Source organism: Triticum aestivum, chromosome 5D (genome assembly GCF_018294505.1).
Source record: "Triticum aestivum cultivar Chinese Spring chromosome 5D, IWGSC CS RefSeq v2.1, whole genome shotgun sequence".
In the NCBI taxonomy this organism is placed as follows: Eukaryota; Viridiplantae; Streptophyta; class Magnoliopsida; order Poales; family Poaceae; genus Triticum; species Triticum aestivum.
In genome coordinates, this window is record NC_057808.1 from 378,260,425 (window position 1) to 378,331,734 (window position 71,310).

Here is a 71,310-nt window from a genome sequence, read left to right on the forward strand (position 1 = left end):
ATCTACAAGGGTATGTAGATGCACTCCTTTCCCCTCGTTGCTAGTATACTCCATAGATGGATCTTGGTGATGCGTAGAATTTTTTTGAATTATTGCTACGTTCCCCAACAGTGGCATCATGAGCCAGGTTTATGCGTAGATTCTATGCACGAGTTGAACACAAATTAGTTGTGGGCGATGATTTGTTCAATTTGCTTACCGTTACTAGTCTTATCTTGGTTCGGCGGCATTGTGGGATGAAGCGGCCCGGACCGACCTTACACGTACTCTTACGTGAGACAGGTTCCACCGATTGACATGCACTTGATGCATAAGGTGGCTAGCGGGTGTCTGTCTCTCCCACTTTAGTCGGATCGGATTCGATGAAGAGGGTCCTTATGAAGGGTAAATAGCAATTGGCATATCACCGTTGTGGCTTTTGCGGGGTATGCTATGTGATGTGATATGGCCAAAAGGATGTGATGAATTATATATGTGATGTATGAGATTGATCATGTTCTTGTAATAGGAATCACGACTTGCATGTCAATGAGTATGACAACCGGCAGGAGCCATAGGAGTTGTCTTAATTTATTGTATGACCTGCGTGTCAATGAAAAACGCCATGTAATTACTTTACTTTATTGCTAACCGTTAGCCATAGTAGTAGAAGTAATAGTTGGCGAGACAACTTCATGAAGACATGATGATGGAGATCATGGTGTCATGCCGGTGACGAAGGTGATCATGCCGCGCCTCGAAGATGGAGATCAAGGCGCAAGATGATATTGGCCATATCATGTCACTTTATGATTTGCATGTGATGTTTGTCATGTTTACATCTTATTTGCTTAGAACGACGGTAGCATAAATAAGATGATCCCTCACTAAAATTTCAAGAGATGTGTTCCCCCTAACTGTGCACCGTTGCGAAGGTTCGTTGTTTCGAAGCACCACGTGATGATCGGGTGTGATAGATTCTAACGTTCGCATACAACGGGTGTTGACGAGCCTAGCATGTACAGACATGGCCTCGGAACACAAGCAAAACACTTAGGTTGACTTGACGAGCCTAGCATGTACAGACATGGCCTCGGAACACAAGAGACCGAAAGGTCGAACATGAGTCGTATAGTAGATACGATCAACATGGAGATGTTCACCGATGATGACTAGTCCGTCTCACGTGATGATCGGACACGGCCTAGTCGATTCGGATCATGTATCACTTAGATGACTAGAGGGATGTCTATCTAAGTGGGAGTTCATTAAATAATCAGATGAACTTAATTATCATGAACATAGTCAAAAGATCTTTGCAAATTATGTCATAGATTACGCTTTAGTTCTACTGTTTAAGATATGTTCCTAGAGAAAATTTAGTTGAAAGTTGATAGTAGCAATTATGCGGACTGGGTCCGTAAACTGAGGATTGTCCTCATTGCTGCACAGAAGGCTTATGTCCTTAATGCACCGCTCGGTGTGCTGAACCTCAGCGTCGTCTGTAGATGTTGCGGAACATCTGACATACACGTTTTGATGACTACGTGATAGTTCAGTGCGTAATGCTAACGGTTTAGAATTGTGGCACCAAAGACGGTTTTGAAACGTCGCAGAACATATGAGATGTTCCGAAGACTGAAATTGGGATTTCAGACTAGTGCCCACGTCAAGAGGTATGAGACCTCTGACAAGTTTCTTAAGCCTGCAAACTTAGGGAGAAAAGCTCAATCGTTGAGCATGTGCTCAGATTGTCTGAGTACTACGATCACTTGAATCGAGTGGGAGTTAATCTTCCAGATGAGATAGTGATGGTTCTCCATAGTCACTGCCACCAAGCTATTAGAGCTTCGTGATGAACTATAACATATCAGGGATAGATATGATGATCCTTGAGCAACTCGCGATGTTTGACACCGCGAAAGTAGAAATCAAGAAGGAGCATCAATTGTTGATGGTTAGTAAAACCACTAGTTTCTAGAAGGGCAAGGGCAAGAAGGGATACTTCATGAAACAGCAAATCATTTGCTGCTCTAGCGAAGAATCCCAAAGTTAAACCCAAACCCGAGACTAAGTGCTCCTGTAATGAGGGGAACGGTCACTGAAGCAGAACTACCCTAGATACTTGGTAGATGAGAAGGCAAGCAAGGTCGACAGAAGTATATTGGATATACATTATATGAATGTGTACTTTACTAGTACTCCGAGCAGCACCAGGGTATTAGATACTGGTTCGGTTGCTAAGTGTTAGTAACTCGAACTAAAAGCTGCGGAATAAATGGAGACTAGCTAAAGGTGAGATGACGATGTGTGTTGGAAGTGTTTCCAAGGTTGATGTGATCAAGCATCGCATGCTCCCTCTACCATCGAGATTTGGTGTTTGCGTTGAGCATGATTGGATTATGTTTATCACAATACGGTTATTCATTTAAGGAGAATAATGGTTACTCTGTTTATTTGAATAATACCTTCAATGGTCTTGCACCTAAAATGAATCTCGATCGTAGTGATACACATGTTCGTGCCAAAAGATATAAAATAGTAATGATAGTTCCACATACTTGTGGCACTGCCATTTGAGTCATATTGGTATAGAATGCATGAAGAAGCTCCATGTAGATGGATCTTTGGACTCACTCGTTTTTGAAAAGATTGAGACATGCGAACCATGTCTATTGGTATATATGCATGAAGAAACTCCATGCAAATGGATCGTTTGTACTCACTTGATTTTGAATCACTTGAGACATGCAAATCATACCACATGGGCAAGATGACTGAAAGGCCTCGTTTTCAGTAAGATGGAACAAGAAAGCAACTTATTGGAAGTAATGCATTTTGATGTATGCAGTCCAATGAGTGCTGAGGCATGCAGTGGATATCGTTATGTTCTTACTTCACAGATGATTTGAGTAGATGCTGAGAATATTTACTTGATGAAACACAAGTCTGAATTATTGAAAGGTTCAAGTAATTTCAGAGTGAAGTTGAAGATCGTCGTGACAAGAGGATAAAATGTCTATGATATGATCATAGAGATATCTGAGTTACGAGTTTGGCACACAATTAAGACATTGTGGAAAGTGTTTCACAATTAATACCGCCTGGAACACCACAGTGTGATGGTGTGTCCGAACATCATAACTGCACCCTATTGGATATGGTGCATACCATGATGTCTCTTATCAAATTACCACTATCGTTTATGGGTTAGGCATTAGAGACAACCGCATTCACTTTAAAAGGGGAACCACGCAATTCCGTTGAGACGACACCGTTTAGAGAAACCTAAGTTGTCGTTTCTTAAAAGTTTGGGGCTGCGACGCTTATGTGAAAAAGTTTCAGGCTGATAAGCTCGAACCCAAAGCGGATAAATGCATCTTCGTAGAATACCCAAAACAGTTGGGTATACCTCCTATTTCAGATCTGGAAGCAAAAGTGATTGTTTCTAGAAACGGGTCCTTTCTCGAGGAAAAGTTTCTCTCGAAAGAATTGAGTGGGAGGATGGTGGAGACTTGATGAGGTCATTGAACCGTCACTTCAACTAATGTGTAGCAGGGCACAGGAAGTTGTTCCTGTGGCACCTACACCAATTGAAGTGGAAGCTTATGATAGTGATCATGAAACTTCAGATCAAGTCACTACCAAACCTCATAGGACGACAAGGATGCGTACTACTTCAGAGTGGTACGTAATCCTGTCTTGGAAGTCATGTTGTTGGACAACGATGAACCTATGAGCTGTGGAGAAGCGATGGTGGGCCCGGATTCCGATGAATGGCTCGAGGCCATAAAATCCGAGAGAGGATCCATGTATAAAAACAAAGTGTAGACTTTGAAGAACTACTTGATGGTCGTAAGGCTGTTGGGTGCAGATGGATTTTAAAAGGAAGACGGACAATGATGGTAAATGCCACCATTAAGAAAGCTCGACTTGTCGTTAAGATGTTTTCCGACAAGTTCAAGGAGTTGACTACGACGAGGCTTTCTCACTCGTAGCGATGCTAAGAGTCTGTTGGAATTATATTAGCAGTTACTGCATTATTTATGAAATCTTGCAGATAGGATGTCAAAACATTGTTTCCTCGACGATTTTCTTGAGGAAAGGTTGTATGTGATACAACCAGAAGGTTTTGTCAATCCTGAAATATGCTAACAAGTATGCAAAGCTCCAGCAATCCTTCTAAGGACTGGAGTAAGCATCTCGGAGTTGGAATGTACGCTTTGATGAGATGATCAAAGATTTTGGGTTTATACAAAGTTTAAGAGAAACTTGTATTTCCAAAGAAGTGAGTGGGAGCACTATAGAATTTTTGATGAGTATATGTTGTTAACATATTGTTGATCAGAAATGATGTAGAATTTTTGGAAAGCATCCAGGGTTATTTGAAAAGTGTTTTTCAATGGAAAACCTGGATTAAGCTACTTGAACATTGAGCATCAAGATCTATAAGGATAGATCAAAAACGCTTAATAGTACTTTCAAATGAATACATACCGTGACAGGATTTTGAAGGAGTTCAAAATAGATCAGCAAAGAAGAAGTTCTTGACTGTGTTGCAAGGTGTGAGTATTGAGTAAGACTCAAGACCTGGCCACAGCAGAAGAGAGAGAAAGGACGAAGGTCGTCCCCTATGCTTTAGACGTAGGCTCTACAGTATGCTATGCTGTGTACCGCACATGAAGTGTGCCTTGCCATGAGTTGGTCAAGGGGTACAATAGTGATCCGGGAACGGATCACATGACAGCGGTCGAACTTGTCCTTAGTATCTAGTGGACTAAGGAATTTTCTCGATTATGGAGGTGAAAAGGAGTTCGTCGTAAAGGGTTACGTCGATGCAAACTTTGACACTAATCCGGATGACTCTGAGTAGTAAACCGGGTTCGTATAGTAGAGCAGTTATTTGAAATGGCTCCAAGTAGCGCGTGGTAGCATCCACAAGATGACATAGATATTCGTAAAGCACACACGGATCTGAAAGGTTCAGACCCGTTGACTAATAACCTCTCTCACAAGCATAACATGATCAAACCAGAACTCATTGAGTGTTAATCACATAATGATGTGAACTAGATTGTTGACTCTAGTGAACTCTTTGGATGTTGGTCACATGGTGATGTGACCTGTGAGTGTTAATCACATGGTGATGTGAACTAGATTATTGACTCTAGTGCTAGTGGGAGACTGTTGGAAATATGCCCTAGAGGCAATAATAAATTGGTTATTATTATATTTCCTTGTTCATGATAATCGTTTATTATCCATGCTAGAATTGTATTGATAGGAAACTCAGATACATGTGTGGATACATAGACAACACCATGTCCCTAGTAAGCCTCTAGTTGACTAGCTCGTTGATCAATAGATGGTTACGGTTTCCTGACCATGGACATTGGATGTCGTTGATAACGGGGTCACATCATTAGGAGAATGATGTGATGGACAAGACCCAATCCTAAGCATAGCATAAAAGATCGTGTAGTTCGTTTGCTAGAGCTTTTCCAATGTCAAGTATCATTTCCTTAGACCATGAGATCGTGCAACTCCCGGATACCGTAGGAGTGCTTTGGGTGTACCAAACGTCACAACGTAACTGGGTGACTATAAAGGTGCATTACGGGTATCTCCGAAAGTGTCTGTTGGGTTGGCACGGATCGAGACTGGGATTTTTCACTCCGTATGACGGAGAGGTATCTCTGGGCCCACTCGGTAATGCATCATCATAATGAGCTCAATGTGACTAAGGAGTTAGCCACGGGATCATGCATTACGGTACTAGTAAAGTGACTTGCCGGTAACGAGATTGAACAAGGTATTGGGATACCGACGATCGAATCTCGGGCAAGTAACGTACCGATTGACAAAGGGAATTGTATACGGGATTGATTGAATCCTCGACATCGTGGTTCATCCGATGAGATCATCGTGGAACATGTGGGAGCCAACATGGGTATCCAGATCCCGCTGTTGGTTATTGACCGGAGAGGCGTCTCGGTCATGTCTGCATGTCTCCCGAACCCGTAGGGTCTACACACTTAAGGTTCGGTGACGCTAGGGTTGTAGAGATATTAGTATGCGGAAACCCGAAAGTTGTTAGGAGTCCCGGATGAGATCCCGGACGTCATGAGGAGTTCCGGAATGGTCCGGAGGTGAAGAATTATATATCGGAAGTCACGTTTCGGCCACCGGGAAAGTTTCGTGGGGTCACCGGTAGTGTACCGGGACCACCGGAAGGGTCCCGGGGGTCCATCGGGTGGGGCCACCTATCCCGGAGGGCCCCATGGGCTGAAGTGGGAAGGGAACCAGCCCTTAGTGGGCTGGGGCGCCCCCCATGGGCCTCCCCCCTGCGCCTAGGGTTGGAAACCCTAGGGTGGGGGGGCGCCCCACTTGCCTTGGGGGGTAAGTTTCCCCCTGGCCGCCGCCCCCCCCTCGCAGATGGGATCCAGGCCGGCGCCCCCCTCCCAGGGGGCCTATATATAGTGGGGGGGAGGGAGGGCAGCAGTATGACAGCCCCTGGCGCCTCCCTCCCCCCTTGCAACACCTCTCCCTCTCGCAGAAGCTTGGCGAAGCCCTGCCGAGACCCCGCTACTTCCACCACCACGCCGTCGTGCTGCTGGATCTCCATCAACCTCTCCTCCCCCCTTGCTGGATCAAGAAGGAGGAGACGTCGCTGCTCCGTACGTGTGTTGAACGCGGAGGTGCCGTCCGTTCGGCACTCGGTCATCGGTGATTTGGATCACGGCGAGTACGACTCCATCAACCCGTTCATTGGAACGCTTCCGCTCGCGATCTACAAGGGTATGTAGATGCACTCCTTTCCCCTCGTTGCTAGATACTCCATAGATGGATCTTGGTGATGCGTAGAAATTTTTTGAATTATTGCTACGTTCCCCAACACTACGCCCTCGAGCAGGACGAGGGCGACATGCCCCCATGGGAGCGTTTTCGCGAGTTCTGCCTCCTTCGCTTCGGACTGCCGATACGTGGGAGCCGGCTGGCGGAGTTGGGCCGCCTTCCCTTCACCTCTACGGTGCAGGACTACACCGACCGCTTTCAGGCCCTGGCGTGCCACACGTACGGCGTGACGGCTCACCAGCGGGCCGAACTCTTCGTCGGCGGTCTGCCAGATCATATCCGCGTGGACGTCGAGCTGCAGGGACCCCAGGACCTCCAGACGGCTATGTACTACGCCCGCGTGTTCGAGCGCCGCGCGGTGGCCATTCAGCAGGCATCACCGTCCCAGGCCGCTGGGCAGCCACCCTGGCCGGATGTTCCCGCGCAGGGTCGGCCTGCTCAGGCTTCCGCGGCACCCCTTGCCGCGACCGCGGCGCGCCCGTTCCGCCGGCTCACCTCGGCCGAGCTACTCGAGCGTCGCCGCTAAGGGTTGTGCTTCAACTGCGATGAGACCTACATGCCCGGCCACGTCTGCCCCCGACTCTTCTACCTGGAGGCTGCAGACTACATTGAGAAGGACGTCGTCGCCGCCGGGCTCGGCGACCTAGCTGCCCCAGCTGTCCCGGAGGTGTTTGACGCTGGTTGATCACCTCGAGGAGTTCAGCAAGCGCTTCCTCGCCTTACAGCTCGAGGACGAGCTGTTTGTGCAGGCGGGGAGAAGTGTTATGACCGGCATATTAGGGGCTTAGCCCGGTGGGATGTGGCCCAAGTTATCTTATCGTTATTAGGGGCTTAGCCCAATTATCTTATCGTTATTAGGGTCGTTTGCTTAGGAGTCAAATAAACCTCTCTATATAAGGAGAGGAGATGTATCAATCTAATCAAGCAAGAAGCAATCATTATTTGCTCGGCTTCCCTTAGGGAGCCGGGAGACGTAAACCCTAGCCGCCTCTTACGCCGCCGCCGCCTCTTCTCCACCACGCAAGGACGGCGCCCAGCCGCCGACCACCGCGCCCTCGTCCTCGTCTTCCTCCATCTCTCCCCTACAATCTCCGCCCTAGAATCGGCAGAACCTATCTCCTAACAATGATGGACTTTTTTTGGGATCCGCTTCAAGGATGCTTTGGTTTGGATAATATCTGGCCTTCAAAATCCTTGCGCATAGTGTATCATGATTACATAAAAGTCGCCAAAACTATTTAGCCAACATAGCAAGATTAAAATAATGATAACCCCTATATCCAAGTCCTTCATGTTTCTTAGGAAACAAAGTTTCCACCATGCAAACTAATGCATTTTTCTGTGTAGTCAATTTGTTAATGTACACGTACAGTAGCCGTCAAAATATGCCATCTAGTTGCAATCCACCCCAACTCCCAACCCTAGCCACCTCCGCAAAAGTTTTCCTACAAGTCACTGCCTCATCCCCCCTCCTTTTCCCTGTCCGGCGGCCTTGTCGACGACAAGAGGAGTAGGGACCAGTCCGTCTTGTTTTCTATTTCTTAGGTTTGTGTTTTCTTGACGACGTCGACGATGTGGTGGCAGCGATGACGTGTTGGAATAAGGTCTCTCTGGTCTTTGCCTACCTTGATGTCTGATCTGGCTCCGCGACGAAGGCATGTGAGAGTTTGTGTCCCCAGATTTATTGGCTCCTTTTAGATCTTGGCAGATGGTGTGTCTTTCAAGGAGAGATATTGGCTGGCTATTGGTGCGGCGATTATGACATCTTCTTCCATGTTGTTCTGCGGCATGGTCTAGTTTCTACAACCCTTTGAACGGGTGGTGATGGATTGCAAGTCTGTACTGCGTTGGGTGATGCTCCAACCGATGTTGCTTCAGCCATTTCTAGATCTCGTCTCAAGGGGCGAGTGACTATTGTGGTCTTCAAATCCTGGTACAACAAGGGTCTTTGCAGATGTCCCTTTTTCTTTACTGTCCAGTGCAAATAGGAGGAAGAAGGAGGCTAGTATGATTCTCAATGTATTTTTTTGTTGATCGTTTGTCTGTCGATTATACTCGCTATTGTTTTCATGTTTTTCTTGATATTTATCAGATCTAAGGGTGTCTTTTCCATAAAAAATGTCTCTCCTTCCCCTTTCATCTTTGCAGCAATGGAGGAACTCAATGACGACAAGCCTGTGCTATGGTCGTCTTCATAACCAGGGTGACCTTTTAAGCCAGGAAAGTCTGTAGCCTAGTGCGTACTCGAACCATGAAAACTCCCGCTCAGCGGCTCCGCCTCTGTCCCGTGTCTGAAGCTCTGTTTACACTATGTTCTGCAGGCAAGTAGTAGCATATTCACAGCTTGACCACAACAATATGTGTATTACTATTACACAACAGAACACTCACGATTATGTTCGTTTTACAAAAATAAATAAATAAACCATGGCCCATGTAATTTTTCAACATTCAAACAATAGATTCAAGTTACGAGATCCAATCAACGCAACATTTAACATTGCTAGGATAGATAATTGGCATAACTATATTCATACGGTTTTATAGCATAGCGACGGCTGCTGAGCTTGTAAACATTTAGCTTGACCGTGGAGGGAACTTTCCCCACAATGTATCTTTCGATAGCCCTGAGCCCTCTATAGCCTTCGTCGAGCATACCCCAGTCTAACACTGTGTAGCAGCATCTAGCAATTCCGTCGTCAAAAGTCCTATCAAGGTCTTCAGAGCCATCATCACATATGGTGTCCAACGTAAGGCACTCGAGTGATGTTGCATTCTCAAGAATATGACAGGTTAGCTCGACCATGCTCTTTGCAGCGCAAAAGCCCTTGATCGTCACATTCTTGATATTGCCATGCCGGTGTTCTGGCATCTGCCTCAGATGTGGGTCTCCGGAAATCAATTCATGCCTTACGCTAGCCTGTAATACCTGTGTGCATTGGAAGAAAATGCATGCTACAGTTAGTAGTTCCTCTACATGCAGATGCTGATATCATTGTAAACTTGAGGAGAAGTGACTTACAGCCAAGACAAAATTCTCCAACACAGGACAAGCATCCAGAAAAGAAACGAGAGAAAAATAATCATAGCCTGGGGAAAAGCCCTTCATCGCTCGATCATGAAGAAAAATCCGCAAGTTCTTGAGGTAGAGGAATTTGACAGGTAAGATTGGCGTATTGAACATCTGCATAGATATGTCAAGGTTATGTTATAATTGCTGCCATATGAATAATGCATGATGATCAAATCTATTGCTAGCCATCCTTTCAAAGTACTAATGAAAAAAAACTTGGGGATTTTTACCTCCCCGGTCGATTCTACGCTGAGGGTTTCAAGATTTGGCATAATGGACGGAAGCTTAGCACGAGCATAATGAACAAGGTTAGATTCAGAACAATCCAGCATTTGGAGGTCCTTCACTTGCAATACATCTCCAACTGGAACTTTCTCTGGTTGGCTATCGATGCGAACAATCCAAAGATTTGGAGCTTCATTTTCTATCTTTTTTAGAGCTCCGCACTGCAGCACCACCAGGCAGTTGAGCCTGTGTAGCAGGCAAGGTATCTTCAGGTGAATGACGTTACCGCATTTAGTGAGATTCAGCTCCTCCATAGCAAAAGAATTAGAAAGTAGGCACCCTAACTCATCTCCTGTAATGTCCACCTTAAACAGTTGCAGTCTTGTCAAGCGAGCAAGTCCGGCAACAGGGTGGAAGGCACAACTGGCGAGGTGAAGATGCCGAATCGAGTTTCCACTCCCGTTGGAAAAAACTGAGCAGGGGAAGTTGTAAGACACCCATTCGTACCCGTAGTGAGGCCCGCATCTGTACTTTCTCCGGTGCTGTCATTTTAGACAAGAATAGAGTCAAACATTTGAAGTTTGGGAAAAGCTTGTGTTCAACCGACGGATCGGTGTGTTCCGTCCGTCGCCTTCTACGCTGGCCACGTGTCCTCTCGGCCCAGGCCTTATCTCCTTGTCTCCAGAAAAGTCTACAACATCACATCCTTATCTTCTCCCTGTACTTCTTCTTCTCCGCGGCTGGATCCCGAGCCCCCACCATGCTCCTGCCACCGCCACACCGGTGAGACGCTACGCGCCCGTCTCCTCTTCTTCTACATCTCCTCCTCTTCCTCTCTCTCCTCCCTCACCCTCTCCTCTAAATTCGCAGCCTCTATGTCCCTTTCCAGGTCGCATGGTGCTGGATTACTATGCCCGAGCTCAGCACGAAGGCATTTGAAGGCACCCGTTTCTGCAACAATGGGGTTGTTGCAAATCTTGGCACGATTTGACTACCGTACGAGTGTTGTTTTGTAGAAATAATCCCGCAACAAGATCAATGTTGCAAAATAAATCTGCAACAAAATGCTGGTTGCAATTTCTTTTCCGAAACAAGGCCTCTGTTGCCGGAAAAAACCGTAACAGAACTTCTGTTGCAAAAATAATTATTTTGCAACAAGACCTGTGTTGCAGAAAAAAAAATCTACAACTTGACCTATGTTGCAAAAATTTCCGTAACATGACCCGTGTTGCAGAAATTTTCCACAACACGGCCTGTGTTGCAGAAATTTTCTGCAACATGGCCCGTGTTGCAATAATAGAGGATGACACTCGGTCACTAAATCTGCCAGATCCTACGGCTCGCGAGGCGGCGGATCTTTTAAAAAGATCCGCCGGCCGACGCGTAGCATGGCCCTTGAAGTTTTGACTACTAATATTTCCACAAATAGTTAGATAGAATATTTCAAAGATCATACTGTCATATATGCGAACTCATCTTGAAAAATACCTCCACAATACCCGAATTCTTTTGGATATTATAAACATAATGCAATAAAAATTGATGGTCAAAGTAGTATTTAGGATGGCATTGATGTCCAGAACAATAGCTTTCAGAAGACCAGAGAAAGTAGTATACCATTAGCACTGAAAGTACGACTTCTTCAATCCCCGGAGTAACGGCAATCTGAAGCCACCTGTTCAGATCACGAATGTTGAAACCAGAACCACAGTGATGAAGCTTGAATGTCTTCACACCACCGCCCGAGTGTTTTCTCAAAACGCGGTAAACTCTGTTTTCGAAAGTTCGTGCAAGTTCACGTTTTCGACATGCATTTCCAGTCAGGCCGAGTGTTTCCCTTGTGAAGGTGAGGTTGGGAAGGCGTGTCCAGGAACTTGATAACGCGCGAGATACACAACCAGCTCGAGCAGCATCCCGCAGTGGCAGCAAGGAAAGTATATGATCCCATATGTCCTGCATACACACGAATGGGAGAAGAGTTAAACATTGGAATTGTGGAGGCGAGCCGATCCTTCAACTAAGGGGAAATAGGACGATATGGAAGTTGAGTAACATAGCCCAACGGAATGCCAATGTGGTAGGTACATTAAGAATTACATGGAGAAGTGTCCTTTCCCCGACAGTGTCATTAGTTGGCAATCACACACAAAAAACACCTGTTATTCTTTACTTGTTCCTAGATAGCATAATAGATGCTCTAGTTGGGAATACAGTAAGAAACCAGAAAAAAAATCACCTGTTATTCCTTATTCCTAAAAAGCAACTCTGAAAGTGCTTCTAAGCTAAGTTATTTAGCTATATGTACCAATCATGTGCGTTTCATAGGCGGACGCACCTTTGGAAGCTCTGGCACTGAGCGCCTCCTCCTTTTGGCAGCTTGATGACGAGTATCGTCTTGTTGTTGACAGGGCGAGCACTTTCTCTTGGCCACCGGCGCAATCGACGTACCTGCAGCACGCCATCCATGGATGGTCATGGATAGTCCAGACATTGACATAAGTTGACAAGAAAACACCAGGTCTCATGCCACGCATTATTCAGTACCATCTCGAACAGGGACACGTTTGCACAAGATCAGAACGGAGCCGCGATGAGGGGGGCGAGAGGCGGCAGCTTACCACAACGGGATCGAGTCTTCCGGTCCTGCCGCACGGACACGAGGCGCTTGAGCGCCAGCAGCCCCATGGTACGACGGGGACGGCGGCGGCCGCGCGGCGATACCTCCTGGGGTCGGCGCCGCCCTTGCTCGATTGCTCTATCTATCTTTTTCTTTTGGAGAAGGTCGCTCTATCTATCTATCTAGGGTCGACACGAGAACCCAACAGCAAGGCCTGTTAACAGCCCTCTCTAACTACACGGGCCGTAGGCCGACAGGAAGTTCGCACATAACACGGCCCATCCATCAAAAGGCCGGCGCCTGGAAGCCCGTCGTCTCTTTGAGGCCCTCGCCGTCGACCGTCGTCTTCCTCGGCATCTAGGGTAAAATGTTGGGAGGATCTCATGAACAACTAAATCGCAACAGTATGCACATGTCAGCCTGGCATGTAACTCATGAGCAAACGAATTCAAAAGCTACCATATATATGGAACCAAGCATCAGCATGCCAGTACTGTAGAATGTAGATGTCCATCTAAAACCATCATTTTTTCAGACCTGTACGGCAAAAGGCGAAAAAAGAGCCATCTACATAGCATTCCTCAAGTTAGGCAAGAAACAAAACCAGCATCATTTTATGGAATCACTTCACTGTGGAACCACAGATATCTGCTGCTGCTGCTTCAGCTGGATCCTTCAAGCAGCAGCAGGCTGGCTCTTCTTCAACTTCTTCTTTTTTTGACGCGTCTTCTTCACCTTCTCAGCACAGAACTTCTTGGTGTCAGCACCCTTCACACTGAATTCCACCAGGAGCTCTTCAAACAGAACCTTCATGTCGCCCTTGAAGGATGCGGTTCGTCGACCTGCACCTGCACGCGCATTTGCATTTTCCAGCTCCTTGCCCTCATCGTCCTCATCAGGAACTACGGACCCAACTTCGTTACCTTCCATGTAATATTTGCATGCAGCCAGAATTGCATGGCCACGTTCACGAAAGTGGCCGGCAACAAGATCTTCAAAGTGCTGAAACAAGCAAAGCAACAACCAGCAAAAAAGGTTATTTAATATTCTGGTATGGGAGCTATGCAATCTAAGCCTCCTAGTCCACTACACCCTCCTGAAGATAACAATTAGTACCATATTACAACCAAATTAAGTGCCAGATTGTGGTTGTTGTTCTGTGCAACACTGGGCAAGCTAGATATGAAATCTAGCAACCTTTACCAATCCTAGCAAGATTTCAGTATTATGGCTCCAAAATGTGTACTCGTGACTAGTATAGATGACTGTTATATCCAAAACAGTGTCAGTTCCCTTAGCTACCATAAAATTCTCATCCTTCTTACTTGGCGTGGATTCAGGATAACACAAAAACAGAGTACAAGCTAATGTCCAGGAGGTGGAAGATCTTCTATCCCGTATGAATCCATCATGGTTCAAATGTGCTCAAGGTTCCCACAGTTAGTGATGTTTTCTCTAGAGAAAAGTTCACCATTCAACTGTGAACTCTGGCAGAAGTTCATTTTTCAACCTGAACTCAAACCATTTGATTCACATCCTCAAACTGTAGAGATGGATGATGCTACATGTGCACCACATCAATGCCATGTCGCAAGTTCTGTTTATTGATCCTTTTCTACCAAAACAATTTCTTCCATTCTGGCAAAAAATAATTAGTATTTCTTTGTTCCTGGCTGTGACATGGCAGACATGTGGCGTCCATTTGTGAAACCACCCAGGAGCAACAATCGGATGGTTTGAATAATTTGATCTTGCAGTTAAAAGTTGAAAACGTGAACTTCTGCTACAGTTAGCATTGAAAGTTAGATCTGTTCTCGATCTATCCTTCCCGTCTAACAACATCAACATGCAGCAAGTTATATTTTGGACGGATCTTCGCAACCATGGGCACTCATGCACTCGTGTCGGGAACTGCAAGAGCTTGATAATTATGCAGTATGTTACCTGTGGAGGCCTACGAAGTGAGTACAGCATTGTCCCACACGAGTGCTGAAATGCTGTATCATTATACTCCAAGGACCTCCTCTGTCCATTAGCATCATTGACTTCAGTCTCGTATCCTGGCTCATTGAAGTATGGCTTTTCATTCAATATGAGACCTTGAATGGATATCAGCACTTGTAGCATGCTTGAGTGAGCTGAGTTCCAATTCTCACAGCCGTTACCATGCCAGGTTCCCAGGAGGCTAAGGCAGACTGTTCCACAATCATACAGATTTGGATTAAGCCGAAGTCCTCCAGAATGATAGTATACCACCTGCAAAGGCACCACAACAGGTATCATTTTTAAATCAAATTATGAGAATACATCAAATAAGAAGTTATTAGATGTCAGTACTTACTGGAGGAGTCGCTGGATAACTAGCAGTGAATTGAGCATCAAAGAAGAAAAGGCCATCATGGTAGGGTGTTCCCTGAGGCCCAATGATCACAGCCCTGAGAAGGTCCATTCGGTTTTCCGAAACGCGAACATATATGGACGCTGCACACAGAATAATAGTTCATGAAAATAGTGCATCAATGTGCATTTCTAAACCGTAGTAATTTCAACAGAGGAGATTCAACAGCCTTTCTAAAACTGTGTAGGTGAAAGTAAATAATAAAACGGTGAGTTTAAAATACACATAAAACCATTGACAATAGAGCTTTCTTCAGCAAGACAACATATGCCCAAATTTGCACAAATTTTGAAGCAACACTGAGTAATGGAGAAATGGGTGGTTCAAATCAGATCCCGAGTGTGCTAGAAAATGTGCATCTTTCACTTGAGGAGAGCATTTAAACACATATTTAGAATTCCTATTGGAAATAGCTGACCTGGTAAATTGTTCTCCAGGAGTTTCCAGTCATGCTGAATTCTTTTTGTCCACTCTTTCCCTGTCTGAAGTGAAGTTAAACAAAGAAATAAGTGTCCGCTTGGAAAAGAAGGTGCCAAGTAAAGCAATATGCATAAGATTTTACCTTTCCAACAGGATTACTGGCATAATGATGATCAGAGAAATCTTTAATAATGTCAAACTGTTTAAATAACTTGTATTTCTTGCCAATTTCATCCTCTATTTCTGACATTGACTTAAAATTGTCAGGCCCGTCATCAGTTACAGCTTTCTGCACCAATGGTACACTACACTAGTAGAAAACAGGGCTTAGGTCACAGGGCAGTTTTCACATTAGCCCCGGTTCAGTCACGAACCGGGACTAATGTGAGCATTGGCCCCGGTTCGTGAGCCCAGGGGGCCGGCCGGGGCCTCGTGGACATTGGTCCCGGTTCGTATGGACCCTTTGGTCCCGGTTGGTGGTACAAACCGGGATCAATGGGCCACGCTCCTGGCCCACCACCCTTTAGTCCCGGTTCATACCACAAACCGGGACTAAAGGGCTGGTCCTAATTGCGGCCAGTGTTTAGTCCCACCTCGCCAACCGAAGGGCGCTCACACCAGTTTATAAGCCCGTCCCTCTATGCCTTGTTGAGCTTCTCTTAAAGTGAAAATAGATTCCCTTATACAGGAAATTTGACGTAAATTCATAGTAAATTTCTTATGAATTTAGGTTGAATTTTCTCTATAAGTGCATCTATGTTCTTTTTTATATTTATACAATAAATAAACCTTAATAAAATAAATAAAACTAAATAAACCTTAATAAAATAAACTATAGTAACTACAATAAATAAACCTTAATAAATTAAGTAAAAATAGCAGCAGTAAAATAAATAAAAATAGCAGCAGTAAAATAAATATAAATAAAATAATTAAAGTAAAATACATAAGTAATTAGAAATAAAATAAATAAGTTTTTTGTTGTAAGTAGAAACAAAATCTTTTTAGAGTTCATTTGAAATGCTTTTCAATTTTAGGGTCTTATAGCTCAAAATAATTAGTAAATGCATGAAAAATAACAAATGAAGTCAGAAAGGATTGAAAAATGATGATGTGGCTTTGAATGGTGCATTTTGAACACACAAAAAGTCAGGAGTTCAAATAAGTTCTAAAAAATGAAATCCCTTTGTAACAGACGAGTTTCCGGATGAAATCCTGATACTTTGAAAGAGATTGTCCGTTTTGTACACGAAGTGCATCCAGTTTTTGCCGTAACCCTCTCAACTTTCTTGCACATGCTATGTGGATGAAATGATGATATCATGCCAACTTTCAACCTTTTCAGAATTCATTTGAAATGCTTTTCAATTTTAGGGTCTTATAGCTCAAAATAATTAGTAAATGCATGAAAAATAACAAATGAAGTCAGAAAGGATTGAAAATGATGATGTGGCTTTGATTGGTGCATTTTAAACACACAAAAAGTCAGGAGTTCAAATAAGTTTTAAAAAATGAAATCCCTTTGTAACAGACGAGTTTCCGGATGAAATCCTGATACTTTGAAAGAGATTGTCCGTTTTGTACACGAAGTGCATCCAGTTTTTGCCGTAACCCTCTCAACTTTCTTGCACATGCTATGTGGATGAAATGATGATATCATGCCAACTTTCAACCTTTTCAGAGTTCATTTGAAATGCTTTTCAATTTTAGGGTCTTATAGCTCAAAATAATTAGTAAATGCATGAAAAATAACAAATGAAGTCAGAAAGGATTGAAAAATGATGATGTGGCTTTGAATGGTGCATTTTGAACACATAAAAAGTCAGGAGTTCAAATAACTTTTAAAAAATGAAATCCCTTTGTAACAGACGAGTTTCCGGATGAAATTTAAACTATTCAAATTTGAAAACTAATGGAGTAACAGAAAGTTTATAATTATTCTGAGCTAAAAGCAAAAAGAATAAAAAAATAAAGCAAAAATCAAAAGAAAATAAATAATTCAAAAAACAAAAAAATACTGGAAAAAATAAAAAATACCGCCTAATGGGCCACACGGCCTGCATACGACTAGAAACCCATCTGCACATGGGCCAGGATGCAGGCCCGCAGGCCCAATAGGCCCAACATGGCAGTGACAAAGGTAGGCATGTAATGCCTGCATATTAGAGAGGAGCTCAGCACCTGAGCTGCAACGCAGCTTATAAACAGGTGCTGAGCTCTCTCAGCTAGCGAGGTGGGACTAAACTTCCCCCGCACCGCGCCAGCACATTAGTCCCGGTTGGTGGCTCCAACCGGAACCAATGCTCCCCTTTGGTCCCGGTTGGTGCCACCAACCGGGACCAAAGCCCTCTGCTTCCCGCCCTTTGCGCTGGTGAAAACAGGCCTTTGGTCCCGGTTGGTGCCACCAACCGGGACTAAAGGGTGGGTATTGGTTCCGGTTTATGCGTTGAACCGGGACCAAAGCCTTTGCTATATAAGCAGCACTTAGGAAATTTTCAGATTTCCATCGTCAGTTTCCCCCCGCCCGACGACGCCGCGAGCTCGATCTACGCCGCCAGGCTGCCCCGCCGCCGTCGCCGTCGCCCGCGCCCCCGAGCCCACGCCATCGCCCGTCGCCGTCGTCCTCCGCCCCCCGCCGCCGTCGCCGTCGGCCTCCGCCGCGCGCCCCCGAGCCGTCGCCCGTACGTCACCGTCGCCCTCCGCCCCCGGCCCGCTGCGGTCGCCGCCACCCTCCGCCACCCACGCCGTCGCCCTTCGTCGCCCGATGTGAGCCGCCGCCACGCCACGGCTCTGTTTATTTTTTTCATATAATTTGTATTATTTTTTTGTTGAACTAGCTAGTTGATTTAATAAAACTATTTTATTAAATTTTACTATATATAGAAGTAGTTTATTTTTAGTAAGAACTACTTTATTTTATATATTTATAGTAAGTGCTTAGTAGTTGAACTAGTTGATTAATTAATAGAAATATTTTATTAAATTTTACTATATATAGAAGTAGTTTATTTTTAGTAAGAACTACTTTATTTTATTTATTTATAGTAAGTGCTTAGTAGTTGAACTAGTTGATTAATTAATAGAACTATTTTATTAAATTTTACTATATATAGAAGTAGTTTATTTTTAGTAAGAACTACTTTATTTTATTTATTTATAGTAAGTGCTTAGTAGTTGAACTAGTTGATTAATTAATAAAACTACTTTATTTTATTTATAGTAAGTGCTTAATTAGTAGTTGAACTAGTTGATTTAACAAAACTAGTTTATTTTACTATAGAAGTAGTTTATTTTTAGCAAGGAAATTAATAGAACTAGTTTGTTTTTTTAGTTAAAGCAATTATTCCGCATCGACGTCGACGATGCCTATCCCGCATCCTCGTCGTCGACTCGGCGGAGGAGGCCGGCTTGATCAGAGGGGCCATGTCCGGGACTGGGCTCCGCCGGGCTGGTTTTGGGAGGTGCTACCTTCCGGTGGGCGTAGGTTGGTGAGGAACCAGCCCGTCGTTGACCCGATCCTTGTTTGGTGGCGCTCGCGTGGGCCAGTGACGGTGCCGAGGCTTCCGGACACCGCGGAGGTGGTACGTCACCGTGTCAGCGAGGAGGACCAGCACGTCCGTCGCTACATGGTTGCGTTGGAGGGCAGGTTCGACAATACCTGGCAGGTTCTTCAGGGATCTCACTGGAGCTATGATCCTGTGATGGTTCCGTCCCTTTGGGTGTCCACCGCCCGCGCCGATACCCGTCGGGCGCTACTGTTCTAGCTGTACTAGCGATGCTATATGTATGATAGTATTCGAGGTGTATTAGTGATAATATTCGACGATGTACGGACGCATGGAGATGATGTAGTTTTGCTTATAATTGAATGCATCCTAATTTGAATACTACTTTATTTTGTGATTTGATTTTGCTTATTGAATGCTCAAAGTGGAAAACTACTCCGATCCTACTTTGAATGCTAAAATTGGAGAGCACTATGATTAGTTGATAGCTTATAGGGTTTTTGTTTTCGCAGAAATCTAGGAGCCCCCGGCCCCTCCATCATCCCCGCCGTCGTCCCCGTCACCGCCCCCTCCGACATCGAGGTGAGACCAGCCAAATCCTCTTTTAGAAAGATAATTAAACGATATTTCGGGTTGACTGTAAGTCTGTCGAGTCTCCACCATATATGAGAGGACGAAGAATCCCGACTGTTGTCGTGGGGGTAGCTTCTCCTTCGTTCCCGTGTGCTAGACAATTTGGTGTAATGCACTCGAGAACGAAAGGAGGAGCTACCATCACCGACGGTCGCAAATGTCAGAGAGGAATCAGTGAGGGAGAGTTCCACCATATATATATGAGAGGACGAAGAATCCCGACTGTTGTCGTGGGGGTCGCTTCTCCTTTGTTCCCGTGTGCTAGCTAGACATTTTGGTGTAATGCACACGGGGACAAAGGGAGGAGCGACCATCACCAACGGTCGAATGTATACACCACGTGAGCTGAGAGTTTTCAAAAAAAGATTCGACAAACTGATAGTCAACCCGTGATGAATAATAATGATCTAACTTAGGTTTTTTAGTACATATATTTAATTGTAGATGTTTAATATTTGAATTATGAACATAGGAAATGTCGTACTCGGACGACGAAAGTCTCCCGGGGGAGTGCGACTGGTGCCACGACGACCGAGGTCAGTGCGACAGGCCTCACCTGGACGAAGATCGGCGCTTCAGTATTAAGCTGGAGGAGACGTTCGATGTTGAAACGGTACGCAACGACGACAAGTGTTATTTTTTCGTAATTAAGCACGACTTCAACTATTTCAACGTGTACTTTTCATCTTTTACAATTCGGCTAGCTTATCCCATGCCATGCAAGACGCTACGTCTTGGAGAGGATGGTTTTTGAAGACCATGAAAGTATGGAAACAAAGAAAATTCACCTGAGAGCGTAACCCATTTTGGTTGCAAAAATTGGGAAGCATTTTGCAAGATGTATGGTTTTGATGAGGGTATGCTTGTCACCATGGATCTTGGTGATCCTGACATCGAGCAAGACAATATGGACATTTGGGTCCTTGTTGATACGCCTCCAATTCTACCGCTATGTGAGTTTCTCAAACATAGTTATTAGCTAATTTATATTGTTCATTTCAAAATAGTTGACAGCTTATTTTCATTGACAGCTTATTTTGATTGTTGAAACAATGTGCGGAACATGTGTAACATCCCAAAATTCTAAATTTTGGAATGTTATAATAAACAGATAGATTGGATTGATTGTTTGATTGATTGAGTGAAATTGAGTCGAATTCGAAACTTTTTGAAAGTTAAATGAGAGGGAATAAAAGGACTTTCCCAAACTTTCATTTTTGCTGTTATGATCTCCATGAATTCAAATTCTTTTCACCACAAAACCCTGGAGAGAAGATGACATGACTTCTTCCATTTATTTAAATGACAAGGGGTCTTGAAAATATTTGAATTTCATTTGAAAATATTTCCCATTTCTGAAACTTTATGCAACTCAATGATTTTCACGAGAGAAGATAAAATGACTTCTTCAAAACAAATGAAATATGAGTTGGGAGTTTCAAAGGATTAAAATCAAAGTCCCATTGAAATTATTTTTCAATATTGGAGTTATTTGAGATTTATTCAAATTATTTTTCTCCAAAAAAATAAAATATATAGAAAATAGGGTAAAATGATTCCCTACATCAGAAAATTGGAGAGAAATAAATTTGAAATCATTTTGGTATTTTTGAAATGATTTTTATTGGATTTTATTAAGGCAGTAGCACTGTTTGATTTATTTGAATTTTTGAGGATTTTATTTGCCTTTAGAAAAATATTCATGTTGTAGAAAATCTTTTTCTGAAAATTTTGATATATTATATGCCTATATAATATTTTATTTTATTTTCATTTTCTTTTCTTTTCCCGCTGTTTAAAAAAAAACTTCGCCGACTGGGCCGGCCCAGCACCCAGCCAGGCCGCGGCCCAGCTCGCCCGTCGTCCCCGTGCGGGACTCCTCCCAAGTCCGCCGCCGCGCCGCCTTGCTCGCCGTGCTCGCCCCGGCCTCCTCTGCCCCCTCCCGCACGCCACCGCGCTGCCCCTCCTCCCCTTAAATAGCGCCGCCCCGGGCCCTCTCCTCTCTGCTCGACGCGCCGCCGCCCGCTCCCGCATCTCGCCGCCGCCGCCGCCGCTGCACCGCGCGCCGCGCCGCCCGCCGCCGCCCGCGCCGCTCGCTGCCCTCGCCTGCGCCGCCGCCCGCGCCTTGCCTCGCGCCCGAAGCCGAGCCGCCGCGCCGGAGCCACCTCGCCGCCCTCGCCGGAGCCCCGCGCCATCTCGCCGGAGAACGCCGCCGCCACCGCCGTTGGTTTTCTCGCCGCCGGTCGAATCCGCGAGAACCGGTACAAAACCCCTCTGTTCCCTACGGTTTTATTGTTTTTTTTCAAAAAAAAACCGTAGTTTGTTTAAAAAAACGGTTTTGTTAGGTTTATTTATTTAGAGAACGTTCACTGGTTAGGTTTAGAAAACGAACGTTCGTTCTTTAGGTTTTTCTTTTATTTTTATTTTTCTGGCAGGGACCTATCCGTAGTGTTACTTTTATAGATTAGTCCCTGTTTTTCAAACGACCACATCTTTTTACTCGTTTGTCCAAATCCAACGAAACCAACGCCCACGTCTTCGTTATGATTCCCTCTATCCAGTAATACAACTCAAACATGTTTTTGAAATTTTAAAATTTGAACTAGATCAGATTTGAATTCAAACTTCGTTTGATCGGAACTTGAGTTTCGTAGCTCCGTTTGAGTTGATTCTTTTTGCAAATCGAAGCCCTTGACCTAAACTTTCTGATAAGGCCAAATTCACATAATTTTGGTACTGTTAGAAATTGTTTTATGTTGCAAGAGTTATTTGCTTGGTTTTGAAGTTTTCCGAATTGTTTTCTTCGTTCTTTCTGATCTTTTGAGTGATTGCTTATGTGTGGTTACCATTGCTTGCTTTCGATAGATTGACGGAGTGTGACGAGTAGATCTAACAAGAGTTTTGAGTGCGAATCATCTTCATCCACATTGCAGGCAAGTTCACACTTTGATCATATCCCTTTCATACCCAGTTTTTATGCATTAGATTCAACCCTCAAACATTGCATGAGTAGGATTGATAACATGTGGGTATTGGGAAGTAGTTAATGAGGTAGGAACCTATTGCCCTGTTTATTATCAAACCTTTGGGAGTTACTTCTACGTTTGCTTATATTGTTATGCTATGCTCGTAGACGTGGATTGGGTTTGAGAGTATTCATGACAGATGTGAGATTGTTAATTAATGGTTTACTTAAGGTGGCAACTAAAACTCACATCTGGGTGGATTGAGGTACCTGGGTATTCCAGGATTGCCTGTTTTTCTTTTGGACCGCCACCCAGGTTCAAAGGGATCATGAGATTATTCATGCTAGAAACTTCCGTGTGCAGCCGCAAGCTATTATGGGCTCTAGCATAGTTGATTAAGTTGTGTGAACTCTTACAGTGGTAGACTAGTAGATGTAGGGGATGTAGGTGGTACGGTCTATCACATCGTAAGGTGCAAACACTTCTGAAAGACTGTGTCTCGGTCATCCGTTTCTCAAACATCATGTAGTGCGAGAACCAAGCGGAGGCGATCGAGTCTTGTGGGAAAAGTGCACAAACCTCTGCAGAGTGTACAAACTACTCATGATTAGCCGTGTCCCCGGTTATGGACATCTTGAGTATCTAGTTCTTGGATTATCCTGTTGATCTCATCATGTTACTTTAATTAATCTTGTTGGGTTAATGATGATACTTAATTGGGATTGAGAATGCTGTCAACCATTCTCAATGTTTAACAACCACCATGATAGTTAAATAAAATTTATTCCTTTGCAGTAGGGAAAAATTGGCTTTTCGCAAAAACATTATAACCATAGAGCTTTTCCACCAGCTATATATGCATGTAGTGATAGCTTTTGTTCATCATTTCTCTATGGTGTGAATTTGCCAGCATATTCCATGTGCTGACCCGTTTTCGGGCTGCAACGTTTCATGTTGCAGGATTCTTACGACGAGTAAGTGATACGTTAGGGTTACGATTTCTACACTCAACTTTGCCGTTGGTGTTGATGGGAATGGTTCCAAGGTCGATGTGATCGCCGTCGGCACGCTACCTCTGCATCTACCCACGGGATTAGTTTTAAACCTCAATAATTGTTATTTAGTGCCAGCTTTGAGCATGAACATTGTATCTGGATCTCGTTTAATTCGAGATGGCTACTCATTTAAATCCGAGAATAATGGTTGTTCTATTTATTTGAGAGATATGTTTTATGGTCATGCCCCGCTGGTCAATGGTTTATTTTTGATGAATCTCGAACGTGATGTTACACATGTTTATAGTGTGAATACCAAAAGATGTAAAGTTGATAACGATAGTCCCACATACTTGTGGCACTGCCGCCTTGGTCACATCGGTGTCAAGCGCATGAAGAAGCTCCATACAGATGGACTTTTGGAGTCTCTTGATTACGAATCATTTGACACGTGCGAACCATGCCTCATGGGTAAGATGACCAAGACTCCGTTCTCCGGAACAATGGAGCGAGCAACCAACTTATTGGAAATCATACATACCGATGTGTGTGGTCCAATGAGTGTTGAGGCTCGCGGAGGATATCGTTATGTTCTCACTCTCACTGATGATTTAAGTAGATATGGGTATGTCTACCTAATGAAACACAAGTCTGAAACCTTTGAAAAGTTCAAGGAATTTCAGAGTGAAGTTGAGAATCAACGTGACAGGAAAATAAAATTCTTACGATCAGATCGTGGTGGAGAATATTTAAGTCACGAATTTGGTACACACTTAAGGAAATGTGGAATAGTTTCACAACTCACGCCGCCTGGAACACCTCAGAGAAATGGTGTGTCCGAACGTCGTAATCGCACTCTATTGGATATGGTGCGATCTATGATGTCTCTTACCGATTTACCGCTCTCATTTTGGGGTTATGCTTTAGAGACTGCCACATTCACTTTAAATAGGGCTCCGTCTAAATCCGTTGAGACGACACCGTATGAATTATGGTTTGGGAAGAAACCTAAGCTGTCGTTTCTAAAAGTTTGGGGATGCGATGCTTATGTCAAGAAACTTCAACCTGAAAAGCTCGAACCCAAATCGGAAAAATGCGTCTTCATAGGATACCCTAAGGAAACTATTGGGTATACCTTCTACCTCAGATCCGAAGGCAAGATCTTCGTTGCCAAGAACGGGTCCTTTCTGGAGAAGGAGTTTCTCTCGAAAGAATTGAGTGGGAGGAAAGTGGAACTTGATGAGGTGATAGTCACCCCTTCCGAACCGGAAAGTAGCGCAGCGCGGGAAAATGTTCCTGTGGTGCCTACACCGACTGGGGAGGAAGTTAATGATGATGATCATGAAGCTTCGGATCAAGTTACTGAACTTCGTAGGTCCACAAGGACACGTTCCGCACCAGAGTGGTACGGCAACCCTGTCCTGGAAATCATGTTGTTAGACAACGGTGAACCTTCGAACTATGAAGAAGCGATGGCGGGCCCGGATTCCGACAAATGGCTAGAAGCCATGAAATCCGAGATAGAATCCATGTATGAAAACAAAGTATGGACTTTGACTGACTTGCCCGATGAGCAGCGAGCCATAGAAAACAAATGGATCTTTAAGAAGAAGACGGACGCAGATGGTAATGTGACCATCTACAAAGCTCGACTTGTCGCTAAGGGTTATCGACAAGTTCAAGGGGTTGACTACGATGAGACTTTCTCACCCGTAGCGAAGCTGAAGTCCGTCCGAATCATGTTAGCAATTGCCGCATACTATGATTATGAGATATGGCAGATGGACGTCAAAACGGCATTCCTTAATGGCTTCCTTAAGGAAGAGTTGTATATGATGCAGCCGGAAGGTTTTGTCGATCCTAAGAATGCTAACAAAGTATGCAAGCTCCAGCGCTCAATCTATGGGCTGGTGCAAGCATCTCGGAGTTGGAACATTCGCTTTGATGAGATGATCAAAGCGTTTGGGTTTACACAGACTTATGGAGAAGCCTGTGTTTACAAGAAAGTGAGTGGGAGCTCTGTAGCATTTCTCATATTATATGTGGATGACATACTATTGATGGGAAATGATATATAATTCTTGGAAAGTATAAAGGCCTATTTGAATAAGTGTTTTTCAATGAAGGACCTTGGAGAAGCTGCTTATATATTAGGCATCAAGATCTATAGAGATAGATCAAGACGCCTCATTGGTCTTTCACAGAGTACATACCTTGACAAGATATTGAAGAAGTTCAATATGGATCAGTCCAAGAAGGGGTTCTTGCCTGTATTGCAAGGTGTGCAATTGAGCACGGCTCAATGCCCGACCACGGCAGAAGATATAGAAAAGATGAGTGTCATCCCCTATGCCTTAGCCATAGGGTCTATTATGTATGCCATGCTGTGTACCAGACCTGATGTAAACCTTGCCGTAAGTTTGGTAGGAAGATACCAAAGTAATCCCGGCATGGAACACTGGACAGCGGTCAAGAATATCCTGAAGTACCTGAAAAGGACTAAGGATATGTTTCTCGTTTATGGAGGTGACGAAGAGCTCGTCGTAAAGGGTTACGTCGACGCTAGCTTCGACACAGATCTGGATGACTCGAAGTCACAAACCGGATACGTGTATATTTTGAATGGAGGAGCAGTAAGCTGGTGCAGTTGCAAGCAAAGCGTCGTGGCAGGATCTACATGTGAAGCAGAGTACATGGCAGCCTCGGAGGCAGCACATGAAGCAGTCTGGATGAAGGAGTTCATTACCGACCTAGGGGTGATTCCCAATGCGTCGGGCCCGATGACTCTCTTTTGTGACAACACTGGAGCCATTGCCCTTGCAAAGGAGCCCAGGTTTCACAGGAAGACCAGGCATATCAAGCGTCGCTTCAACTCCATTCGTGGAAGTGTTCAAAATGGAGACATAGATATTTGTAAAGTACATACGGACCTGAATGTAGCAGATCCGTTGACTAAACCTCTCCCTAGGGCAAAACATGATCAACACCAGGACGCAATGGGTGTTCGATTCATCACAATGTAACTAGATTATTGACTCTAGTGCAAGTGGGAGACTGTTGGAAATATGCCCTAGAGGCAATAATAAATGGTTATTATTATATTTCTTTGTTCATGGTAATTGTCTATTGTTCATGCTATAATTGTATTGTCCGGAAATCGTAATACATGTGTGAATAAATAGACCACAACGTGTCCCTAGTAAGCCTCTAGTTGACTAGCTCGTTGATCAACAGATAGTCATGGTTTCCTGACTATGGATATTGGATGTCGTTGATAGCGGGATCACATCATTAGGAGAATGATGTGATGGACAAGACCCCATCCTAAGCATAGCATAAAAGATCGTGTAGTTTCGTTTGCTAGAGCTTTTCCAATGTCAAGTATCTTTTCCTTAGACCATGAGATCGTGCAACTCCCGGATACCATAGGAGTGCTTTGGGTGTGCCAAACGTCACAACGTAACTGGGTGACTATAAAGGTGCACTACGGGCATCTCCGAAAGTGTCTGTTGGGTTGGCACGGATCGAGACTGGGATTTGTCACTCCGTGTGACGGAGAGGTATCTCTGGGCCCACTCGGTAATGCATCATCATAATGAGCTCAATGTGACTAAGGCATTAGTCACGGGATCATGCATTGCGGTACGAGTAAAGAGACTTGCCGGTAACGAGATTGAACAAGGTATTGGGATACCGACGATCGAATCTCGGGCAAGTAACATACCGTTTGACAAAGGGAATTGCATACGGGATTAATTGAATCCTCGACACCGTGGTTCATCCGATGAGATCATCGTGGAACATGTGGGAGCCAACATGGGTATCCAGATCCCGCTGTTGGTTATTGACCGGAGAGGCGTCTCGGTCATGTCTGCATGTCTCCCGAACCCGTAGGGTCTACACACTTAAGGTTCGGTGACGCTAGGGTTGTAGAGATATATGTATGCGGAAACCCGAAAGTTGTTCGGAGTCCCGGATGAGATCCCGGACGTCACGAGAGGTTCTGGAATGGTCCGGAGGTGAAGAATTATATATAGGAAGTCCAGTTTCGGCCACCGGGAAAGTTTCGGGGTTACCGGTATTGTACCGGGACCACCGGAAGGGTCCCGGGGGTCCACCGGGTGGGGCCACCTATCCCGGAGGGCCCCAAGGGCTGAAAGTGGAAGGGAACCAGCCCCTAGTGGGCTGGGCGCCCCCCCATGGGCCTCCCCCCATGCGCCTAGGGTTGGGAACCCTAGGGTGGGGGGGCTTCCCCCTTGCCTTGGGGGGCAAGGCAACCCCTTTCCACCCCTTGGCCGCCGCCCCCACCCTAGATGGGTTTGGCCGGCGCCCCCCCCTCCCAAGGGGGCCTATATAAAGGGGGGAGGGAGGGCAGCAACAACAACAGCCTTGGGCGCCTCCCTCCTCCCCTGCAACACCTCTCTCTCTCGCAGAAGCTCGGCGAAGCCCTGCCGGAGACCCGCTACATCCACCACCACGCCGTCGTGCTGCTGGATCTCCATCAACCTCTCCTTCCCCCTTGCTGGATCAAGAAGGAGGAGACGTCGCTGCACCGTACGTGTGTTGAACGCGGAGGTGCCGTCCGTTCGGCACTCGGTCATCGGTGATTTGGATCACGGCGAGTACGACTCCGTCATCCACGTTCATTGGAACGCTTCCGCTCGCGATCTACAAGGGTATGTAGATGCACTCCCTTCCCCTCGTTTCTAGTATACTCCATAGATGCATCTTGGTGAGCGTAGGAAAATTTTAAATTATGCTACGATTCCCAACAATTACGACATCCGTGCATATTTTGCATAGTTCTAAAACTAGTACATTATCATTGCTAACTATGAAGTTATTGTTGGGGAACGTAGTAATTTCAAAAAAAATTCCTACGCACACGCAAGATCATGGTGATGCATAGCAACGAGAGGGGAGAGTGTTGTCCACGTACCCTCGTAGACCGACAGCGGAAGCGTTATCACAACGCGGTTGATGTAGTCGTACGTCTTCACGATCCGACCGATCAAGTACCGAACGCACGGCACCTCCGAAGTTCTACACACGTTCAGCTCGATGACGTCCCTCGAACTCCGATCCAGCCGGGTGTTGAGGGAGAGTTTCGTCAGCACGACGGCGTGGTGACGATGATGATGTTCCACCGACGCAGGGCTTCGCCTAAGCTCTGCAACGGTATTATCGAGGTGTAATATGGTGGAGGGGGCACCGCACACGGCTAAGAGATCTCAAGGATCAATTGTTGTGTCTCTGGGGTGCCCCCCTGCCCCCGTATATAAAGGAGCAAGGGGGAGGCAGCCGGCCAAGGGGAGAGGCGCGCCATAGAGGGGAGTCCTACTCCCACCGGGAGTAGGACTCCTCCTTTCCTTGTGGGAGTAGGAGAAGGGAAGGGGAAAGGAGAAAGAAGGAAGGGTGCGCCCCCCTTCCCTAGTCCAATTCGGACCAGACCATGGGGAGGGGTGCGGCCACCTTTTGAGGCCTTTCTCTCCTTTCCCGTATGGCCCATTTAGGCCCAATACGAATTCCCGTAACTCTCCGGTACTCCAAAAAATACCCGAATCACTCGGAACCTTTCCGAAGTTCGAATATAGTCGTCCAATATATCGGTCTTTACGTCTCGGCCATTTCGAGACTCCTCGTCATGTCCCCGATCTCATCCGGGACTCCGAACTCCTTCGATACATCAAAACTCAATAAAACTGTCATCGTAACGTTAAGCGTGCGGACCCTTCGGGTTCGAGAACTATGTAGACATGACCAAGACACCTCTCCGGTCAATAACCAATAGCGGGACCTGGATGCCCATATTGGCTCCCACATATTCTACGAAGATCTTTATCGGTCAGACCGCATAACAACATACATTGTTCCCTTTGTCATCGGTATGTTACTTGCCCGAGATTCGATCGTCGGTATCTCGATACCTAGTTCAATCTCGTTACCGGCAAGTCTCTTTACTCGTTCCATAATATATATTCCCGCAACTAACTCATTAGTCACAATGCTTGCAAGGCTTATAGTGATGTGCATTACCGAGTGGGCCCAGAGATACCTCTCCGACAATCGGAGTGACAAATCCTAATCTCGAAATACGCCAGCCCAACAAGTACCTTTGGAGACACCTGTAGAGCACCTTTATAATCACCCATTTACGTTGTGACGTTTGGTAGCACACAAAGTGTTCCTCCGGTAAACGGGAGTTGCATAATCTCATAGTCATAGGAACATGTATAAGTCATGAAGAAAGCAATAGCAACATACTAAACGATCGGGTGCTAAGCTAACGGAATGGGTCAAGTCAATCACGTCATTCTCCTAATGAGGTGATCCCGTTAATCAAATGACAACTCATGTCTATGGCTAGGAAACATAACCATCTTTGATTAACGAGCTAGTCAAGTAGAGGCATACTAGTGACACTCTGTTTGTCTATGTATTCACACATATATTATGTTTCCGGTTAATACAATTCTAGCATGAATAATAAACATTTATCATGATATAAGGAAATATATAATACTTTATTATTGCCTCTAGGGCATATTTCCTTCAGTCTCCCACTTGCACTAGAGTCAATAATCTAGTTCACATCGCCATGTGGTTTGACATTAATAATTCACATCACCATGTGATTAACACCCATAGTTCACATCTCTATGTGACCAACACTCAAAGGGTTTACTAGAGTCAATAATCTAGGTCACATCGCTATGTGATTAACACCCAAAGAGTACTAAGGTGTGATCATGTTTTGATTGTGAGATAATTTTAGTCAACGGGTCTGTCACATTCAGATCCGTAAGTATTTTGCAAATTTCTATGTCTACAATGCTCTGCACGGAGCTACTCTAGCTAATTGCTCCCACTTTCAATATGTATCTAGACCTAGACTTAGAGTCATCTAGATTTAGTGTCAAAACTTGCATCGACGTAACCCTTTAGGACGAACCTTTTGTCATTTCCATAATCAAGAAATATATCCTTATTCCACTAAGGATAATTTTGACCGCTGTCCAGTGATCTACTCCTAGATCACTATTGTACTCCCTTGCCAAAATCAGTGTAGGGTATACAATAGATCTGGTACACAGCATGGCATAGTTTATAGAACCTATGGCTAAGGCATAGGGAATGACTCTCATTCTCTTTCTATCTTCTGCCGTGGTCAAGCTTTGAGTCTTACTCAATTTCATACCTTGTAACACAGGCAAGAACTCTTTCTTTGACTGTTCTATTTTGAACTACTTCAAAATCTTGTTAAGGTATGTACTCATTGAAAAACTTATCAAGCGTCTTCATCTATCTCTATAGATCTTGATGCTCAATATGTAAGCAGCTTCACCGAGGTATTTCTTTGAGAAACTCCTTTCAAACACTCCTTTATGCTTTGCAGAATAACTCTACATTATTTCCGATTGACAATATGTCATTCACATATACTTATCAGAAATGTTGTAGTGCTCCCACTCACTTTCTTGTAAATACAGGCTTCACTGTAAGTCTGTATAAAACTATATCCTTTGATCAACTTATCAAAGTGTATATTCCAACTCCAAGATGCTTGCACCAGTCCATAGATGGATCACTGGAGCTTGCATATTTTGTTAGCACTTTTAGGATTGACAAAACCTCCTGGTTGCATCATATACAACTCTTCTTCCAGAAATCCATTCAGGAATGCAGTTTTGACATCCATTTGCCAAATTTCATAATCATAAAATGCGGCAATTGCTAACATGATTCAGACAGACTTAAGCATCGCTACGGGTGAGAAGGTCTCATCGTAGTCAATCCCTTGACCTTGTCGAAAACCTTTCGCAACAAGTCGAGCTTTATAGACAGTAACATTACCATCAGCGTCAGTCTTCTTCTTGAAGATCCATTTATTTTCAATGGCTTGCCGATCATTGGGCAAGTCAACCAAAGTCCATAATTTGTTCTCATACATGGATCCCATCTCAGATTTCATGGCCTCAAGCCATTTTGCGGAATCTGGGCTCACCATCGCTTCTTCATAGTTCATAGGTTCGTCATGGTCTAGTAACATAACTTCCAGAACAGGATTACCGTACCACTCTGGTGCGGATCTTACTCTGGTTGATCTACGAGGTTCAGTAATAACTTGATCTGAAGTTTCATGATCATCATCATTAACTTCCTCACTAATTGGTGTAGGTGTCTCAGAAACTGGTTTCTGTGATGAACTACTTTCCAATAAGGGAGCAGGTACAGTTACCTCATCAAGTTCTACTTTCCTCCCACTCACTTCTTTCGAGAGAAACTCCTTCTCTAGAAAGGATCCATTCTTAGCAACGAATGTCTATCCTTCGGATCTGTGATAGAAGGTGTACCCAACTGTCTCCTTTGGGTATCCTATGAAGACACATTTCTCCGATTTGGGTTTGAGCTTATCAGGACGAAACCTTTTCACATAAGCATCACAACCCCAAACTTTTAAGAAACGACAACTTTGGTTTCTTGCCAAACCACAGTTCATAAGGCGTCGTCTCAACGGATTTTGATGGTGCCCTATTTAACGTGAATGTAGCTGTCTCTAATGCATAACCCCAAAACGATAGTGGTAAATTGGTAAGAGACATCATAGATTGCACTATATCCAATAAAGTATGGTTATGACGTTCGGACACACCATTATGCTGTGGTGTTCCAGGTGGCGTGAGTAGTGAAACTATTTCACATTGTTTTAACTGAAGGCCAAACTCGTAACTCAAATATTTTACCTCTGCGATCATATCGTAAAAACTTTTATTTTCTTGTTACGATGATTCTCCACTTCACTCTGAAATTCTTTGAACTTTTCAAATGTTGCAGACTTGTGTTTCATCAAGTAGATATACCCATATCTGCTCAAATCATCTGTGAAGGTCAGAAAATAATGATACCTGCTACGAGCCTCAATATTCATCGGACCACATACATCTGTATGTATGATTTCCAACAAATCTGTTGCTCTTTCTATAGTTCCGGAGAACGGCGTTTTAGTCATCTTGCCCATGAGGCACGGTTCGCAAGCATCAAGTGATTCATAATCAAGTGATTCCAAAATTCCATCAGTATGGAGTTTCTTCATGCGCTTTACACCAATATGACCTAAACGGCAGTGCCACAAATAAGTTGCACTATTATTATTAACTTTGCATCTTTTGGCTTCAATATTATGAATATGTGTATCACTACGATCGAGATCCAACAAACCATTTTCGTTGGTGTGTATGACCATAGAAGGTTTTTATTCATGTAAACAGAACAACAATTGTTCTCTAACTTAAATGAATAACCGTATTGCAATAAACATGATCAAATCATAATCATGCTCAACGCAAACACCAAATAACACTTATTTAGTTTCAACACTAATCCCGAAAGTACAGGGAGCGTGCGATGATGATCATATCAATCTTGGAACTACTTCCAACACACATCGTCACCTCGCCTTTTACTAGTCTCTGTTTATTCTGCAACTCCCGTTTCGAGTTACTACTCTTAGCAACTGAACCAGTATCAAATACCGAGGGGTTGCTATAAACACTAGTAAAGTACACATCAATAACATGTATATTCAATATACCTTTGTTCACTTTGCCATCCTTCTTATCCACCAAATACTTGGGGCAGTTCCGCCTCCAGTGACCAGTTCCTTTGCAGTAGAAGCACTTAGTCTCAGGCTTAGGTACAGACTTGGGCTTCTTCACTTGAGTAGCAACTTGCTTGCCATTCTTTTTGAAGTTCCCCTTCTTCCCTTTGCCCTTTTCTTGAAACTAGTGGTCTCGTCAACCATCAACACTTGATGTTTTTCTTGATTTCTACCTTCGTCGATTTCAGCATCACGAAGAGCTCGGGAATTACTTTCGTCATCCCTTGCATACTATAATTCATCACGAAGTTCTACTAACTTGGTGATGGTGACTAGAGAATTCTGTCAATCACTTATTTTATCTGGAAGATTAACTCCCACTTGATTCAAGCGATTGTAGTACCCAGACAATCTGAGCACATGCTCACTAGTTGAGCGATTCTCCTCCATCTTTTAGCTATAGAACTTGTTGGAGACTTCATATCTCTCAACTCGGGTATTTGCTTGAAATATTAACTTCAACTCCTGGAACATCTTATATGGTCCATGACGTTCAAAACGTCTTTGAAGTCCCGATTCTAAGCCGTTTAAGCATGGTGCACTAAACTATCAAGTAGTCATCATATTGAGCTAGCCAAACGTTCATAACGTCTGCATCTGCTCCTGCAATAGGTCTGTCACCTAGCGGTGCATCAAGGACATAATTTTTCTGTGCAGCAAATGAGGATAATCCTCAGATCACGGATCCAATCCGCATCTTTGCTACTAACATCTTTCAACATAATTTTTCTCTAGGAACATATCAAAAATAAACACAGGGAAGCAACAACGCGAGCTATTGATCTACAACATGATTTGCAAAATACTATCAGGACTAAGTTCATGATAAATTTAAGTTCAATTAATCATATTACTTAAGAACTCCCACTTAGATAGATATCCCTCTAATCATCTAAGTGATTACGTGATCCAGATCAACTAAACCATGTCCGATCATCACGTGAGATGGAGTAGTTTCAATGGTGAACATCACTATGTTGATCATATCTACTATATGATTCACGCTCGACCTTTCGGTCTCTGTGTTCCGAGGCCATATCTGTACATATGCTAGGCTCGTCAAGTTTAACCTGAGTATTCCGCGTGTGCAACTGTTTTGCACCCGTTGTATTTGAACGTAGAGCTTATCACACCCGATCATCACGTGGTGTCTCAGCACGAAGAACTTTTACAACGGTGCATACTCAGGGAGAACACTTTTATCTTGAAATTTTAGTGAGAGATCATCTTATAATGCTACCGTCAATCAAAGCAAGATAAGATGCATAAAGGATTAACATCACATGCAATCAATATAAGTGATATGATATGGCCATCATCATCTTGTGCTTGTGATCTCCATCCCCGAAGCACCGTGCTCGTGATCTCCATCTCCGAAGCACCGTCATGATCACCATCATCACCGGCACAACACCTTGATCTCCATCGTAGTATCGTTGTCGTCTCGCCAACTTATTGCTTTTACGACTATCGCTACCGCTTAGTGATAAAGTAAAACTATTACATGGCGATCGCATCTCATACAATAAAGCGACAACTATATGGCTCCTGCCAGTTGCCGATAACTCGGTTACAAAACATGATCATCTCATACAACACATTATATCACATCATGTCTTGACCATATCACATCACAACATGCCCTGCAAAAACAAGTTAGACGTCCTCTACTTTGTTGTTGCATGTTTTACGTGGCTGCTACGGGCTTAGCAAGAACCGTTCTTACCTACGCATCAAAACCACAACGATAGTTTGTCAAGTTGGTGCTGTTTTAACCTTCGCGAGGACCGGGCGTAGCCACACTCGGTTCAACTAAAGTGAGAGAGACAGACACCCGCCGGTCACCTTTAAGCATCGAGTGCTCCGAACGGTGAAACCAGTCTCGCGTAAGCGTACGCGTAATGTTGGTCCCGGCCGCTTCATCTCACTATACCGCTGAACCAAAGTATGACATGCTGGTAAGCAGTATGACTTATATCGCCCACAACTCACTTGTGTTCTACTCGTGCATAGCATCAACGCATAAAACCTGGCTCGGATGCCACTGTTGGGGAACGTAGTAATTTCAAAAAAATTCCTACGCACACGCAAGATCATGGTGATGCATAGCAACGAGAGGGGAGAGTGTTGTCCACGTACCCTCGTAGACCGACAGCGGAAGCGTTATCACAACGCGGTTGATGTAGTCGTACGTCTTCACAATCCGACCGATCAAGTACCGAACGCACGACACCTCCGAAGTTCTACACACGTTCAGCTCGATGACGTCCCTCGAACTCCGATCCAGCCGAGTGTTGAGGGAGAGTTTCGTCAGCACGACGGCGTGGTGACGATGATGATGTTCCACCGACGCAGGGCTTCGCCTAAGCTCCGCAACGGTATTATCGAGGTGTAATATGGTGGAGGGGGGCACCGCACACGGCTAAGAGATCTCAAGGATCAATTGTTGTGTCTCTGGGGTGCCCCCCTGCCCCCGTATATAAAGGAGCAAGGGGGAGGCAGCCGGCCAAGGGGAGAGGCGCGCCATAGGGGGGAGTCCTACTCCCGGTCCTACTCCCACCGGGAGTAGGACTCCTCCTTTCCTTGTGGGAGTAGGAGAAGGGAAGGGGAAAGGAGAAAGAAGGAAGGGTGCGCCCCCCTTCCCTAGTCCAATTCGGACCAGACCATGGGGAGGGGTGCGGCCACCTTTTGAGGCCTTTCTCTCCTTTCCCGTATGGCCCATTAAGGCCCAATACGAATTCCCGTAACTCTCCGGTACTCCAAAAAATACCCGAATCACTCGGAACCTTTCCGAAGTCCGAATATAGTCGTCCAATATATCGATCTTTACGTCTCGGCCATTTCGAGACTCCTCGTCATGTCCCCGATCTCATCCGGGACTCCGAACTCCTTCGATACATCAAAACTCAATAAAACTGTCATCGTAACGTTAAGCGTGCGGACCCTTCGGGTTCGAGAACTATGTAGACATGACCAAGACAACTCTCCGGTCAATAACCAATAGCGGGACCTGGATGCCCATATTGGCTCCCACATATTCTACGAAGATCTTTATCGGTCAGACCGCATAACAACATACGTTGTTCCCTTTGTCATCGGTATGTTACTTGCCCGAGATTCGATCGTCGGTATCTCGATACCTAGTTCAATCTCGTTACCGGCAAGTCTCTTTACTCATTCCATAATACATCATCCCGCAACTAACTCATTAGTCACAATGCTTGCAAGGCTTATAGTGATGTGCATTACCGAGTGGGCCCAGAGATACCTCTCCGACAATCGGAGTGACAAATCCTAATCTCGAAATACGTCAGCCCAACAAGTACCTTTGGAGACACCTGTAGAGCACCTTTATAATCACCCATTTACGTTGTGACGTTTGGTAGCACACAAAGTGTTCCTCCGGTAAACGGGAGTTGCATAATCTCATAGTCATAGGAACATGTATAAGTCATGAAGAAAGCAATAGCAACATACTAAACGATCGGGTGCTAAGCTAACGGAATGGGTCAAGTCAATCACGTCATTCTCCTAATGAGGTGATCCCGTTAATCAAATGACAACTCATGTATATGGCTTGGAAACATAACCATCTTTGATTAACGAGCTAGTCAAGTAGAGGCATACTAGTGACACTCTGTTTGTCTATGTATTCACACATGTATTATGTTTCCGGTTAATACAATTCTAGCATGAATAATAAACATTTATCATGATATAAGGAAATATATAATACTTTATTGTTGCCTCTAAGGCATATTTCCTTCAGTCTCCCACTTGCACTAGAGTCAATAATCTAGTTCACATCGCCATGTGATTTAACATTAATAATTCACATCACCATGTGATTAACACCCATAGTTCACATCTCTATGTGACCAACACTCAAAGGGTTTACTAGAGTCAATAATCTAGGTCACATCGCTATGTGATTAACACCCAAAGAGTACTAAGGTGTGATCATGTTTTGATTGTGAGATAATTTTAGTCAACGGGTCTGTCACATTCAGATCTGTAAGTGTTTTGCAAATTTCTATGTCTACAATGCTCTGCACGGAGCTACTCTAGCTAATTGCTCCCACTTTCAATATGTATCTAGACCTAGACTTAGAGTCATCTAGATTTAGTGTCAAAACTTGCATCGACGTAACCCTTTACGACGAACCTTTTGTCACTTCCATAATCAAGAAATATATCCTTATTCCACTAAGGATAATTTTGACCGCTGTCCAGTGATCTACTCCTAGATCACTATTCTACTCCTAAATTGCAAGGAGGTTTTTGGAAGCAAAAGGAAGCGAGGCGCAAGAATTGGAGACAGGATGATCTCCATTCTCCATAATGGAGAGTCAGGGTCTATATTATTTTATGCTATTTTACCTTAAAGAGGGTATTTCGGTCCTACCTAATACTGATGATCATGTGCTAAGAACAATTAAGTAGGGTTGGTTCGATGACTGTGAGGATGATGATCGTATGACTTGTTATTAATAACGAGTAGAAGTTGTATGATGATGATTAGTAGGACTTGTTATTATATATGATGATGCATGATGCGCGCATGAAGAGTTATTATATATCAGCGGGTGAAATGAACATGGATTGGATTGAAGTGAAGGCGACATGCATGTGGTGCGTGTCGAAAGTAGTACAATCCAAACTTGATCAAGTCCGGATTAGTATTACTTTCGACATGCACCACATGTTGCCTTCACTTCAATCTAAGCCATGTTTAGGCATAGCACTACGTAGCGTTGGTAAACCAAGCACGGAGATATAAGAGAGGACACTTCTCTCTAATAGCTACCTAATAACAACCTAAATTAACCCCCCAAAACCCCAAACCCCCCCCCCCCCCTTTCAAAAAAAAACAAAACCTCAGCTCCTTCCAGGTGCTGACGCGTGGATGTCTATTGGTCCAAAGGCCCTCCTGTCTGGCCTCCACGCACCGGCCACGTGGACGGCCTTTAGTCCCGGTTCGTGTAAGAACCGGAACTAAAGGGCTAGGGCATTAGTAACGACCCTTTAGTCCCGGTTCCAGAACCGGGACTAAAGGCCCTTATGAACCGGGGTAAAAGCCCCTTTTCCTACTAGTGCTAGCCTCCACACCTGGAGGCAGATATGAATCGTCAAATTTATAATCCAGTTGTTGATATAAGTCAATCTCATCAAATTCATAATCAGGCCCTTCAACGCCATTCACATAGCAGCCTTCGTCTTCGTCATACACATAATCCCCTTCCTCGATTTCACAGGAGTCAAAATTCTGTAGCTCAGCTTCAGATGCTTCGACGGAATCAATTTCTGTATACGATCCAACTTTATCACTGGATGAAGATCCCTGTAAAGTACGTCAATCTAGTTGTAAACAAAGACAAGCTTTTCAACAGTAAATACAAACTTGAATCCACCGAGGTGTTCTTGTAATATTAGGTACATAACAAGATCCATTGCTTCGGTGCCAGCATTAGACATGTAAGTATATGGCTTGAGCAATCCACAATTTTTTTCCAACAAAGTATCCATAAGACCTTTTTGGAAACAAAATAACTAGCAAAAAATGCAACTAATGCCCCCAAAACGCAGACATTGCGGTGGTAATGTCTAGCATATATAATCCCAGATGTCCTGCATATACGCCAGGGTATGTAATAAGATTTAACATTGGAATTATCGGATCCTTTTTCTAGGAGGCTAATAGGAGCATATGGGAATGAGAGTAACATTACACGCCAGGTGCTCTGTGCAACGTGTGCTAGTACATTACATACTTAAATAGCGCAACATAATGATTGACTGATTGTGGTATGTAAAATAATAATTACATTGAGAAGTGTCCTTTCCCTGACAGTATTCACAAAAAAAATAAAAAAAATTACCTGCAGGTGTTCGTAGAAAGCATAATAGACGCTCTAGTGGGAATCCAGGAAAATTGTGCAGCGGGAGCATGTAATCTATTTTTTCTGGAAGAAACCTAGTTGCAATAAAAACTTGAACAATGTAGTGAACTATAACGCTTGCGCTCAAGTTTATCCAGAAGTGTGATCTAGCGCCACTGGGGTTCCAGGAGATTAAATTTGAAATGGAAGTTGCTACACTCTGATTTTCACGCTCATAACAGCAAAATAGGTCGTTTGATAGGCAATCATCTGCGTTTGATAGGCGTACCTTTGGAAGCTCTGGCACCGAATGTCTCGTCCTTTTGGCAGCACCGTCTGGTTGGCTGCAGCGCGGGCGCTTTCTTTTGGCCACCGGTGCAGTCCAAGTACCTGCAGCAGCACCATCATCCACGCCACGGTTGGTGCGGACAATAACAACATTAGTTGGCAACAAAAACTCAGGGTCTCATGCCACGCATGCATGCTCGGCGAGGGAGACACAGTCTACCGCGACGGGATAGGGTCTGCCGCTTCGATCGCGACATGAGCAGCTTGAGCGCCAGCAGACCCATGATACCTACCACGACGACGGCGGCACGAGAGTTCAGGGCAGGGCAGGGCCGTCTGCTCGCCCTCTATCTACCGGAGCCCAACGACAGGATCGATCTCTGAGGTTTGTCTGCCAGTTTTAATCCCACCACAGTCCACCAAGGGCAAAACGCGGTGGTAAACCAAAAACCCTAAGAAAATCTGTTTTTTCTAGAGAGGATGCTAAGAAACTCTGTTTAAGTTTTTTTTTCATTCAAGAAACCTGAGGATGAATTTTTTGTTGAGAAACAGTAACTTGTGGATGTTTACGTGCATGCGGTTGTATGTATACTGTGGCCCACTGGTCTTTTCTAACCACCCCGCAGCTATCGTAATGACAAGTGGTGCTCGCGTCGCTCCCGAGCGACCGAGGGGATAACCCTAGCCACTGGCGCGCGTCCCCCTCCCTCCCCTCGCCGCCGCCTGTCTGCGTCGCCGGGCAAAGCCCGGTGGGTGCTGGCGGGGGCGGGCACTCCCGGGCAGCGGCGCGCGGCTGTGGTCGGCGGCGGTGTTGCAGAGCGGCAGGCCAGGCGTGGAGGGGCGGACGCAGGTGGTGTAGGGCGGATGCGTGGCCGGGGTGGCGGCGGTGGCTTCGGCTGGATCTGCCCCGCGGGAGGTGCGGGTTGTGGCGCGCGACTCTGTTCGAGGCGGGCCCTGGCGGCCGGTGGGTGGCTCAGGAGACGGTGCCTTGCAGTGGGGCGCTCGTGCGTCATGGCGGTGGTGCGGGTCAGGGTGCTGGCTCCTCTGGAGGCCTTCTTCGGCGGTGGGGTGCGGTTGATCCGGCGGCCCTCGCCGGCCGACGGGTGGCTGCCCCTTCTCGCGTGGATTTGGCCGGAGGCCATGGTAGGGCGTCAGGGATGACGCATGGGAGGCTTCTAAGTGGACGGGTGCGCCGGTCCGAACGAGCTCCGCTCCCCTCCTCCTCCCCTATTCCAGTCCTTGTGAATCCTGGTTGCAGATCGGTGTTCGGGGTGGGACGACCACCGACGGTTCCGATGATGCATGGGTTCTGCCGGTCGGCTCAAAGCCCGCACCTTTGATGGTCTCCGGAGTGTCTAGACGCAGGGCGGTGGCCCTGGTGGCAGGAGCTGCGGGCTCGTGGGTGGAGCTCGCGGCTCGGGTGCTGACAGGCTCGTTGTCATGGCCGCATGCGCAGCATGGGGGCGGGCCTTCGATGATCTACGGTGGTGGTGCGGCCGGTGCTCTCCTGTCGTGCCGTACCCTGGGCGGAGGCGGAGGGTGGTGGCCGAGGTGAAAACCTCATCTGATTCGGACCAGACCGATGGCGGCGGCGTCCGTGCGTCGTTCCCTTCCCGAAGGCTCCATGGCGGTAGCCCTGCGTCCTTCGTGGTACTCCGGGTGAAAACTCGATTCAGTGGATCGGCGGTGGCGGCTCTCCGGTGTCGTTTCTTTCTTGGAAGCACCGCTTTAAAGTTCCTGGGTCGTCGAGTTTCGGCTTCGTCTCCTCGGTGGAGCGCTCCTTAATTCCTCAGCTATGCTCATATGTCTACTAGTTATTTGCTTTGGGTTTTTGGATTAGTGTTGTCGATCGTCAGCCCCTTGTATGTGCCTTGTGTGTGTGGTGTCGGGTTTGCATTTTGTACGTCGTTCGTTGCTTTTATATATAATAAAGTGAGGCGAAAGACTTTTTCGGTAATGACAAGTGGGCCACAGGTAAGATCATTCGTGAGTATTTTCCTATCTATCTCTTGAAATGTAGATCAAATCTGTTTATAAAATGTTCAGATTGTTTCACCCTGATGATGCAATGGTACGTGGTAGCACCTAATGTTGTGGGAGCAGTAGATACTTCCTCAGAGCATTGATTATTAGTAACACTAATCAACTTGCCACTCGCCAACTGCTATTGACTAGCAGGAACTAATCTTCTATACTTCAAAATGTATTGACATGCCCTCTTGTCTCCTACATTGGCATCTAGGATAAAACGTTGGGAGGATCTCACTGACAACTAAATCGCGGCACGTCAGCCCCACGAGTAACTCATGAGAAAACGACATTCAAAAGCTACCATATATACATATGGAACCAAGCTTCAGCATGCCAGTAATGTATATGTCCATTTAACATCACACCACAGTAAAGGGGTTGGATACTTCAGTTAGCACCTAAACCATCATTTTTTCGAGTTCAAATCAACATGACCTGCACGGCAAAAGGCGAAAAAAAGAGCTATGTACATAGCATTTGCTATAGTTAGGCAAGAAATGAAACCAACATCATTTTGTGGAATCACTTAATTATGGAACCACCACAGATATCTGCTGGACTGCTGCTGCAGCTGGAAGCAGCATCACGCTGGCTCTTCTTCAACTTCTCGGCACAGAACTTCCTGGTGTGAGCACCCTTCACGTTGAATTCCATCAGGAGCTCTTCAAACAGAACCTCCATTTTGGCCTTGAAGGATGCAGTTCGTCGACCTGCACCTTCATGCTTCTCTGGCTTCACCACGTCGCTGCTGCTGGGTCCTTGAGCATTTACAATTTCCAGTTCCTTGCCCTCATCGTCCTCACCAGGGACTACGGACCCAACTCTGTTGCCCTCCATGTAATATTTACATGCAGCCAGAATGGCACGGCCGCGTTCACGGAAGTGCCCGGCAACGAGATCTTCAAAGTGCTGAAACAAGCAAAGCAACTGTTAGTAACATCACATACATCAACGTGCAGCAAGTTATATTTTGGACGAATCTTCGCAACCATGGGCACTTGTGCACTAGTGTCGAGAACCGCAAGAACTTAGTAATTATGCAGTATGTTACCTGTGGAGGCCTACGAAGCGAGTACAGCATCGTCCTACACGAGTTCTGAAATGTTGTATCATTATACTCCAAGGACCTCCTCTGTCCATTAGCATATTTGGCATCGGTCTCGAATCCTGGCTCGTTGAAGTATGGCTTTTCATTCAACACGAGAGCTTGAATGGAGATTAGCACTTGCAGCATGGTCGACTGAGCCGAGTTCCAATTCTCACAGTCATCGCCACGCCAGGTGCCCAGGAGGCTAAGGCAGACTCTTCCACTAGCATACAAATTTGGATTAAGCTCAAGTCCTCCAGATTGATAGTGTAAAACCTGCAAAAGCACCATAACAGGTATCATTTTTAAATCAAATCGAAATATGAGAATACATCAAAGAAGAAGTTATCAAGTGTCAATACTTACAGGAGGACGTGCGGGGTAACTAGCAGGGAATTGAGGAGTGTTTGACAAAAAACTACCAGAATTGGGGCTTCCGTCCCACAGAACTACCACTTTTTTAAAAGTGGCTGATTTTTTTTGAAATGGAGGAGGACCCCCGGCCTCTGCATCTGGACGATGCATGCAGCCATTTTATTAATTATTCACACAAGACCTTACAAAGTCATACAACAGTAAGATTGAAGCCACCGACTAGGCAACAAAAGTGTCGCTACTCCTATCCAACTGATGAAGGGATGCTGATAGTCTGGGCCTAGTACCAAACAGACCTCGCAGCCAAGCCTAACATCTAAGGCCTGAGGTCCCATCCAGGACGCCTGCCGGGTATGGGTCACCTACCAGTCCGGCGTACTCCTCAACCAGGACGCCTGCCGGGTCTGAGGCCGCCGCAGCCACTTGCCACCAATCCATCTTCAGAGCTGTACTGATGCATCTACCTTGCCCGGTCTAGCTGCCGTCGACGCCACCACGACGCCAGACCGCGTCACCCTCCTGCGCGAGTCCATCTCCGCGCATTGGACGCAGAGTCACCACAGCGCCATGCCGCCGAGATCCGCCGCCATCAATGAGTGAGATGCCGCACCGCTCCACCAAAGAATCCGTCCTCTGGTCCTGCATCCAGCCGCTGCTCAAAAAACGATGCCCCCATGAGGAAAAACGACGCCCCAAAAGCACCGCCATCGTCCGATCCGGAAACTCCGGATCAAGGTTTTCACCCAGAGCAGCGCAAGCAAGTCGACAGAAGCTGCAAAGGCGATGTCTTCAACAAGATAACGACGCGAAAACGCCGCCATCGCCCGCCATGACCCGAGTCATAGCACGATTTTCACCGGCAGCCCCGTCTCCCCACTGTACGCCGAGACTGGATGCGAGAATCCACAACCATCTAGCCGACCACCTCCGGCGAAGAAGATGGCCACCACCTCCACGCCAAGGGCCGGAGCCCCCGACGTCCTCGTGTCACGTGCCTAGTCCAGAGGCCGCTTGCCGCGCCAGAACAAAGGATGCGCACGACGGCTCGAGGAACCACCATCCATATCCGAATGGGATCCAGATCGGACACCCTAGCCGCCTATGTTTTTGCTGCTGCAGCAAACTCCTGACACTGTGATAGACCCAAGCTTCTGTGGGCTTGTGACTGGATCTGACAGAAGGTGCATCCTGCACAGGCAGAGGGCAGGCAAGTTTGTGGCATTTGAAGGACTGACACTGGCAGGAGATTCATCGGATGTGCTACTGCCAGGACGGCATGGTCGGTCGTGGTGTCGCCGGAGAGCGAGAAAAAGCAGAGGAGAGCAAAGTGGGGAGTGAGCTCGGGGGAGAGTGAGGGAGCAGGTGGGGACGAGCCCGGTCGGCCAGCTTATACCTGGTCCGATGCGGCCCGGTCGGCCCGGTCGACCAGGTGCAACGGACGAGCGAGCGGCTCTAACGGCTGGGACGGAGCGCCGTTAGCCGTTACCGCTGGCGTCCACCTGACATGTGGGCCATTGCTGTCAGAAACGGGTTGATAACTACCAAAAAATTGGAAGCGCGTGACTAAAAACTACCAAGTTGACCAATTGACCGTTTTAGAGCGTTTAAACCCGTTTCTGACAGCAGTGGCCCACATGTCAAGTGGACGCCAGCGGTAACGGCTAACGGCGCTCCGTCCCAGCCGTTAGAGCCGCTCGCTCGTCGGTTGCACCTGGTCGACCGGGCCGACCGGGCCGCATCGGACCAGGTATAAGCTGGCCGACCGGGCTCGTCCCCACCTGCTCCCTCACTCTCCGCCGAGCTCACTCCCCACTTTGCTCTCCTCTGCTTTTTCTCACTCTCCGGCGACGCCACGACCGACCATGCCGTCCTGGCCCAATAGTAACGAGACCTCGGACGACGATGACGAGTTCATGAGCGAGTTTAGCAGCATGCAGATGGAGTATTTCGTAAGTCAGCTAACTCTATCCTCTCCTCTCCTTCCTGTGTGTTCTAGGGTTAGGGTTAGGGTTTGAAGATAATTGAGATTTCTTCCATTTAAGTTCATATATGTGAGCTGTAGTTGATACACATATGTTTTTGCTGCTGCAGCAAACTCCTGACACTGTGATAGACCCAAGCTTCTGTGAGCTTGTGACTGGATCTGACAGAAGGTGCATCCTGCACAGGCAGAGGGCAGGCAAGTTTGTGGCATTTGAAGGACTGACACTGGCAGGAGATTCATCGGATGTGCTACTGAGGTAATGGACCAAGTTGGTGTGGATTTGATTAGCTTGATTTTCTGCTATGTAGTGGAAACAGAGTAGCGTTTAGTTGTTGTTTTTCTGAAGTTTCCTTAAGTGTGAAAACTTATGTATGTCTGAATATTGTACTTGTAGCAGAGAGCACTGGAAACATATTGATGTGTTGTATTTTGAGTATAGAGCTAGCTAGTGTACCTATGTATAGCACATGTGTTTATGATTTGTTATTCTAAATTTGCTTGTTATCTGTGGTGTTCACTGCAAATATAATTTGATTTTCAGGATGGTGTGAACTGTGGTGTTCTGGAGTGGGTAGATGCCCCCTGGACTGTAATTCTGCAAAGGTGCTTAACCAAGCTCTGGGATATGTATCATGAGCAGAACATTGGTAGAGCCCGGGATAATGAGGCTCATGGGACAGAGGTTGCAAAACTGCAGAAGGAGCTTGATTCTCTGGCCAATCAGTATAGCCAGCTGGTGGATGATGTGTCCAAGTTGTTTGATTATCAGGATGGAATCAAATCTCAAGACATGGATTGCACAAGCCAGGCAATCAATGAACTGAAGGAGAAGAAGAAGCCACTTGAGGAGCAAGCAAAGATTGAGCTTCAAATGGAGAAGCTTAAGCTCAAAAAAGAACAGAGGTGCATCCTTCAGAGTCAAGCTGATATAATCCAAAACACAAGGAAGGCCATGAAGGAGATAGAGGTGGACAGAGACCACCTTAAAGAAGAGAAGAAGAAGCTGGAGAATGTCATTGCTGAGCTCCTGAAGGTTGGTCATGGGTGCAAGGAAAAGCTGGACAAGATCAAGGAAGTTGTGATGGAGGAGTGAAGTGGTAGCTCTGGATGGTAAGTATATATGAGGCCTATATATATATAACTGGCCTTGCTATGTTATCTGATGCAAATATGCATCTTAGCTAGCTATAATACTATATATGAACTGCCTATGAACTGTCCTGGTTTCAGATCATTTTGGGGATTTGTTTTGTGGTGCCCATGGCACTGCATGTGATCTGTAATGCTTTAAGATATTAACTGCCTATGAACTCCAACATGTAATGCCAAGTATGGATAGTAAGTTAGCTTATGAACTATAGTCCATGATGATGTTAAATTTCTATTTTTTTCGTAATTTGTTGCATCCAGTACTGACCTATATATAGCACATAGATAGCACATAGAATTATCTGATCTTGGATACACCAGAGATAGCACATATTCTCTGTAACATAGATAGCACATAGTCTCTCTAACATAGATAGCACATACATGCAAATCAAGTTTTAGATAAACATAACTGACGATACTGAACTTGTGAACACTGACGAAACTGAATTAGCTAACACTAATTTCAGAGCAGGTTTCAGAGATAGGTTCACTTAGGCAACATAAATAACATTGGATCTACTGCTCATCTTTAGGATTTGCTAAGCATGCAGAGCGACGCATGATTTGCTTGATCTGCCTTGGATCTGTTTGCTTCTGCACTTCCTCCTCTTCATCGTCTTCGTCGATGACGAGGATGGGAGGGGGACGGCGGCGAGCCTGCTCTGCAGGTGGCGCAACTATCTGCAAGTCGTCGTCGTCCTCTTCCTGCACTACTACATCAGTTGCAGCTTGTGTCGGAGCAACATAGCGGTGGGCTTCCCATCGCTTACGCTGGCCATCATCGGAGGACTCTGCCTCTCTCATTGCCCATAGTAGAGTGTCGATGGGTAGGATACCCTTACCTTTAGTTCCATAGCTCTGCTGCATGCACTTCTTCTCTTGAGGCGTCGCCTTCTTCTGGACTAGGTCAGCAACATCTACTAGTCCATCCGCGCTGTTGTATCTCGTAGCTATCTTCATGTAGTCCAGGAATAGATCCCGATCACCGCGCTCCAAACCAAATAGCATGGCAACCCAGCCCTTGCCAGTGGGGAATGGGTTGAGCCATGGGTCTGGTGTGGAGGAGGAACCAGCCATGGGTGCAGAGAGGATGTGGTTGTGAGAGAAGTGGCGAGTGAGGTGAAGTTGCGGAGATCCAGTGAGGTTGATGTTAAGTAGTTGAAGAAAGAGGAGACGTAGTAAAGAGAGGTGGAGTGATGCAGTAAAGAAGTTGAATTCAGTGAGACTTGGTGGTAGTTGTACTGTAGTTATTGCGTGGTGAAACTTGTGCTGTTTAAAGTTGACAGAAACTTGTGCAGATTCAGAGGCAGTGCACAATAATTCAGATTCAGAGGTAGTTCAGAGCAGGTTTCATTCACATAGATCAACCATGCTAACTTAAAACATAGTACTTCGCAGGATCACATACAATTGATCTAAGTTGCTAAACTTAAAACAGGTAGATCATACACTGCAGCATCATCATCTACATTGCAGCATCCTCAGTACTAACGTAGCAGACGAAGACGCTCTGAACGACGAACAGGACCTTGGAAGCTCTGTTTTTTGGCCTTGTTTTTCTTGCTAGATGAGCATGCTTCCTCCTCCTACACTGGTGGCCGCTCCAGCTCCGGCAGCGCCTGCTCTGGCTGCATCTCCATCATCCTCATGAGGGGCAGCACTGGCACTATGCGTTCAGCTAGGTGATCCACCGGACGCAGATTCAGGCGGTCTTGGTACATATACCAACAGGCTCGCTGAAAAGGGTCCGGTGAATCCCTAGCTTCACCCATTGCCCAGATGAGGTTTTCAATCAAGGGGTGATGGAGGTCAGGCAGACGCTCCCTCTCCTCGTCTGTGGCGGCTACCCTGACGGCGAGCGCTTGGTTCTGTAGCATGGTAGGGCTGCTGAACCAAGAACTCACCTCACGCGCATACTCCAGCTTCTTGGCGTCGCCGGCACACAGCTCCCGTAGGGCCCTATGCCAACCCTCTCCAAATGCCATCGCCGGCGTGAAGGTGGTTTTTTGGATGGGGAGTTGGATAGGCTAATGGTCGAGTAGAAAGAAAGAGAGGAGAAGTGGAGACTACACGTTTTGGGTGTTGTCTTTAAAGACATGGCTGGCCACTACTTGTGTGTGGATACTTCTAGACCTACATTAACTACCATGAACCACCACGCACAAACAATTACAGAGCACAAATTAAGAAAATTCAGTTAACTTCGCATACATTCAGAGAAATTGATAAGAATTCATACAAGCTGGCATTTATTGAAGAGAGAAATCCATAGCAAGCATTAGTGAGAATAGATTCACCACGCCGAATCAAGAATTCTACTCCACTTAGTCTTAGTCTTTTTTATTAATGCATCCACAGGAGCTCTAATGTCATCTCTCAATGCTGGTTGTACTGATTTGGACAACCACTTTGTAGTAACCTTTGTGTTCTCTGCACATGCTCCACAAGTGTGCAACATATCACACTTCTTGATGCAGAAAGTTTTCTCATGAGCTATCTTAGAGGCACAGATATAAAAATCACATCCATGTGCTCTCTCTGAGCACCAAACAATAATCCTATCAGGGGCATTTCTGTGATACTGGAAATTCCTCAAAGTCCTGATGTGAAAATCCCTAAGTGCATCTCTGAACACATAAACATTGGTGAAGCACAGTCCCTTACAAAACAGTTCTTGTGGATCTGGAAGCTTTTCATTGAACCATACCCTTTCCTTCATCTTCTCCAACCTTCTCTTCCTACCACTTGGTAGTTTGAAAGCTCCTTCAATCTCATCTTCTTCATCACTAATTCCAGGATCACCAGGAAAACAAAATTCATCTGCTTCAGGAACCAGTCTGGTTTTTCCTTCTTCTCAACCTCATGGTGTGATCTACTTGTTGGACCAGGATTTCTCACTGCCTTCAGCTTCTGGACCATTGATCTATTTTGTTTTGCAGCTTCTTCTTCAGAGGAGGAGCCTGTATGTAATTCCACATTGCTGCCATCTTCATCAGAAAGAAATTCAGACACATCAGTGTCACCTTCAAAATGGTTAAGGTCAGCTTCTCTCTGAAGATTGTTGTTCTTAAGCTCATCCTTTCTGTCTTTGGTTGCATCCACCAGCATCGTGCAACTTTGTTGTGTGTTAATACAATGTTCAGCAAAATAACTATCTCTATTTTCATCTGCATTAGAAGGCTCATCTGCTCTGACAACTCGTATGTTCACAATCTTTTCCTTATCTAATTGGATCAACATCTGCTGCAGATCATCTTCACAACCAACATGCTCTAGACCTTCTATTCCTTTCTCCTCATCAACAACATAGTACATATAATCATCAGCTCCACAGCCCTCAGACGCAATAAGAGAAACCAGAGTAATATATGATATGTCTGACTGGTAAATTCTTCTAACCACAGATTCTCTGGCTAGGAAATGAAACCAAATTGCTGACATAGATTAAGATAGTTATAAGTAAACGACCTGGACAATATTAAGATTTCTGACAGTTAACTGTTTTTCAGTTCTCTGACAGCTTGGATTTACTGAAAACACAACGCAATGTTAAGGTTGCTAACAGATTTCAATTTACCATTGTGCACTAACAGGGTTGTAATCTGAATCTAAGTGTGCAACTAGCCTATATATCATGCTTCTAAAATTAACCTAAAATTACATAAACATTATGAGAAATCAGATGCCATACCTCGCTCCGCCAGCAGGACGAGGAAGCTTGCGCCGGCCTCGACCTACGCTTCTTCTCGTCGACGGTACTACAACCGGAGGCGGCCTCACCGACATCTGGGACGGCTGAGATTGCGGTTGGGAAGGCTGTGGAACCACGAAGCTTCTGCTGCCTAGCCAGTTATCAACCTCCGAGAAGCCGGCAACATCGCCTCCCACCACGTCGGGGGGGGGGGGGGGGGATTGCCTCCAAGCGATTCGGCGCCGGAGTTTGCATCCACCGCCGCCATGAACGCCGCCAGCTAGGGTTAGGAGAAGAGCTCGAGGGAGAGTGAGGGAGCGTGGGGACGAGCGGCCCGGTCGGCCAGCTTAGTCCTGCTCCGACCAGGTGCAACCGCGACGGCCGACTCTAACGGCTGGGACGGAGCGCCGTTAGCCGTTACCGTTGGCGTCCACCTGACATGTGGGCCACTGTTGTCAGAAACGGGTTTAAACGCTCTAAAACGGTCAATTGGTCAACTTAGTAGTTTTTAGTCACGCGCTTCCAATTTTTTGGTAGTTATCAGCCACATTTAAAAAAGTGGTAGTTCTGTGGGACGGAAGCCCCAATTCTGGTAGTTTTTTGTCAAACACTCGGGAATTTGAGCATCAAAGAAGAAAAGGCCATCATGGTAGGGTGTCCCCTGGGGCCCAATCATCACAGCCCTGAGAAGGTCCATTCGATTTTCCGAGACACGAACATATATGGACGCTGCACACGGAATAATAGTTCATGAAAACAGTACAATAATGTGCTTTAGTAATTTAAAAAAAGGAGATTCAGAAGTGAGCTGCAAGGCTTTCTAAAACCATTTAGGTGAAAGTAATAATAAATGATGAATTTAAAATACACATAAAAACACTAACAATAGAGCTTTCTCCAACAAGGCAACATAAACCCTCAGAAGAACTGAATTTGCACAAATTTTGGAGCAACATTGAGTAATAATGGAGAAATGAGTGGTTCAAATCAGATCCCCATTGTGCTTCAAAATTTGTATGTATCCTTCACTTGAGGGGAGCATCTAAGAACATATTTATAGAATTCCTCATGGAAATAGCTGACCTGGTAAATTGTTCTCCAGGAGTTTCCAGTCATGCTGAATTCTTTTTGTCCACCCTTTCCCTGTCTGGAGTGAAGTTAAAGAAAGAAATAAGTGTCCGACTGGAAAAGAAGGTACAAAATAAAACAGTATGCATTAGATTTTTACCTTTCCAACAGGGTTTTTAGCATAATGATGATCAGGGAAATCCTCAACAGTGTCGAACTGCTTAAAAAACCTGTATTTCTTACCAAATTCATCCTCTTTTCCTGACATTGACTTAAAATTGCCAGGCCCGTCATCAGTTATAGCTTTCTGCAACAATGGTACACTAGCCTCCACACCTGGAGGCAGATCTAAATCGTCAAATTTATACTCCAGCTGCTGATTCAAGTCAATTTGCTGATTGAAGTCACTTCCGTCAAATTCATAATCAGGACCCTCGTATTCATCATCATAGTAGCCTTCATCTTCATCATCCACATAACAATTTTCTTCCTCAATTTCACAAGAGTCCAAATTCTGTAGCTTAGCTTCAGATGCTTCGAAGGAATTATTTTCTGTAAAGGATCCAACTTCATCACTGGATGAAGATCCCTGTAAAATATGTCAATGTAGTTATAAACTAAAACAAGCATTTTAACGGTAAATACAAAGTATCTAGGAACAAAGAAAGCATAATTGATGTGGAGTGGGAACCGAAACGTTTTGTTTCCGAAGATTAGGGTGGGTCGTATTCCATGGTTACAGTTCTACCAAATAATCTGGGAGGCTTGTTTGGCTTATTCCTTTCACTATAGGACTAATTCCGGGAAAACCTGTAAGAAGGTTTCAAGTGATGTACTACCTCCAATCCATATTAGTTGTCGCTGATATGGATTGGAGGGAGCATCTGTTTTAGTGAACCACCTCGTGCCAGGTTTTCACTGGAAGTATGGTGGCCTGCTGCACCCTGTTTTTCACACTCATAACAGCAAGAAAAAACAGATATCTATCCTAAACTACATCCACATGCTACAGTTAGCTAGCTACTACTCCCTCCGTCCGGAAATACTTGTCGCATAAATAGATAAAAATAGATGTATTTAAGAACTGAAATACGTCTAGATACGTCCATTTCGCTGACAAGTATTTTCGGACAGAGGGAGTAGCATATAGTCATCCAAGCAATTTGAGAAACAGAGTAGTCTTTTTTCTTAGAGAGACGAAACAGAGTAGGCGAACTTTATACCTTTGGAAGCTCCGGCACTGAATGTCTCATCCTTTTGGCAGCTTGAGGATCACCGTCTTGATGGCAGCGCGAGCGGTTTCTGTTGGCGACCGACACCGAAGCAGTCGACGTACCTGCAGCAGCAAATCATCCACGGATCGATGGTGCAGACATTAACTAACAACTCAACATGAGTTGACAGCAGAAAGAAACCCAGCCAGGGTCTCATGCAATGCATGCTCAGCGCTGTACTTCAAGTGGATCAGTAAAGTCCGGAGAAGCTTCGGTTCATGGTGCAGCCACAGAGCATGCATGCTGGAAATCGAAACAGAGCGGCGGCGAGGGAGACGGAGATGGAGGCGGCTGCGGCTTACCACGACGGGGTTGGGTCTGCCGGCCCTGCCGCCGCATGGACACGAGCCGCTTCAGCGCCAGCAGTCCCATGATACCACGGGAACAGCGGCTAGACGACGGCGATCCTCCTGGTCCTCGGGTTGGGTCGGCTCGAGAAATCAGGGTAGGGTCATCTCTCAGGTTTGTTTGTTTTTACTACTAAAGTCCAGTTTTATTTATTTATTAATCTCACGAGCGTCCACTGTCCACACGAAGAGCAAAACGCGGTGCTAAACCAAAGTCCAGAACCCCACGAAACTCTGTTTACGTTTTCTTTTTCTTTTCTGAGATTTGATTTGAGAAAAGGCGAGACTCTGTTTACGTTTTTTTTATAAAAAACTCTGCTTTCGTGGCAGCATGCGGTATACTGTGACCCAATATCGTAACGACAATAAATTCGCACGGAGCGGCCCATTGCCTATGGGCCCGTCACGAGCCCACGGCCATCGTCGCCTACTCGGCTCCATCCGGCGGAGAGTAGACCAATCCCCTCCGCCTCTGCCTGCCTCTGCGTGGCGGAGCCTGAGCTTCTCCGGCCTCCACCAACCCTTCCCCTGCTACCCGCGTCCCCGCCGCAGCCCCATCCTCGCATCTCCCCTGCCGCTGCCGGATCCGGAGACCCAGGTCTCAAGGTGCGAATCTCCCGCTCCCTCAGGTCAGGTGTCTAATTTGGGCTGCTCCCAAGTAATCTGTACTACCTTCCCTGCACTGTAGTAGGTGCCCTGGAACTTTATTTACAGTATGAAGCTTAGATTGCCCATGGCCTCCGGGGCTGTGATCTTTTGAGTACTCAACTGCAGTGTGTGTACTTGCCAGGTGACGTTATATGCTGTCTACAGGGATCCGTGGTAGCACTAGAGCTCGGTATTCTGCTGACTAGTTTGCTGCTCGTGCTTGAAATGTTCATGATTTGGGAGGGGAATTCAACTGTAGGAGCATATTATGGGAATTTGACCAGTTTAGGTTGTATGCAGTTTCTTTTATAGCTTGTGTGCGCTCAGTATGTTCGAACTAGTAATTTCATATATTCAAATTGGGACCTTTCTTCCTGTTATTTTGCCGTCAAAGCTCAAAAAGAGTGATGCTAATTCGCTAAAGGTCGATGCGGTCATCAGCCTCTATGCTTGCAATCTCCTGGTTGAGTAAATTTTCACACCAACATTGCACATTCAGTAGCTGTATCATCTGTAGCAGTTCTGAAATATACTTTAGTCTTCTTAAAATGATGCTACTGTCACATGATGCATATTATGGTTCTCAGACCTGGGATCAATCTACTCCTACTTCGGTGTGTTGTGTTAATTTTTTTATATTTGAGATGAATCAGTGCTCTCATGTTCCACTAATTTTTAGCTGATCCTCCGAACATGTTTTTCAGTTTATACTTGGTGCCACTGGAAGCAGATGCTGCTGCGTTGCGTGCCTGCTATATGTTTGCAACGCTGCACCTATACCATGTATTCTCAGCCTAGCCAGTTACAAGGAGGGTTGTCACAGAGCATGGCCTTATGGAAGCATTCTCACTCACATGCGGTCAGTTATCACACAAAAATGGGTTTAGTTAGTCTTTCTCCTAAGAGCACAACATCATCTCGTCTGCAAAATGGGACATGCTTTTCCTGCTTGGAGCAACAGTCTAAACACGTATTATCAGCGAGAGATCGTATCCTACATGCTAAGCTTGATATGACCTCACATCACAAGTTTTCTAGTATTAGCTGGAAGGCGAGAAAGACCAGAAGTTTAGCTCAAAAAATAGGAGGTACAGGCATTGCTCTTTCCTTGAGTTTCGCAGTTTCTGGGATAGCAAATGCTGAGGGTCCGATGGATGATGGCATCGGTACCAGTACCACCCACAATTCCGAATCATCCACTAGTTGTGCTCATGGGAAGAAAGTTTACACAGAGTATTCTGTCACCGGTGAGTGCGTGGAACATTTTCTTTCTATATACATTATTATGCTTGTATGCACGTAGTCAAAGCATAACATCGTCTGGACGCTTTGTGACTGTCTCACACAAGACCCGTAGGCATTCCTGGGGATGGTAGATGCTTGTTCCGTTCTGTGGCTCATGGTGAGTGCATTAGGTCAGGGAAACCCATACCTAATGAGAATCTTCAGAGAAAGCTCGCTGATGATTTAAGAACATTGGTATGTTTGTAATGTAAAGCCAAGGTCATACTTTTGATGAATATTGTTCTCAACACTGAAGATCTTTTTCTTGGTTTGTCTTGTCTAAATTTTGTATATAACTTTTGTATTGGTAGGTTGCTGATGAGTTTATCAAGAGACGGACAGAGACTGAATGGTTAGTTCCTTTATCCTGCTGTTGTTCTTTCTTCACAGCAATGTTGTGCTACACATGCTTACCCTTTGTTGTAACATCAATTTGCAGGTTTATTGAGGGTGATTTCGATACATATGTCTCTCAGATTAGGAAGCCACATGTGTGGGGAGGAGAGCCAGAATTGCTCATGGCTTCTCACGTTCTTCAGTGAGTAACTGGACTGTTTTTCTGTTGAGATAGGCATTTTAAAAGATGAGTAGTAGTATTAGCCATGATCTCGGAATATTTTCAAACTGTTTGCTATTTAGCAGAACTATAACATCACTGCATGATCCTAATAGAGCACTTGCAACAAGTTGTTTCACTTTTACATTCGCAAGTCAGTAACACTGATGTAGCACAATACTAATTCTCATTGACCTTGTTTTTCTAATATTTGGTTTCCTGGTATATACGCACCTCAAGGTGCTGCGATCGTGGTTTTCTGTCTTCACTCCATTATTATACAGAAAAATAACAAGGGGAGATGTTCCAATAGACACGTCGATGAGAATCTATTATTGGGAGTACCTCTTATGTAGGTTTAGTTTTAAAATCCGGCCCTTTGCAACATTGAGGTACAAAGGCAGTAAGAATACGATCGTTGTGTTTCAGGATGCCGATCACTGTTTATATGCGCGAAGAAGCAGCTGGTGGTTTGATAGCGATCGCGGAGTATGGCCAGGAGTATGGGAAAGAAGACCCAATCCGAGTCCTCTATCATGGTTGTGGCCATTATGAAGCGCTGCATATACCAGGAAACTCTGAGCCCAGGTCAAGACTGTAACATTTGGAGCTCTGAAACCAAACAGTTGTAGTAAGTTCTTGGCCTATGTATACTTTCTCTGCTTCCCAAATACATTTTCTGTCAGAGTATAGTCAGAATCATTGAGCTTCTTCCATTTGGAGCATCATTTTTGGTGAGAGAATTTATCTCTTAGAGCATCTCCAGCCGTTGGCCCCCCAGGGGGCTCGAAAAATCGCCGCCTGGGGGCGACCCTGCGCTAAAAATCGGCTTGGGGGCGATCGGGTTCCCAGCCGCCACCCCCAGGGTCACCCCCAGACGCCCTTTTTAAAACTTTTTTGAGAAGAAAATCGGCTAAAATTCGGCAAACATGATAAGATTCGGCAAACAGGACATACACTTTGGCGTTCTACATCTTTTTACATAGAAAACATAAAGTTTACTAAAAAAACATAGAGCTGCGACTACAGGCCGAAGAACTCGCTGAATGCGGCGATGTCGCCGTTGTCGTCGTCGTCCTTCTCCTTCTTCACGCTGCTGGACCCCTGCCCGGGGTTGCCGGACAGGGTTGGCCGGTGGCGGCGCGTCATCGTCGCTGTCTTCAAGCATGATGATGCCCCCTCGTCGCGCCCAGGGCGGCGCGCGGCGATCTCCGCCAGGGCGCGGCGCTGGCGCAACATCTCCAGCTGTGCCCAATCTTCCCGCACCCACTTCATGGCCGCGTCGTCGTCAAGCCCCGGCTCCGTCTTCATGTCGGCGAGCCCCGGCTTCGTCTTCATGGCGGTGAGCTCCGGCTCCGTCTTCGGCTTAACGAGGCGGGGAGGAGCCGAGGAGGAGGCACGCCCGCCCTCGTTGATGACGATGCCGGCGCTGCGGGTGCGCCGACCGAGCGGCGTTTCTGCGGGCACGGCCTTGACGCTGAAGAGCGCCGGTGACCCGGAGGAGTGGGAGGAGGATTGGGATGAGGAGGAAGAGGAGCCGGTCCTCGGCATCCATTGGCCGCCACTCCGGCGAGGGACCGGGGCGGCCGGGTACGCCAGCGGACGGCGTGGAGCGTGCGGCCGGGGGCGCCCCACCAAAGGCGGCGACCGTCGCTGTTTTTGCTCTGCCACACCACCGGCGCGTTGTTGATGGAGGCCAGCCGCTCCGCCTGCCGGCGTTCGAAGTACGCCGCCCACGCCTCCTGGTTGCCGGCGTCGTACTTCGGGAGGGCTCGCTGCTCCTCCGACAGAGACGCCCGCGCACGCTCGATCTCGGCGCGGAAGTAGTCGGGGCGCATGACGTCGGGCAGCGGGGGGACGGGGACGCCGTCAGCGCCGAGTCTCCACCGCCCCGGCGCGTGCATGTCGGGAGGCGCCGGGTAGTTGGCTTCGTGCAGGAGATGGGCTTCCCACTCGTGCAGAGAGCGGCGGCCGAAGCCATTGGCCGCTGCCCCATCGTCGGGAAACATTTCGCCCATCGTCTGCGGCGGCTGTGAACGGGGAGGAAGAGGAAAGAGAGCTCGTCGGCGGCGGCTGTGCACGGGGAGAGAGAGGGGTTGCGGGCGAGTATGTCCACCGGCGAGGGAGGTGCTGCTTTATATAGCGGGCGGGGGTGGCATCGTTTGTACGCGTGGCGGGAGGGGGTACGTCGCCTCACCGCGCCGCCCGTGAGGAATCAATGGAAGGCTGACCGGCGGTAGCCTTGGCATTGATTCCCCGCGGGAAACCGAGGCGATGTGAGGACGACGAGGCACGGGGGTCGCTGACTCGGCGGACCCGCCGTTCTTTCGTGCCAAAAACTGAATGCCCCGGCGCCCCCGGGCGCCCCCCAGCGCGCCGGGTTCGGCCCGGGTCTGTCGGCGCCAGTTTCGGGCCTAACCGGCGAAAAATGGGCTCCTACAGGCGCAACTGGGCCGTTTTTTGGGCGCCGGCGCCGAAAAAGGGGCCTGGGGGCCTGTTGGGGGCGCAGCTGGAAGATGCTCTTACCATTGATCTTGGCAGATACTACTAGGGCGTGTTTGGTTGCAGTTCGCTACAGTAGCCGCATTGCATACACATCTCCAGCCAGCCTGGCTCTTCATATGCAGCCTCATATACAACAGATGCAACCTGTTTGGTTGCCTGCATCGCATGAAGGGACACTTCCCCGCCTGCTGTTTGGTTGACGTTTTTGTGCTTAGGGTGTGAGCAGATGCAAACTTCAGCTGTTTGGTTGCAAACAACATTTGTGTTCTGCTCACTCCATTCAAATGTGGTGGCCTTACCACCACATGATCAGCACAACAGCAAGCACAAATAAGATCAAACAAAGCAAGCAACCAAATGAGATCAAACAAAGCAAGCAACGGAAATGACAACAAACTACTTAGATTAACAGCAGGGGCATCCTCCTTCCCTGCTCCACGCCTGGGTGGTGCTCCTGGCCAAAATATTAATAGGTTCACAGCACAAGTAAGTTCTAGCGATAGACCATAACAAGTTCAGCACTAACAACTTAGTTAACTACATTGCATGCTCAATGTCACCAACGTAGTTGTGCCTGCTGCAACGAAACCTGCACATGACCGAGGAGTCGTGGTTGTAGATTTGGACCTTCAGGCCGAGTCTTGAGATGCGCACAACGACGAGGTCGCCGGGGACAATTTGTTGGCGGCGGCAGAAGTAGTTCCAGCCCCGGCCAAGCACCATGTGCCCCTGGAAGTTCTGGACCTGCACCCAGAACACGCATCACTTGTTCGCCGACAGCCTGATCACGTGCGGGAGCCGCTTGATGACCAGCCACTCGTTCATCACCTGCACGAACTTGCGAGGGATGATGAGCATGGCGAGGTCCTCGTTGTCCTTGATCTGCTAGTAGAAGCGCAACGACTCTCGGCCCCCCTCCTCGTGGCCGGTCCTCAGAGATCGTCCCCTTGAACGAGGCAGGCTCATGAAGGTGATCCTGCCAGGCAGGTCCACTGTCTTGAGCCACCTGTTCGTGGGGATGAGATCCTCGGCGCCCTCAGCTCCAGCCACCACTTGAGCTCCTCCACCCGCCACATCCCAGTCACTCTTCAATATCTTGTCTGGTAAGATGACAAGTATTAGTGCACAAACTCTTTGCCAAATGCCAAGTATCAAATGTCACTGATCAGGGGCACTAGCACTACAACAAATGACACTGATCAGGGACATTTCCCCAAGAGCATATGCCACTGATCAGTGCACAAACTCTTTGCCAAATGCCACTTGTCAATAGCACTTGCTCTTGGGAAAATGCCACTGATCAGTGCCACTGATCAGGGGACTTGCTCAACAGCAAGTGCCACTGATCAGGGGTACTTGCCCAACAGCAAGTGCCACTGATCAGTGGTACTTGCCCATGAGCAAATGTCACTGATCAGTGGCATCTGGTTTTCTGCAACCGTCACTCATAAGTGCACTATCCTAAGCATGGAAACATCTAAAAAGGGCAACAACAAGTGCCACTCAGCACCCATGTGCACCATGCACATTTGGCAGCATCCTAAAATGGTCCTACTACATGCACGTATAACAATCTAGAGCATGCAACACAAACCCTAGTTTGAACATGTATAACAATCTAGAGCATGCAACATGAACAGCAACATGAACATGATCCTAGCTTGAACATGAACATGCCATTTACATGAACACAGATCCTAGCAAGACCCTACCATGAACACTGATCCTAGCAAAGCACACTAGCATTGGGGATTCTAGCATGAACACAGATTCTAGGAAAGCACTAGCAGAAGAACATTATCCTAGGACACACACTGTAGCAAACAAGAATAGATCGGTCGGATTCGATTCGATTGGGATCGCATCCAATCGGATCTACTCGAATCCACTAAGTACTAGCACATGCCTAAGAAAGAAACCCCTAATCTACATCTACGAGGAAGCATTGGGGATTCTTCGACTCACCGGAGCTTGCGCAGTCGCAGCGAACCGAGGCTGGGGTGAAAAGCCCAGCTGGAAGGAGAGAGGTGGCAGAGCAGAGGAGGAGCCGGCCCTGGCGACGGCCTGCGGCATCGACCCCGTGCTCATGGCCACGCCGGACGTCAAGGAGGACGTTGCGCCGATAGGAGAAAACCCTTGGACTGGGGTCAAGAAAACCCCCTGCCCAATGGGGTCCCAAGAAGCGGCGGCTTCGTGGACGGCACCGGCACCGAGCCCAGGAGCACGAGGTCCGGAATCGGCGGCGGGGCAGGAACGACTGGCACCGCATTGGCCGGCGCTCGTAGTGGCCGGTAGCAGATGGGGGACGGCGCTCGCAGCGCCGACGCCAGATCCTGCCTGAGTTCTGGAGCCCGGCCACCCGCTCCTGGATGCTGGCGATGCGCTAGTCGACGGGGGTCGGAGGACAGCGCGGTGGTGGGCGAGGCGGAGCCATCGGAGGAGAGGAGAGGGAGGGGCGGTGAGGCAGAGAGGGAGCGGTGGGAACAGTGCGGGCGGGGCGGTGACAGGAGAGTGGGGGGGTTATTGTTGGGGAACGTAGTAATTTCAAAAAAATTCCTACGCACACGCAAGATCATGGTGATGCATAGCAACGAGAGGGGAGAGTGTTGTCCACGTACCCTCGTAGACCGACAGCGGAAGCGTTATCACAACGCAGTTGATGTAGTCGTACGTCTTCACGATCCGACCGATCAAGTACCGAACGCACGGCACCTCCGAGTTCTACACACGTTCAGCTTGATGACGTCCCTCGAACTCCGATCCAGCCGAGTGTTGAGGGAGAGTTTCGTCAGCACGACGGCATGGTGACGATGATGATGTTCCACCGACGCAGGGCTTCGCCTAAGCTCCGCAACGGTATTATCGAGGTGTAATATGGTGGAGGGGGGCACCGCACACGGCTAAAATATCGTATATCAAGTTGTGTGTCCATGGGGTGCCCCCTGCCCCCGTATATAAAGGAGCAAGGGGGAGGCCGCCGGCCTAGGGAGGAGAGGCGCGCCAGAAGGGGGAGTCCTACTCCCACCGGGAGTAGGACTCCTCCTTTCCTTGTTGGAATAGGAGAAGGGAAGGGAGAAGGAGAAAGAAGGAAGGGGGCACCCCCCTTCCCTAGTCCAATTCGGACCAGATCATGGGGAGGGGTGCGGCCACCTTTTGAGGCCTTTCTCTCCTTTCCCGTATGGCCCATTAAGGCCCAATACGAATTCCCGTAACTCTCCGGTACTCCGAAAAATACCCGAATCACTCGGAACCTTTCCGAAGTCCGAATATAGTCGTCCAATATATCGATCTTTACGTCTCGGCCATTTCGAGACTCCTCGTCATGTCCCCGATCTCATCCGGGACTCCGAACTCCTTCGGTACATCAAAACTCAATAAAACTGTCATCGTAACGTTAAGCGTGCGGACCCTTCGGGTTCGAGAACTATGTAGACATGACCAAGACACCTCTCCGGTCAATAACCAATAGCGGGACCTGGATGCCCATATTGGCTCCCACATATTCTACGAAGATCTTTATCGGTCAGACCGCATAACAACATACGTTGTTCCCTTTGTCATCGGTATGTTACTTGCCCGAGATTCGATCGTCGGTATCTCGATACCTAGTTCAATCTCGTTACCGGCAAGTCTCTTTACTCGTTCCATAATACATCATCCCGCAACTAACTCATTAGTCACAATGCTTGCAAGGCTTATAGTGATGTGCATTACCGAGTGGGCCCAGAGATACCTCTCCGACAATCGGAGTGACAAATCCTAATCTCGAAATACGCCAACCCAACAAGTACCTTTGGAGACACCTGTAGAGCACCTTTATAATCACCCATTTACGTTGTGACGTTTGGTAGCACACAAAGTGTTCCTCTGGTAAACGGGAGTTGCATAATCTCATAGTCATAGGAACATGTATAAGTCATGAAGAAAGCAATAGCAACATACTAAACGATCGGGTGCTAAGCTAACGGAATGGGTCATGTCAATCACGTCATTCTCCTAATGAGGTGATCCCGTTAATCAAATGACAACTCATGTCTATGGCTAGGAAACATAACCATCTTTGATTAACGAGCTAGTCAAGTAGAGGCATACTAGTGACACTCTGTTTGTCTATGTATTCACACATGTATTATGTTTCCGATTAATACAATTCTAGCATGAATAATAAACATTTATCATGATATAAGGAAATATATAATACTTTATTATTGCCTCTAGGGCATATTTCCTTCAGTCTCCCACTTGCACTAGAGTCAATAATCTAGTTCACATCGCCATGTTATTTAACATCAATAATTCACATCACCATGTGATTAAAACCCATAGTTCACATCTTTATGTGACCAACACTCAAAGGGTTTACTAGAGTCAATAATCTAGTTCACATCGCTATGTGATTAACACCCAAAGAGTACTAAGGTGTGATCATGTTTTGATTGTGAGATAATTTTAGTCAACGGGTCTGTCACATTCAGATCCGAGACTTAGAGTCATCTAGATTTAGTGTCAAAACTTGCATCGTCGTAACCCTTTACGACGAACCTTTTGTCACTTCCATAATCGAGAAAAATATCCTTATTCCATTAAGGATAATTTTGACCGCTGTCCAGTGATCTACTCCTAGATCACTATTGTACTCCCTTGCCAAAATCAGTGTAGGGTATACAATAGATCTGGTACACAGCATGGCATACTTTATAGAACCTATGGCCAAGGCATAGGGAATGACTTTCATTCTTTTTCTATCTTCTGTCGTGGTCGGGCTTTGAGTCTTACTCAATTTCACACCTTGTAACACAGGTAAGAAACTCTTTCTTTGACTGTTCCATTTTGAACCACTTCAAAATCTTGTTAAGGTATGTACTCATTGAATAAACTTATCAAGCGTCTTGATCTATCTCTATAGATCTTGATGCTCAATATGTAAGCAGCTTCACCGAGGTCTTTCTTTGAAAAACTCCTTTCAAACACTCCTTTATGCTTTGCAGAATAATTCTACATTATTTTCGATCAACAATATGTCATTCACATATACTTATCAGAAATGTTGTAGTGCTCCCACTCACTTTCTTGTAAATACAGGCTTCACCGCAAGTCTGTATAAAACTATATCCTTTGATCAACTTATCAAAGCGTATATTCCAACTCCGAGATGCTTGCACCAGTCCATAGATGGATCGCTGGAGCTTGCATATTTTGTGAGCACTTTTAGGATTGACAAAACCTCCTGGTTGCATCATATACAACTCTTCTTTAATAAATCCATTAAGGAATGTAGTTTTGTTTATCCATTTGCCAGATTTCATAAAATGCGGCAAATGCTAACATGATTCAGACAGACTTAAGCATAGATACGAGTGAGAAACTCTCATCGTAGTCAACACCTTAAACTTGTCGAAAACCTTTTGCGACAATTCTAGCTTTGTAGATAGTAACACTACTATCAGCGTCCGTCTTCGTCTTGAAGATCCATTTAATCTCAATGGCTCGCCGATCATTGGACAAGTCAATCAAAGTCCACACTTTGTTCTCATACATGGATCTCATCTTAGATTTCATGGCCTTAAGCCATTTTGCGGAATCTGGGCTCACCATCGCTTCTTCATAGTTCATAGGTTCGTCATGGTCTAGTAACATAACCTCCAGAACAGGATTACCGTACCACTCTGGTGCGGATCTTACTCTGGTTTACCTACGAGGTTTGGTAGTAACTTGATCTGAAGTTACATGATCATCATCATTAACTTCCTCACTAATTGGTGTAGAAGTCACTAATTGGTGTAGAAGTCACAGGAACAGATTTCTGTGATGAACTACTTTCCAATAAGGGAGCAGGTACAGTTACCTCATCAAGTTCTACTTTTCTCCCACTCACTTCTTTCGAGAGAAACTCCTTCTCTAGAAAGGATCCATACTAAGCAACGAATGTCTTGCCTTCGGATCTGTGATAGAAGGTGTACCCAACTGTCTCCTTTGGGTATCCTATGAAGACACATTTCTCCGATTTGGGTTTGAGCTTATCAGGATGAAACTTTTTCACATAAGCATTGCAACCCCAAACTTTAAGAAACGACAACTTTGGTTTCTTGCCAAACCACAGTTCATAAGGCGTCGTCTCAACGGATTTTGATGGTGCCCTATTTAACGTGAATGTAGCTGTCTCTAATGCATAACCCCAAAACGATAGTGGTAAATTGGTAAGAGACATCATATATCGCACCATATCTAATAAAGTACGGTTACGATGTTCGGACACACCATTACACCGTGGTGTTTCAGGTGGCGTGAATTTGTGAAACTATTCCACATTGTTTTAATTGAAGACCAAACTCGTAACTCAAATATTTGTCTCCGCGATCAAATCATAGAAATCTTATTTTCTCGTCACGATGATTTTCTACTTCACTATGAAATTCTTTGAACTTTTCAAATGCTTCAGACTTATGTTTCATCAAGTAGATATACCCATATCTGCTCAAATCATCTGTGAATGTCAGAAAATAATGATACCTGCTACGAGCCTCAATATTCATCGGACCACATACATCTGTATGTATGATTTCCAACAAATCTGTTGCTCTCTCCATAGTTCCGGAGAACGGCGTTTTTAGTCATCTTGCCCATGAGGCACGGTTCGCAAGCATCAAGTGATTCATAATCAAGTGATTCCAAAATCCCATCAGTATGGAGTTTCTTCATGCGCTTTACACCAATATGACCTAAACGGCAGTGCCACAAATAAGTTGCACTATCATTATTAACTTTGCATCTTTTGGCTTCATTATCATGAATATGTGTATCACTACGATCAAGATCCAACAAACCATTTTCGTTGGTGTGTATGACCATAGAAGGTTTTTATTCATGTAAACAGAACAACAATTGTTCTCTAATTTAAATGAATAACCGTATTGCAATTAACATGATCAAATCATAATCATGCTCAACGCAAACACCAAATAACAATTATTTAGTTTCAACACTAATCCCGGAAGTATGGGAAGTGTGCGATGATGATCATATCAATCTTAGAACTACTTCCAACACACATCGTCACCTCTCCTTTTACTAGTCTCTGTTTATTCTGCAACTCCCGTTTCGAGTTACTACTCTTAGCAACTGAACCAGTATCAAATACCGAGGGGTTGCTATAAACACTAGTAAAGTACACATCAATAACATGTATATCCAATATACCTTTGTTCACTTTGCCATCCTTCTTATCCACCAAATAGTTGGGGCAGTTCCGCCTCCAGTGACCAGTCCCTTTGCAGTAGAAGCACTTAGTCTCAGGCTTAGGTACAGACTTGGGCTTCTTCACTTGAGTAGCAACTTGCTTGCCGTTCTTTTTGAAGTTCCCCTTCTTCCCTTTGCCCTTTTCTTGAAACTAGTGGTCTCGTCAACCATCAACACTTCATTTTTTCTTGATTTCTACCTTCGTCGATTTCAGCATCACGAAGAGCTCGGGAATTACTTTCGTCATCCCTTGCATACTATAGTTCATCGTGAAGTTCTACTGACTTGGTGATGGTGACTAGAGAATTCTGTCAATCACTATTTTATCTGGAAGATTAACTCCCACTTGATTCAAGCGATTGTAGTACCCAGACAATCTGAGCACATGCTCACTAGTTGAGCGATTCTCCTCCATCTTTTAGCTATAGAACTTGTTGGAGACTTCATATCTCACAACTCAGGTATTTGCTTGAAATATTAACTTCAACTCCTGGAACATCTCATATGGTCCATGACGTTCAAAACGTCTTTGAAGTCCCGATTCGGCAGTTTCCGCCGGGCCAGGCTCAGGCCTGCTTTAAGGTCCGTGCGGGCCCCGAATCGCATGCAGCCCAGCCAACCAAACAGGCCACGCACATCCCGCGCGGGGCTGGTTGGGCTGCATGCGGGCAACCAAACGCTGGTTGCCCCCTAGTAGCGGTTGGCATCTTCTAAAAAAAAGCAGCGGTTGGCAGATTCACACGTAGCTGAGCACCTGGCGCTTTTGGGGTGGATTTGAAAACCAGACTGTTCAAGCAAGGATGGTGCGGCGGCGGCGGTATCCTCGTGGTGGACTTGTGTCCTCGGGCTTCGCTGTTGCGCCGGCGTTTGCTCGAGCGCCGGCGTGGAGCTTGGGAGGTAGTCCAGGAGCGGATGCAGATTGTGGTCTGCATCGACGGCATCTGGAAGATGGTGGATCTGGGTTCGTGGTTCGTGGCATGCATGTATGGTTTCCTCCTCCAACGTCTTAGTTGGGCGGGGGTGCCAGATCTGGAGTTCGATGGCGTGTCCGGGGTGTTGCCCCGGTCTGATTCGTTCAACGGCTATGGCTTCGCCTTTATTGGCGAGCCACCTTGGAGGTCCGCAAAGCTATATATCAGCGATGGAGCCACGTCGAGCTCGGGTATGGAGGTGATCCATCATTTTCTCCTTTGGTGGCTGCTATGGTGGTGCCAGAGGCAGGTGACGGGCGTTGGTGTCAGGCTTAAAGGATTCTTCAGTCTTGTTTGTAATTTTACTTCTTGGCTGATGTTTCTGTGTGCAAAGGCTAGCGTTCTGCTGTCTTTTCAGTTTTGTCAGGTCGGTATGTACGTGACTTGTACTATGGTCGTTATGATATAAACGAGACACGTATTATCATGAAAAAAATGTCCGGATCACGCCAGCCCAGCGGATCTCAACAACCCACGGCCTTCCTCAAAAAAAAAGAACAACCCACGGCCGCTTCCTCCGGTGCATGTATCGCATGCAAGAGTCCAGATTCAGATGTGTACTTGGCCAAATCTTGTCCATCTATTTCTCTCTTATTAACTTCCTTCTGTAAAAACGCACGTACACAATCTGATCGATGAATCAGGCAGATAATTCTGGATCTGAGTAATCTTTCCTCCCCGCCTGTCCACCATGAGCGACATCTCCGCGGCCTCTGACCTCGGCACGATGCCCGCCGCCGGCCTGGGCGCTTTGGATGCCGCCTCGTCCGGCGACGCTTCTTCGCCGGCGCCCTTATCCATCCACAACGTGGACATCCTCACCCACGTCCCCGCAAAGCTAGACTTCGACGCCGACAACTACGCCGAGTGGAGGGACGGCATGCTCTCCGCGCTCGCCGAGTTCGGCGCCTCCGACCACGTCGAGGAGCAGGGCCACTCCCTCCACGAGGGAGACGAGGAGTGGATGCGCGCCGACGTCACCATCGTCCTCTGGATCTACACCACCATCTCCGACGAGCTGCTGGACGAGGTCATGGCCGCCCACAGCACCGCCTTCGAGGTCTGGGCCCAGCTGCGCGGCTTCTTCGAGAATGAGCACGTGTTCGACCCTGCCGAGGAGCTCCGCACGGCCGCGCAAGGGGCCATGTCCATCAACGCCTACGGCTGGCGCCTCAAGGCGCTGGCCCGCGCCGTCGCCGACGCGGGCGGCGAGCCAGTCTCCGACACCGCGCTGGTCCTGCAGCTGCTCCGCGGGGTGACCCCCAGGCTCCGGGTCATGGGCACCTCCCTGCTCGTCAATGACCGCTTCCCCAGTTTCATGGAGGCCTTATCGTGGCTGCACCTTGAGGAGTACAGACGTGAACAGGGCGAGTTCTGAGGGCTCCGCCGGCCGTGGCGGTGACCGTGGTGATCAAGTCCAGGGCGCGCACTGATGTCTTCCTGTGACTCCCTTCTCGTGTACTAGAGTTGCTCCAGCCAACTAGCAGTATTCAGTGTCAAGTGGATCCATTTGCGCTTCAATGACTGAATTAGGGCTGAAAACGGAGCGGAAATGGATGAAAGTGGGTGCTGTCACATTTGTTTTCATATTCTTTTACAGAACTCCGGAAACAAATATGGAAATGATTACTATTGAAAACAAAACCAGCGCAAATACAACAGACACAAAGATGGAAGCTAGTGTTCACGGAAACTAATGGACAGTCCAGTCAGTTAATACACTCTATGATAATCCTATATACCTAAATAGGTGATCCTCCTATCTTAATTCTCTCAACATGCACACATATCACCTCATCGCCCCACTAACTATTTCTCTTAACATGCATGAAAATTGCTATTTATATTCTCTCTCAACATGCACACATCCTAGCTTAAATCATTCTAATTATATTTTTCTCAACATGCATATGGAATACTACTTATATTATATATATATTTACAACTATATAATAATCGTATAAAGTGTCGCAGGGTGGAGATACAACGTGCCGTGGCTTTTTTTGAATATCAATACAAACACAAGCGCTCGTACATACGCGCATACACTCACCACTATGAACACACACACGCACGCCCTAACCCTATGAGCACCTGCGAGAGACTGAGTTGGTGTATCATCTTGAGATTTTACGAAGTCACCGTAGATGCCTCGTAGTCAACGAGAACGCCGGAATTTCTGAAATAAATTCAGGATAAATGCGAGCACCAGGACTTGAATCCTGGTGGACTGCGGATACCACTGTCCACCTAACCATCCAACCACATGTTGGTTCGCATAACGTGCCGTGACTGGAGGGTTGAGGATGCTGGACCTCGACTCACGCTGGGCTTGGCTTTAGTTTGTGTCGGTGTCTTAGATGCAGGAGTCTTTGTTCCTTTTGAGTAGTGGTTCCCGTGTGCCTCTGGTCACTGCTTCATGTCTGCGTTCCGGATTTATGATGTTTGTGTCATCTTCACCTGGTTTGCTCCAGAGGGGAGATGGCTGGTACTTGTAGTTTGGTAGTTTTTGTTTTTCTTTTGAACTGGTGCTTGTAGCTGGATTATGCTGTGGTTTCCCTTAATGGAAGTCAGAAGGGCCCTTCTTTTGCTAAAAAGAAACTATATAATAATCAAATACATATATTATATCTATTTAGTTTGTATTTAAATTTCATCAAAAAGTATTGCAACCAATCCCCGCAACAATGTATAGCAATGTATAGGGTATCATCTAGTTAATATAGAAGTGATTACAGAGGATCTAACTTTTGTCCATAGCATTTGGAGAAATATAAATTTGATTAAAGATTTTCAGATGGATTGGGTGAAATTATCACACCCAAGCCCATGCTTTCATAATGACATGGAAATATGCATTAGTGTGAAGCTCCATGAAAAATCTAGCATCTCGTGGGTCTTGCTCATCTTGCAAGAAACGTATAAAGGTTCACATAGGAAAGTTTCTGGTGCACCGGTGCTTGTGGCGCTACCGGTGCACCGGACGCCCATAGCGCGTTAAAAAATGTTCAAAAAAAATCTGAAAAAAATTAGCACATTGGCACAACGTTGGTTCATGTTGTCGTAAAATTTCAACTCAAAATTTGAAACATTGCTCGAGATACAAAAATCAAAAAATTGGCATTGAATATTACACAACATAAGTTGGGCTTTAGATTTGGCCCATTAACACATTGATGCCAAATTTGTTATTTTTATATCTCGTTCAATGTTTTGAATTTTGATTTGAATTTTTGTGACAACATAGACCGACGTTGTGCCAATGTGCTACATTTTTCTTATTTTTTAAAACATTTTTGAACGCACTACGACGTCTGGTGCACCGGTAGCACCATAAGCACCGGTGCACCAGATACTTTCCCAGGTTCACATGCTTTTCGAGGAAGAAACTTGTTTTCTATTTCGCTCTTGCTACTTCTAAGCATGTTTTGGGAGCTAGCACATACCACACACCACCGAACATCTACATTCTCGACTGCCCGATTGCGCGTCTGCCCGGGAGCATTCTCATCTAAGGTATGCGCCAAGATAGACATTATATGTCTCTTGTTTAATTAATCTCATATCTTTGGTTGCACTCCTAATCTCTGTGCCGCTGTGCGTCTATCGAATAAACTGATCTTTGTGTATCTGTTTAATTAATTAACTAGGCTTTTCGGAAATCCTTCATATCTGACATAGGCATCCATTGTCAATTTAGTGGACCCCAAATCCAAGAGATAGTAGATCAAATGAACAGAAAATCATTCCGTAAGATTAGTACTACTACTGTAATCTTCACTAGCAGCAGGTGGATGCGTCAAGGTTTTAGAATTTCAATAGATATAAATTCTAAAAAAAAAATCCCTCCATTCAGAATTATAAGATGTTCTAACATTTTTCTATATCGGATGTATGTAGAGTTGTAGACATATTTCGGTTTGTTTGTTCACTCATTTCAATATGTATGTAGTCCATGTTGAAATATTCAAAACACCTTATAATAATGAACGAAATGAGTAGTTACGTGTTGTGCTTGGCATATTAACTATTTTTTTCCAGAATACTGCAGAACTGGCACATAACAAAAACTACGTACAAACATAATTATGCGGTTATGCTAGACCCTTACAAATCTCTATTGTGTTCTTTACAAAAGTTGGGTATTTGTATCAAATATTTGATTTTCCGAGTCTTTTATGCTTTCAAAGTAAGACCATAACACTGCTTTCAATTAATTAAGGAGTGAAAACAAATTGTGCAACATGATTATAAGATAGGCAAACCATGAAGACATCACACAGAGGAGTGTCCCAAGAGCAACAATATTCTCCATAGGCTCAATGGCCATCTCAAACACTTCGAGTAGCAAGTGCAGTTCGCACCATTGAAGGAATCAGTCCGCCGAGGCAATATTGCAACGACATCCTCATCAACAATCAACGGCTTGCCGGGCGTGTCTCGGACGCCAAAGAAGGGCATTGCAAAGCCGAGATCATCCCAACTGCATGAACCTTGCCAGCATACTCATCGACCATCACCATAGAAACTACCTCGGGCACAAGTGGTACGCCACCTACAATTTTTTTTAAATAAAGACATGAAAAGGGCGTCTTAGATCTGATTATTAATACTATCAAAGAAAACAAAAATCAATTCAATGGACAGACAACTAGACGTAGAAAGACTAGTAAAAAAAATACATTGAAACTCGTACTAGGCTTATTCTTCCTTCGGTTGTATGCAGACCTGGCCAAATGGGGCACGGCATGGCCCGGCCCGTGCTAATCATGTCTGGCACGTACGGCCCGGCCCGCCGTGGCACGTTTAATAGTTGGGCCGTGCTGTGCCGACCCATGTGCGTCGCTCCTTGGCCCAGGCACGGCCTGGTTATTAAACGGGCCGGCCCGTGGCACGTTTAGCATGCTGGGCTGCCTGTTTTTCAGCCTATTGGGCTGTAAATTAGGTCATATATATAAATTTTTGGAAAAATTAAAAATAATAAATGGGCCGTGCCGTGCCGGCCCGCGTGCCCAGGCACGGCCCAAGGCGTGTCGCGTGCCGGGCACGGCCTGTTTAGCCCGTGCTGTGCCTAGCCCATGACGGACCGTGCCGGCGTGCTCGTGGGCTGGCCTGATTGGCCCGTCCCATTTGGCCAGCTATAGTTGTACGCCTCCTGCCAAAGATTGAAAATTACACTGAACCAACAGTAAAGGAAAGGGACACCTGCAAACGCCCTTGTAATACCAGGCTTTGAAGACCGCAATAGCCGCTCACACCTTAGGACAAGATCTATAAATCGTTGAAGCAACATCATGCTAGAGCATCACCCCACGCAGAACAAGCTTGCGGTCCATCACCATCAGTTCAAAGGGTTGGAGAAAGCGGATCATGCCCCAAAACAACATGAAAGAAGATGTCGGACTCGCTGCACCAATAGCCTGTCAAATAACTCTCGTTGAAAGACACACCAACTGCCAAGATCTGAAGGAAACCAATAGATCTGGGGACATAAATTCTCACAGGCCTTCGTCGATGCTGGATCAAATGTCATCGAGGGAGGAAACTAGAGACCTTATTCCAACACACCATCGCCGCCATCACCTCATCGATATTGCTAAGGAAACAAA

General features: G+C 46.0%; 4 protein-coding genes across 5 annotated transcripts; 1 reads left to right on the top strand and 3 right to left on the bottom strand.

Moving 5' to 3' along the window:
• Positions 1–9,193: 9,193 nt before the first annotated feature.
• Positions 9,194–12,896, bottom strand: LOC123125007 (uncharacterized). The gene is made up of 6 exons (XM_044545554.1): positions 12,751–12,896; positions 12,468–12,580; positions 11,750–12,085; positions 10,138–10,674; positions 9,857–10,018; positions 9,194–9,763 (listed from the first exon to the last, which is right to left on the bottom strand). The coding sequence occupies exons 1-6, from the start codon at positions 12,815–12,817 to the stop codon at positions 9,338–9,340; spliced, it is 1,641 nt and encodes a 546-aa protein (XP_044401489.1). The 5' UTR covers positions 12,818–12,896; the 3' UTR covers positions 9,194–9,337.
• A 528-nt stretch (positions 12,897–13,424) lies between these two features.
• On the bottom strand, positions 13,425–40,634 carry LOC123120666 (uncharacterized). The gene is made up of 10 exons (XM_044540656.1): positions 40,266–40,634; positions 39,494–39,594; positions 39,205–39,299; positions 38,768–38,856; positions 38,427–38,666; positions 15,710–15,877; positions 15,566–15,629; positions 15,091–15,230; positions 14,694–15,005; positions 13,425–13,751 (listed from the first exon to the last, which is right to left on the bottom strand). Exons 1-10 carry the CDS (start codon positions 40,632–40,634, stop codon positions 13,425–13,427), a joined length of 1,905 nt encoding a protein of 634 aa, XP_044396591.1.
• A 1,411-nt stretch (positions 40,635–42,045) lies between these two features.
• LOC123120667 (probable ubiquitin-conjugating enzyme E2 25) lies at positions 42,046–52,615 on the bottom strand. The gene is made up of 9 exons (XM_044540657.1): positions 52,457–52,615; positions 52,104–52,216; positions 51,041–51,469; positions 50,896–50,959; positions 50,424–50,541; positions 50,329–50,331; positions 42,977–42,995; positions 42,575–42,886; positions 42,046–42,432 (listed from the first exon to the last, which is right to left on the bottom strand). Exons 1-9 carry the CDS (start codon positions 52,524–52,526, stop codon positions 42,046–42,048), a joined length of 1,515 nt encoding a protein of 504 aa, XP_044396592.1. The 5' UTR covers positions 52,527–52,615.
• A 293-nt stretch (positions 52,616–52,908) lies between these two features.
• On the top strand, positions 52,909–55,705 carry LOC123121920 (OVARIAN TUMOR DOMAIN-containing deubiquitinating enzyme 4). 2 transcript variants are annotated; one of them, XM_044542013.1, is made up of 6 exons: positions 52,909–53,130; positions 53,854–54,396; positions 54,507–54,628; positions 54,745–54,785; positions 54,873–54,971; positions 55,419–55,705. In XM_044542013.1, the coding sequence occupies exons 2-6, from the start codon at positions 53,880–53,882 to the stop codon at positions 55,588–55,590; spliced, it is 951 nt and encodes a 316-aa protein (XP_044397948.1). In that variant the 5' UTR covers positions 52,909–53,130; positions 53,854–53,879; the 3' UTR covers positions 55,591–55,705. The 2 variants fall into 2 exon arrangements, with proteins under 2 accessions (XP_044397948.1, XP_044397949.1); XM_044542014.1 differs by having other exon boundaries at positions 52,909–53,107.
• Positions 55,706–71,310: the final 15,605 nt, after the last annotated feature.

Excerpts from the sequence above, each read along its gene's own strand:
- LOC123125007 (XM_044545554.1), bottom strand. The coding sequence starts at position 12,817 with ATGGGGCTGCTGGCGCTCAAGCGCCTCGTGTCCGTGCGGCAGGACCGG. Across the intron at positions 10,019-10,137 it reads GCGTAGAATCGACCGGGGAG|ATGTTCAATACGCCAATCTT; the intron begins GTAAAAATCCCC and ends ATATCTATGCAG. Across the intron at positions 9,764-9,856 it reads TGGAGAATTTTGTCTTGGCT|GTATTACAGGCTAGCGTAAG; the intron begins GTAAGTCACTTC and ends CAATGCACACAG.
- LOC123120666 (XM_044540656.1), bottom strand. The coding sequence starts at position 40,634 with ATGGCCTCCGGCCAAATCCACGCGAGAAGGGGCAGCCACCCGTCGGCC. Across the intron at positions 38,857-39,204 it reads CTTTCTACGAACACCTGCAG|GTCTTATGGATACTTTGTTG; the intron begins GTAATTTTTTTT and ends GTTTCCAAAAAG. Across the intron at positions 15,231-15,565 it reads CCTGGAGAACAATTTACCAG|CGTCCATATATGTTCGCGTT; the intron begins GTCAGCTATTTC and ends TTCTGTGTGCAG.
- LOC123120667 (XM_044540657.1), bottom strand. The coding sequence starts at position 52,526 with ATGGGACTGCTGGCGCTGAAGCGGCTCGTGTCCATGCGGCGGCAGGGC. Across the intron at positions 50,960-51,040 it reads CTAAAAACCCTGTTGGAAAG|ACAGGGAAAGGGTGGACAAA; the intron begins GTAAAAATCTAA and ends ACTTCACTCCAG. Across the intron at positions 50,542-50,895 it reads CCTGGAGAACAATTTACCAG|CGTCCATATATGTTCGTGTC; the intron begins GTCAGCTATTTC and ends TTCCGTGTGCAG.
- LOC123121920 (XM_044542013.1), top strand. The coding sequence starts at position 53,880 with ATGCTGCTGCGTTGCGTGCCTGCTATATGTTTGCAACGCTGCACCTAT. Across the intron at positions 54,397-54,506 it reads CACAGAGTATTCTGTCACCG|GCATTCCTGGGGATGGTAGA; the intron begins GTGAGTGCGTGG and ends CAAGACCCGTAG. Across the intron at positions 54,786-54,872 it reads AGACGGACAGAGACTGAATG|GTTTATTGAGGGTGATTTCG; the intron begins GTTAGTTCCTTT and ends ATCAATTTGCAG.